We start from the raw sequence: 72,089 nt of genomic DNA on the forward strand, positions 1-72,089 counted from the left end.
CAAATTTTTTAAAATCTTCAATAGATTTTATTTCAGAAAAATTGTATTTCTCAATAAAGGCCACAGGTGAAATGATTTGATTATTTTTTGTTAGCATTGCACATGTAACAGTTTTCTTTAATTCTTGGATGTCCTTTTTTAATAAATTAACCTCGACAGTCACCTTTCTGATAGCCACATAAATAAATGTTAAAGCTGAAAAAACAATTAAAATAGTAATACAATTCACCAATAATGAATAAAAATAATTTATATAGATTTCATATAAATTATTATCATAAAAGAATATTAATCACCTTTAAACACATCTTTTGATGAATCTGTAAACAATGTTTCCGGGATTTCTATATTTTCATTAAGAAAAACGTTATCTTCAGAAGCTATAATGAAAGAATACAAAGTTAAAAAGTAGGAAAATACATATATATTAAACATTTTCTAGTAGATTAATCTACTCTCTACATTTCGCAGATTGAAACGTCATTTTGAAAGATAAAAATTCTATATCTGTGCAATGTTCAAGTGATTTGTTTCTCTAATAAGAGTCAAAATTCCGGTAGGACTGACAATAAAACTTCTAGAGAAGACTTCTAATCAGTTCTGTAGTAAATTTTGTCTCTAAGAGTGATACATCAAACATGCATATAAACTGAATTTTTATTTCATAAGATTTAGTAGAGAATAGAAATATTCGTAAGTTCACATCGACCAATCGAAAAATTGTAGTTGATTTTTCTTGTTTTTCACTTTGTAACAAGAAAAACAGCTTTTGAGAGCAATTTTATTATACAGTCTATAAAGCATTTTTATTTTGAAAGTTTATGTTAAAGAATTTGATGTGTTTTACATCAGATGGTAGTAAATACATGTAATCACGATATATTTTATCAAAAATTTTCAATATAAACTCTTAAAATGAAAAATCCTTCACAATGAAAGATTGAATGCTCCTGAAAAACGCATTTCTTATTTTTAAAAGTAGGACAAATAATATGAAAAATAAAAATGTATTTTTTTATTGCTCGGTAAATAAACATAAGCTCACTTTCTTTTAAATATTATTGGAAAATTTTAAAACTTGAAAAAGTACCTTGGTGTTCAATTGTTTCAACATTGGTATTGTCAACTTGTTTATGCTTTCGTGAAGTGAATGCAGATGTATTTGGTTTATAATTTGTATTTTTGCATTCTTTCTGTTTCCTTAATTTTTATATAACCGTTTTAGGTTTTGACTTGTTCCGGGTTGTAACAGCTTTATTAGTCTTTTCTTTTATTTTAATATTTTGTTTTGATGTCTTTAAATTTCCATTTTTGTTCTTTGATTTCTTTTTCCAACTTTCATCTGACCATGAGCTGGATGTGTTTTCAGAACCTTAAATATAATAAATAAAACAAACGTAAAAATATATCATTCCATACTGTGCTAATTATTAAAGGATTTTTTATTAATGGTATCTTATTATCCAAGTACTTGATTCAGATGATGAAGCATTATTATCCTTAGACAGCATTTTTTCAGCTTCTACACGAGACTTCAAAATTTCTACTGCTTTTTGAGCCTTCTCCATTCCTCGTGACTCAGAGTCTGTTGTATATGGTTGAACTTTGAGAATATTTAACTTGCTTAATCCTTCTTTATATGAATCTGCAACGAATATTTCCTTCATAGTTAAAACACTAAAAAGTACAATATGTCTATAGAACTAAATTCTTTTCAGTTAAATTCAAAATCTTTCATAATCAGCTGAATTTTTGGGTTAATATTTTGTGATTTTATACACCCTTCTAAGTCCATTAAATTTTCCACTTTTGAAACACAGCTTTCAAAATAATATGTACAATCACATTAGAATATTAGCACGAAGATTCTATCTATCTATCAAGCTGACCGTGGAAGGCTTTGACTTTAATTGCTTATGTTTTCACATGTTTACATATATTTTCTTGTTAAATTCTTTTCATTTTTTACCTTTTATATTTTTAATATTGTACGAATTAAAAAATTGTTTTTTAAATATTTTCTTTTAATATTTTTTATTCCCTTCATAGATATTTGTGATAGATTGACTTAAATACAATTAAAAATTAACATTTTACGAAATAGAGATAGAATTAAATATGATTAAAAATGACATGATTTATCTCTCTTTACATTAGATTAATCGTAATAAAATAGCAGATTTTGTCATTTTATTTTATTTCATTATTAATTATAAAACTGTATTATATTTTGCAATTACTCGCATCACCTTTCAAATCTATAGGAAATTGTGACCAACTTTCAGGCGGCTGTACTCGATTTTTTATTAGATCCTGGATCAATGTATAATCTTCACTTGAATATGGTGGAGGCATATACTGTACGACACAAGAACCAATCTTGTGATCAAATGTGATCCATGAACTTGGTACGCATTCTATTATTTTGCAGCCATCCTCAGTTCTTTCATTTTTAAACTCCACCATTTTATACAATGTGTCCGAATTACTTTTACTCACTAAATAAAATAATTACAGATTAGGATCAATTGCTTGATATTTTTTTATACGTGCAATTAAAGCCGTCATTGTTCAAGTAGTATTATAAAAGTTACTTATACACTTACTTTTTCGACAGCTAAATTGTACTTTTGACACTTCTAATTATATATATTTTATTAATATATGTCTTATTCACTCTGTCACTAAAGAGGTTATAAATTGCAGTTTACAAAATTTGTAAGGCTAGGTTCGGTTTCACGTATGATGCGCATGATATATCAATTCGTCCTTGTTTTACATTCGGGGAATTACAAGAACGAATTGATACATTATGCGCATCATGCGTGAAACGGAACGTAGCCCAAGTATCGGTCCATAACCTTTTTTTAAGAAGTCGTAAACCGTAAGGTCGTAAGAAATTATTTAATCACAGTTGAATATGAGAAGAAAATCGACTATGGATTGTCAATTTCTTACAGCCTTACGGTTTACGGTTGTAGATCGACACTATTACAGATAAACACGTCCGAACACGCACTGGTACTGACACGCCGCGAGAAGCAGGGCCGCATGCGATGGTATCCCGTTTTCTACACTAGATTGCTACACCGGTACCGACGTAGTCAGCCCTGCTTCTCGTGGTGCGCGGCGTGGGGGAAAATGGTAGAGATCCGAACTCTGTAAACAGGGCGTGTAACGTTTTACCTCAGGAACGTTTTTATACGATAAAACTGTAATCTCCTTAATTATAATTATATATATATATATATATATATATATATATATATATATATATATATATATATGTATATAAAGTAATTACGAATATTCTTACTCATGGAAGTTCATAAAAGAGAAGTAGCTCGACGTCGAAAGAGAAAATGTCGAGCTATCAAAAAAATATATACTACGGATTATGAGGAAGTGATGGCGCTAATACAAACCCGTGGCAATGAAGCACAAGAACATTTACAAAGTATGTTTTGTACAATTTTATAATCAATTGACAACAAAAACTATAAATAAAAATATTTTTATTATTTTTTATTACTTTTTTTATATTTTTAATTGCTTTCTAAAATTTAACATAAAAATAATGACGTCATTAAAGGTCGAAACGTTTGCTTTCTTCTGGATTTATGAGAAGTTTTTTTATTGCGTTTGACACCTTTCGCGGCTCTTGAGCTCATTATTTCCTAATTTTAATTTATTTATATGAGCCTTAACCCTTTGACATACAATGATGTCTTTGAGACGTCATTTATTTCATGTGCCATTGTAGACTTTGACGTCTCCGAGACGTCAAGAACTCTCTTCGGCGAACACCGAGCAGTATATTATTAGATTATCTGTTTCGGCCGTGCATCGATGCTGTTTTGTTTAGACAGTTGAAGATGCTTTTCCCCTCTCAACAATACCGATAAAAAAATCGCATCGGCAAACAAATAAATTTTATTCATATGTCAAGAGGTTAACCTTCGTTCATATTGTTTATAAAAATAATGTTTTAAATAATTAGTTTTTAAATAAAACAATAAGATTAAATTTTCAAATATGTAACGTAAAAATAAAATATGCTTTTATAGAAGAAATCAACAATGACGGATTAGATACATATTTACACATTTTCGAAGACATCCAGGAATTTGAGAGACAGGCAGTACATTTTCAAGAAGCTATATTACAAGCTGATGTTCATGGTGAATTAAAAAAAAATTTCGCCACATTACCTATAAAAGCAGATGAAAACAATGAAATTGAATTACCAGCTAATCTTCATAGTGAATCAAAAGAAAGTGTTGTCACTCTACCATTAAACATAAATGACAATACAGATGAAATTGAAGAATTAAAATCATGGGCTATCGAGGAAAACATCAATTCTTCAACTTTAGACAAATTATTAGGAATTTTACGGAAAAGACTAATTCCAGAATTACCAAAAAGTTCCAAAACTTTTTTAGGTACAACATCAACTGATTATCAAATTATTGAAATAAAAGATTCAACTGATATTGCAGGCGAGTTTGTTTACATGGGTATATCAGTCGGCCTCGAATCTTGTATTACTAATGTCCACGAAGGAAACATTGAACTAATCATCAACATTGATGGACTTCCTTTAACACGATCTTCGGGAAAATGTTTTTGGCCTATTTTATGTAAAATACATTATATACCTGATATTTACAAACCATTTATAGTAGCTATTTATTGTGGTAATAGCAAACCTAAAGACTTATCACAATATCTAAAACAGTTTATAGCAGAATTAAATTATTTGCAAAAACATGGTATAAATCTTTTCCAAAAAACATTTATTGTTAAATTAAAATGTTTTGTTGCGGATACTCCAGCACGATCTTATCTTAAATGCACTAAAGGTCATGGTGGGTATAATGCATGCGAAAGATGCACTATAATTGGAGTTCGGCATGTAATTGGAAAAGCTTCAAAAGTAATATATCCAGGTGTTAATTATGCAGCAAGGACGAATGAATCATTTCGAAATAAAAGTGATCCTGATCACCACATGGGGAAATCTCCTTTAGAAAAAATAAAACCTGTAATAGATATGACGAATATTTTTATTCTCGATTACATGCATCTAGCTTGCGTAGGTGTGATGAAAAAATTGCTTGAGATGTTAATGTATGGTCCTTTAAACATTAGATTAACTCGAATTCAAAAAATAACAATTTCACAAAGGCTTCTTTCTTTAAGATCACAAATACCGTCAGAGTTTCAAAGAAAAACCAGATCACTTTTTTGCGTTCGTCAGTGGAAAGCTACAGAGTTTAGGTTTTTTTTATTGTATTGTGGTCCCATTGTTTTGCGAAATATTATTTCCAAAAATTTATATAGGCACATTTTACTACTACATTTTGCATTCAGAATTTTATGTTCTGATCAACTCGCAGTACAATTTAATGCTAAGACTAAAGAATGTTTAGAAAAATTTGTTTTACTTGTACCAGTGTTATATGGTAGACAAGCTCAAGTTTTAAATATACACAATCTTGTTCATATAGCTGATGATGTTCTGAATATGGGGTGTTCTTTAAGTAGAATCAATTGTTTTCCGTTTGAAAATACTTTAGGCAAAATTAAACGAACCCTTCGAACTTCTGTTAAACCATTAGCTCAAATTTGTCGAAGAGAACATGAAAGAACTCAACTGAAAAAACAAGTTTTATTGCCAAGTGAATTTAAAATTAATAAATTTAAAATTAATAATAATACATTACATATTACAAAAGTAACTATTAATTTTTCAATTTTAATTACAACCAAAACTCCCAATAACGTAGTTCTTTTAAACAATAGTTATGTTATGAAAATTAAAGCAATGCATGGCTCAGAAGCAATGGCATCAGCAATATTCATTTGTGGAAAAGTATGGAAGGCAAAAAAGAGGATATATAACTTCCCTGAAAAATCAACTTTTGTTGGCATGTGGGAGCTTTGTTCAGAGTCTACTGATAATTTGATTTTTCCACTTAATTATGTGCAACAAAAATTAATTATGATGAAACTTTCAATGAAACCACGAAGACCTGATAAATTATTCGTTGCGTCCTTTCTTCACACGTAATTAATACCGTAAAAACATAGATTAATTTAGTTTTAATGTTAATGTTTTTATTCACACAATATTGTATTTATTATGTATATACAGTATTATGTATATTATGTATATGCAGTAGTAATAAAATATATTGGTACTTAGTACAGTTTATTTGTAGTCACTTTCTATTTGTTACTTTATGTAAACAATATTATAAAAGAGTTCATACACTACAAAAAATTTATTAAGTTTACTAAATTTTAATAAATATATTTGTATATTTGCAAGAAAATATTTACTTGCAGTACATAAATATTTATTCAATAAGAAAAAACCTATAGTTAAATTTAATCAATTGCCTTTTTGCAAAATAAATATATATTTGCATTTAGTAAATATTTTCTTGCAAATATACAAATATTTATTAAAATTTAGTAAATTTTTTTTTCAAAGCACAGCTGAGAAATCGAACATTAAACTATCTTTATAAAAGAAAAGTCGAGATCAAATTGGGTCTTATTTGGGCTGCAACTGGGTAAATCAAAGTATAATTATCTTGGAATAAAAATAAAATCTAAACTGGGCCCTATACGGGCTGTAACAGGGCAAGCCTAAGTACGACTGTCTTGGGAGAAACATCTAAATCAAACCGGGCCCTATACGGGCTGTAACAGGGCAAGCCTAAGTATGACTGTCTTGGGAGAAACATCTAAACCAAACCGGGCCCTATACGGGCTGTAACAGGGCAAGCCTAAGTACGACTGTCTTGGGAGAAACATCTAAACCAAACCGGGCCCTATACGGGCTGTAACAGGGCAAGCCTAAGTACGATTGTCTTGGAAGAAACATCTAAACCAAACCGGGCCCTATACGGGCTGTAACAGGGCAAGCCTAAGTACGACTGTCTTGGGAGAAACATCTAAACCAAACCGGGCCCTATACGGGTTATAACTGGGCAGCCTAAGTTATACTATCCTAACTGGGCCTTAAATGGGCTTAAGTGTGGCAAACCTTTATTTTGGATGCCTCAGTAATGCCAATACAGGGCCAGTACTAACTTATGGAATGCCCGGATAAATTTCCACACGGGTTACTGGCCGTGCGTGCAGATCGCTCTGCCGCGACTATCCGGCGCTGGGAAATGTTAAATAGACATTAGTCTATGATTTTTACGACTTACTGGCCGTGCGTGCAGATCATTCTGCCGCGACTATCCGGCGCTGGAAAATGTTAAGAACAGGATGCGACCTGACAGTTAGATTTGTTAGCGAATGCCGGCTTGCCCGTCTGTTTTATACCGGTGTCGAAAAAAAATTAAAACTCGCAACGTCGCGGACGTGACATGCACAACTCCTGCCAAAAGTTTGAAGACACCTAAAAAATTTTTGAACGAATCTAGGTAGTAAGTTGAAATTTGGAGAGGTTATATAGGATTATGAAAACTATTTACTGATCCTATCAGTTTAACCTTGGATGGCGTCGCCAAGGCGTCACATTGAAATAACATTAATTTTTTTCTTGTAGTCAATTTTGAGAACTTTTCAAAATACTATAAATAAGTTTATTTTCGTAAAGTACTTTTCGAGTTATAACGTTTGAAAGTTACAGTACACTGTAGCTTTCAAGCCTCAACTTGGAAAGTACTCAACGAAAATAAACTTTTTTGTAGGGTTTTGGAAAGCTCTTGACACCAGCTATTAGATGCGGGAATCAAAAATAGGGTCCCATACAGCACAGAAAGATTGCAGGAACATTGCAGAATGATTTCATTGAAACATTGTAATATTGCATTTTGATTGCGAAACATTGCTGCAACATTGCTAGAAGATTGCAGCAACATTAAGATGTCCGCTTTTTGAAATATTGCATTGAAACATCCCATTTTTCCAAAATATTCACATAAATATTATTACATCACATAATTCCAATAAACAAAACAATATTTATGTAACATTTTAAAAAACATTTTTCGCAAAAAAAAATCTCGGGAATATTTTTTTCGGAAATTTCCCAGCGGTCACCCATCCAAGTTGCAACTTTGGTGAACGTTGCTTGACCTCCGTGATCACTGCGAACTGATTCCTCATGGTGATCTGTGAACACTTTATGCTGATATGTGTATATAACTGGTAGATCAGGTCAATATACGTTATCGAAAAAATGAAATATGTATAATTAAAGCACAATATTTATATAAACAAATTTAAAATTATAGCTTCTTTTACTAATTTTGCAAATACATAATAGCATCTGGAATAACTTTTCTGTTATTTGTTTAAATAAGATATAATTAAAAAATATATGTAAATATAATACAATAATTAATTTAAATATAAAAAAATTTTTATTAAAAAAACAATTAAAAAATATTGTTTGTTCATTGGGCTGTAGATCGAAGTTTCTTTATATATGGACCTTTTTCATCTATTGATATAAATATTTATGTTTCTTAATAATACTATGATGCACACAGCACCACGGGACCGCATGCCTTTTTCTAGACGTCTTAGAGTCAACATTTGAAGGTTGTCTGCAGACGTCTATGCAAAGTCGATTTGCAGTCAACTCTGAAAGCCTGACTTGAATGAGTCGACTTACAGTTGATATATATGGACGGTTGTACTGTTAGGGAATGTAAAGATTCAGCGGAAAATTTAGTAACTTCGCCCGACTTTAGTTTGCTAAATGCAGATTAATAATTATGGATGAGTTAAATTAATATATTATTATACGCGAATATTCTGCTTTGGCTCTTTATTGCCATTACTTTATTAAAAAATTATGATATTGCAATGTTTCCGGAATATTACTGGCATATGCCATGCGATGTTGCAGGCATATTGTTAATTTATGTTTCTGCAATGTCTTCGTAATACTGCATTGCAATCTGCAACATTGCAACGTTGCTGCAATGTTGCTGGAATTTTCTGTGCTGTATGGGGTGTTTTATTTAAGAAAAGTTAATGATTTTTATGTGACCATGGCAACGCTATCCAAGGTCAATCTGATAAGATCAATAAATAGATCTTTTGAAACCCTACTTTTGTCTGAACATATTTTTGATTGGACCTAATCCTGCGAAGCTGAAAGGAGTGTACGGGTGGTCTGGGATACCCTGTGTACACACACACACACACACACACACACACACACACACACACACACAGGGTGGAATGGATAGTCCATTATATTCAAGATTGTCTTAAGCGTAGACTTATTATCGCTCTCCTCACATATAGATTGTGTGTAACAAAGAGAGCGAATATAAGTCCGTGTCTAAAAACGTAATCACACTACAGGTTGCAAGCTTGGTTGCAGTTGAGATTATTGTTGACTGTTGAAAATCAACCAATCAGTGAGAAGCAGTTTGCAGGTTACGTTATAGGTTATAATAGACCTGTAGCGGGATTCTGTAACTCCTTAGCGACAATTCGGTATCGTTAAAGCGTCGTTGCACAGATATTATGCGTGGTAGAAAAGCTTCGCAACGACACGTAACGATATCCCTAGTTGTCGTTAAGAGTTACAGAATCCCGCTACTGTAGGCCTATTCTGTAACTCCGTAACGACAATATCACCAGCTAGGGATATCGTTATGTGGACTTCTCGACGCGTTAACGAAAAATGGTATTCTGTAACTTAGCGTAACGATAAATGTCGATAAAAGTGTCGATAAAGTACTGAATTTTATCGTTAAGATATCAAGGAGTACCGGACCCCTCGATAAGCAATAGCGACAACATAACTAGACGGCCAATAAGCAACGTTCTAAATGGAGTTGCGAGTACCACAAAATTGTGTAGTAAATTAAAGTTCAGCAGTAATCATTAAGAGGAACACAATAAAATAACATTACAGCAAAATATTGTAAGTAAAACAACGTATTTTAAATATTTATAAAAATAGTCAAATAAATAAGTTTACATTCTTATTTATATGCTTTATATGTAACCTAATCATATTAGTAGTTTAATCTAAATCATATGTTTTTGATAAAAAATTATAAAGATTTTTTTTTTAGGTAAAATGGCTGAAGGATATTTAGGAATAAATATACTTTTTCTTGAAGAAATAATAAGAAGAATAGAAAGAAGATTAGAAAAAAGAATATTGCGAGATGCTCAAAACCCATTTGAGCTTCCTAATGATGAGTTTATTGCTCAATTTAGAGTAAATAAGGAATTGGTAATGAATATGGTTAACATTCTGAGACCACACTTACAAAAACAGCGAATAACTGCATTATCTCCAGAGATCTAAGTACTGGTAGCACTTGGTTTCTTTGCTACTGGTAGTTACCAAAGACCAGCTGGTAATCAATGCGAATTGGTTGTAAGCCAACCATGTGCCAGTCGCTGCATAAGAAAAGTTGCATTATTAATAAATGTACATTTGTTGCGTCAATGGGTAAGATTTCCTATGACGGCAAATGAAAGAACAACTGCAAGAAATAAGTTTGCATTAGCTCCGCAACCATTTCCTGGTGCCATTGGTGTAATAGATTGCACATTCATTAATATACTTGCACCACATATACATGAGGAAGCTTATGTAAACCATCACGGAAATCATTCTTTAAATGTTCAAGCAGTAAGTTTTATAACTAATAAGATTTTTGCATTTTATGTTACAATTACTTTTATACACTATAAAATACATTAATAAAAAGCATATAATATTGCATATAATAAATTATTAAGAGATTGTAATATTTATTTTTATGAATATTAGAAAAAATAGAACTTATGAGATTAATCATATGTGATTTTTGCCTATTTCATAACTCTTTAAAACGAAATGTGTTATGTTCTTTCTTAACAACTATTTCTCACTATGTAATACAAATAGTATCAATATATATAATTGCATATAAATTTTTACAGATAGTTGATCCAGATTTAAAAATACTTAACACTAACGCACGATATCCAGGAGCAAGGAATGATGCTTACATATGGAATTCTTCCCCAATCAGAAATGTTATGGAATATTTTTATAACCATGGTGAAAGGAGAATTTATTTGATTGGTAAATATCTTAATAATGTATAAAAAAACTTTAAAATTTATATAATAATTTATTACATAGTATTATAAATTATATATGTTATATCCATGAATGTGTGTGTGCGTGTGTGTATTGTTGTGCCCGTAGTTTCACTGTTTTGTGTCCTCCCAATGTTGAACAGCTGATAAAAGAAATCAACACAAGGAGATTGGTATTTTAAAAAAGAAGATCGTTTCCTGCCGTCGGGTCGTTTTCAATTACTAGAATAACATAAGCGCGCGCTACACGTGCGCCATTTATTTAATTTCATATTTACATATAACTAAATATAAATAATAAGAATTTCAAAAATTATACATTCATGATTAAGAGTAATAGAATTCACGATGACAAATGACAGATCATGTTCTTGATGATTATGAATAAATAAAAATAGAATATGATTTGATTTATTATTACCCTATCAGTAGACAATGTTTTTTCAATGTTTTTTAAATATTTGTTCTTTATTATAACGTTTTTAAATATTTAAAAGATATTGTTTCCTGATAGGGTAAATGTTTATAAAATTATCATTAATAGTATACGTTAATATCACATTCTTGTTATAGATACCCATATGTACAACTCTTTTATGTTGTTTATAGATACCCGTATGTACAACTCTTTTATGTTGTTTATATAACCAAAATCTACACAAAACTTAAAATTTAAAAGCATGTTATAATTATTTATTTTATAATTATTTAATATACAATAACGTTTATACTTAGCATGTGATACGATTGCATTTTTGTATTAAAAACAAATACATATTATACACGAGTCATCAACTTCTAAGTACACGAGATTATCATATCTCAATAACTTCTGAATCGATCAAGTTCTAAATACTCTCAAACGATGGGTAATGTCCTATAATAAAAATGTTTTTATTTTTTCTGTCCGTATTCTACAGACGGAGATATCATAATGAAAAGTTCACCTCTGAAATTTTATTTTCTGAGATATACGTGGTCATTTAAAAAAATCTTCAAACTCGTGTTCAATTGCATTCTTAATTTCTTTTGTCCTTTATTTAAAAATCTTTACATTCTCAGCCTTCTTTAAATCCTTTTTACTTTCTACTTTTTTTCTATTTTACACTCTTACAATTCTTTTTTCTTCTTCCTTACATTATTTCACATATTTTTTTTAAAATTTTTACTAAAACAGATAATGTTCGGTTAATGAAATAGTAATTCTTAAAACAAAATCAATAGTCAATATATCATAATATGCATCCATTAATAAAGAAACCTTCGTGTACAATTACATTCTTAATTTCTTTCGTACTTTATTTATAACTTTACCTTCTCCACCTTCTTTAATTCCTTTCTGCTTTATATTTTTTGTTTATTTTACACTTTCACAATTCTTCCTTCTTCTTACATTATTTCATGTCTCTCCGTTTCTCTACTCTCATTGCACATATTTTAAAATCTGTACTCAAAGAGATAATGTTTGATTAAAGAAATTTTTATTTCTATAACACAAAATCTCATAACATGTGAGATGATATTTATTCATTGTTTAAAAAATTCTTAAACTTGCGTTCAATTGTATTTTTAATTTTTTTCGTTTTTTATTTACAAATTTTTACCTTTATGTAATATAGGTATTCAAAGATTATTTTATTTTACATATGTTGAGTGTTGTACAAAAATTACAAATTTATAAAATTTTAATTATTTTAAACAAGTTAAAATAATAATTATTTCTATTAATAAAAATAATTATTATTTTAATTCCATATTAATTTTTTCCTATTAATTCCATATTAATTTTTTCTAAGATACAGATAAAAATATTTTTTGTCTTTAAAGAGGTTGAACTTCTCTTCAATTAGATTTTATAAATTTGCCATTTATATCTTTGTGTTTTCGGAACTCATTAAGCTAGAATTTTATTACTCTATTACATTTGTGTGCTTGCATCTTATTATTTACAAATTTCTTTTAATAATTTTAATATTTTAAAATATTAAATATTAATTGTATCAATAAATATTTAAGAATATAGTTACTACAGAAATTTTAAAGAGATCTTTGTGTTGTTCATATAAACAGGCATAAATAATTTAAAATAAATGACTAACTTCAGAAGACTATATATGGGAACAATAACTGGAAATACGATCCACGTAACACATGTTGGATTAGAGTCTATATTGCAGGATCCGGGATACACGTAATAAATTAAACAATCTGTCGAAATAAAAGAAACAGATAACATAGATAAAATTATATTAGAGAAATTTTTATTTTTATGATACAAAATATCATGTAATATTAGTACATTATTAGAAAAGTTTTAAACTGGTGTTCAATTGATGTCTTCATTTTTATTCATACTTTATTTAAAAATTTTAATCTTCTCAAACACGTTCAATTAGTTTCTTCTTTCAATTTTATTTCCATTCTATACTCCTTTGATCCTTCCTTTCTATATTATTTTTTTCCTCTTTTTTCTATATCTTTATTTCACATTTTTAGAAAGTTTTATTAAAATACATAATATTCTATTACAGAAATTTTCATTTTTATGACACAAAATATCAAAATATTATGTAATATTCGCCCATTATTAAAAAGAACCATTAAACTGGTATTTAACTGCTGTCTTAATTTTATTCATCCTTTATTTAAAAATCTTTACCTTCTCCAACACCTTCAATTCTTTTCTTCTTTCAATTTTATTTCCATTCTACACTCCTTCGATCCTTTCTCCTCCCTCCCTCCATCCCTTCCATTTTATATTATTCTATTCCTTTATTTCTTTATCATTTTATATTTTTAAAAAACTTTACTAATATACATAATATTCCATTAGAAAAATTTTTATTTTTATGACACAAAATATAATGTTATGTAATTCGCCCATGTTAAAAAAAACCTTTAATTTGGTGTTCAATTGATGTCTTAACTCCATTTATCCTTTATTTAAAAATCTTTACTTTCTCCAACACCTTCAGTTCGCTACCTTTAGTAGCGTGGTTATACATATTTTTACAGTAATGAATTTAATAAACACTTTAATTGAATTGTATAAATGCAGTATAAAAGATGAAATTTCTAACTAATTTTTTAATTAGTTCTATGTTAGTTCTTTTGTTGTTAGTTGATGAGCTGGCGTTAGATAGTAAAGATATGGAATGTGTGAGTAATAATTTTTTGTAATCCAAGTCTTCTTATCTGTAAAATGTTGAAGAAAACAACTATTCTAGTCGAATCATGTAGACCAGTAAATAAATGTTTAACTTATATTAATTACATATTATTTTCTAAATAAGAAATTAATGTCTTACAACACCGTAATTGTTGTTATTCTTTAGTGTAGTGTCGTTTTATTTTGTAGTAAATGTTTTTCTCAATGTCTGCGTTTTCATATTAGACACCGACTGTCCTCGAAATGTTTTTGTCTTCTTATGCAAGAAAAACATGCATTCGACTTTCAATGAGAACATTTTTCTTTATCTCTTATAGTTTCGACGATACACGCTTCGAAAGAAAAAACCCGATTTTCTTCAAAGGGGTTTTTCACCCTTAAAAGTGTATTAGGACACGTGTAAAAAATACGTGTCCCTTATTTTAATCTGTACAACATATTAAAGGCACGTCAAAATCGGAGGGAGTCACTTCCGTAGCGCACGAACGCGCGGACGGGTGCGCGTACCGTGCGTATAGAGAAGTTTTTAATTATTTTTGGAAAATGGGAATGTTGTATCGTAACTTTATCATATACCGTTGAATTCGTAATAAAATAAGCTTTATTTTGCTTATAAAAAAAATAAAAATTTTGGAAAAAAATAGGTAAGTGATGGAGGAAAGTATTAAAAAGAATTTAAAAAAAAATTTTTTTTTCCGCTGTTATAAATTACTCTTGAAGCCATTCAACTTTCATTTAAAACATTTTTTTCTATCTCTTATAGTTTCGACGGCATACGCTTCGAAAGAAAAAAACCGATTTTCTTCAAAGAGGTGTTTCACCCCCTTAAAGTACGTATGGGCACGTATAAAAAATACGTGTCCCTTATTTTTATCTGTACTACAACATATTAAAAACTCGTTTTAATCTGACGCGGACACTTTCCTGTGTTTCCTTGTCAGTATTAGAGGAATTGCTCTATGTGATTGCCATTCACTCTTACGCATGTTTCAACCCTACGTCTTAAAGAATCACGCACTCTTTCAAATACACCTGGTTGGTCAGAAATTTGCCGACATGCATTGAAAATGCGATCCTGCAGTGTTTGAATGTCATCGACGGTTGTTGAATACACCAAGATTTTTAAGTGTCCCCATAACCAAAAATCTAAAGGGTTCAGATCTGGGGATCGAGCTGGCCAAACTACTGGATCTCCCCGACCAATCCATTGCTCATTAAATGCCTGGGTTAAGTGTCGTCGGACGATATGAAGAAAATGGGGTGGTGCACCATCATGCATGAACCACATTCGTTGCTTTTGAAGGAGGGATTTCCTCCAACATGATAGGCAATTCATTCAATAAAAACTGGTGGTAAATAGCACCTGTTAATCTATTTGGTAATACGTAAGGGCCTATGATTTTATCACTAACAATTCCTGCCCAGATGTTAATGCGAAACTGATGCTGATCTCGGAATTCTTCAATCGCGTGCGGATTTTCATCCGACCAGAGATGCGTATTATGGAAATTGACTATTCCATTTTTTGTGAAACCTGCCTCATCGGTAAATAAAATGTTTTCTATGAAATGTGGATTTTCAACACATTTTCGTAAAAACCATTGACAAAATATTAATCTGGCCTGGTGTCAAGGAGTACTATTATAACTCAAATAAAATGCTACACGGAAACGTCGTTGCGACGGCGGGACTGACGGAGGTAGCGGAAGGGAGCGCATGCGCATAAAGAATGTACCAGGAGGAAGAAGATTGTAACTGAGCTCTCTCTCTCTCTGTAACCGAATAGTAGCAATACACACGTTTGTGACCAAGGAATCAAATTAAAGTAATTCTTTCTCATCCTAAGTCCGGCGTTTTTCAGTTTAAGACCTTCAAGGTCTAGACATTTGGTCCTTCGAGCCGGATTGCTGGGTGAGGCAGAAATCACGTAAATCGCGAAGCAGGCGCGATCGCAAGTAACGCAACGCACATTGAGGTTAAGGCGCGGCACGGCGCGGACGAAGGTTCGAGAAGGCACAAGAAATTGAGGCATCGACAAGCAGGTAAATGAATCTCCGTATCCTATCCTGAACATAATCCTTCAAATTCCTTTATAGCAATGGCTGAATTAAAAGGTTTACATGTTAAAAGAGGCCAGATCAAAGGTCAGGTTACACGATTCGGCAATTTTATAGAAAGCGATATAGAAGATTTGCAGGAAATTACCATGAGGCTTGAAAGATTAGTAACCGTATGGGATAACTTCCAAAGCATACAGTGCCAAATTAGAGAGACACGTAAGAAGGGAATTCCGGAAACTGCTGAAGGAGAGGCACAGTTAGAGCAGATAGAACTAGAAGAAAGAGATGAAGAAGCAATATTCGAAGACAATTACTTTAGATTAATCACCATTGCCAAACGAAGGTTAGGTCAAGACAATCAAATAAATAATGCTAATGCAGTTGCGGAAGCAGGAACAGTACCAGTCGTTAAGTCGAGTGTAAAACTACCAACGATTACGTTACCCACATTCAATGGGCAGTACAGCCAATGGATGACATTCAAGGATGCATTTTTGTCATTGATTGATAAAAACAAGGCGCTCTCAGATATTCAAAAGCTACAATATTTAAGAGGAACGTTAAAAAATGAGGCTTTGAATTTTATAGAAGGACTAGAGACTACTGCGGAAAATTACAAAATAGCATGGCAATTATTAAATAATCATTATGAGAACAAGAGACTTATTATCAATACACATCTTAAGGAGCTCTTTGAAACAACGCCGATGATGAAGGGCAATCGAACAGTAATAAGACAATTTGTTAATCATATTCGCATGCATATCAAGGCATTAACTACATTAAAGTTACCGGTTGACCAATGGGATGCAATCCTGATTTATCTAGCAAGCAACAAGATGGATTATTACACACGCAAGGAGTGGGAAACGCACATTAGTACAAAGGGCATAAATGAATTACCAAAGATGGAAGAACTGCTTGAATTTTTAACTAATCGATATCACATGTTGGAGATGGTCGAAAAAGAAAAATCAACAACTGAATTACGTAAACCAAGCGAAAAAAAGTACGACAAAGCAGTAGCATTAGCAGCTACAACCAATCACGAATGCGAATATTGCAAAAATGCTCATCGTATATTTAATTGTGAAAAATTGTTAAAGTTACCAATAGAAACACGAGCAAAGGAGATAAGACAATTAAAACTCTGCCTAAATTGCTTACGCAAGGGGCATTGGAGTAAGGAATGCAGAGCAACAGGATGTAAAATATGCAAGGCAAAACACAATTCTCTTTTGCATCTGGAGGCGACAAAGGAGAAGGAAAAGCAAGAAGAATCAAGTCAAGATTGTACTAGCCATATAGTGTCAACATATTGTACTAAGGATCGGCAACAAGTTTTATTATCAACAGCAAAGGTATACGTCTCTGACAGGAGAGGAAAACAATACGTATGTAGAGTTTTATTAGATCCTGGAGCACAATCTAATCTAATTACTCGAGCATTGGTAGACAAGTTACAATTAGCATGCAAAACAGTAAATGCTCCTGTTAGCGGAATTAATCAACATAAGACACGTGTTAATCAATCAGTAGTTATTGAAATACAGTCACGACACAATAAAACAAAGTTTAATTTAGAATGCTTGATATTAGGCAAAATCACGGAACGAATACCTCAGACCAGAATTAATACAGAAGCTTTGAAGATACCTAGTCACCTAGCGCTAGCAGATGAAGAATTTCACAGTCCTGGAAGCATTGATGTATTAATTGAAGCTGGAATCTTTTGGAAAATAATGAAAGATGAGCATATCGACTTGCCTGGACAACCGAGGATACAAAATACATCACTAGGCTGGATACTAGGAGGGTATCTGACAGATATACAGGAGAGTAAACAAACAATATGCAACCTGTTGACCAATGAGGAATTAAATCAACAATTGGAAAGGTTTTGGCAGTCTGAAGAGGATGCTGAGAAAAAATACTACTCGTCCGAAGAACAAGAATGTGAAAGGCATTTTAAGGCAACAGTACAACGGAATGCTGAAGGTAGATTTATAGTCGGATTACCGCAATGAGAAAACCTCGCACTTGCAAATTCTTACACAGTAGCGCTAAAGAGATGGCGCGCATTGGAAAATCGTTTTATACGACAGCCAAATATCAAGGAAGAATACGTAAAATTCATGAATAAATACAAGGAGCTCGGGCATATGTCATTAGTCGAAGAAAAAAGCCCCCGAGTACATCCTAACATTTATTATATTCCTCATCATCCGGTAATAAAAAACAATGCATTAACGAGTAAGCTGAGAGTGGTATTTGACGCGTCAGCTCGGACGGAATCAGGGATATCATTGAATCACAAATTATTAGTAGGACCTATTTTACAAGGCACGTTATTTGAAATGTTATTAAAATTCAGAATGCACCAATACGTTCTAACAGCAGATTTAGAAATGATGTACAGACAGATCTTAGTAAGAGACCCAGACCGTGATTTACAAAGAATATTATGGAGAACCGATAGCAACGATGAGATACAAATATACAGACTAAACACACTAACTTACGGCACAGCTTCAGCTCCATTTTTGGCAGTCAGATGCCTAAAGGAATTGGCCATACAAGAAAGGCATAAATATCCCACAGCAGCGGAAGTTTTACAAAATGACTTTTATATGGACGACCTGCTTACAGGAACACAGACATTACAAGAAGCATGCTCGTTACGACAAGAATTAATGGAATTACTTCAAAAAGGAAAATTTCATCTACGAAAATGGAGAAGCAATGATAAACGAATACTTCACACATTAATATCAGACAAGGAAGAAGACAATTTTCTAGTCTTAAATAAGCATGAATCATTAAAAACACTAGGGCTATTATGGAACTCGGAGCAAGATACGTTACAGTATGAAATTCAAATAAATGGAATTCAAGCGGTTACAAAGAGACAGGTTTTGTCTCACGTCTCAAAAATCTTTGACCCTCTAGGAATCCTTGGACCAATACTGGTCATTGCCAAACAACTAATGCAACAATTATGGAAGGAGCAACTAGAATGGGATGAAGAATTACCGGATCATTTACAAGAAAATTGGAAAAGATATTATCAATCATTAAATTCAGTTAAGGTCTTGTCAGTGTTTCGTAACGTTAATCCAAATAATAATTCAAAATCAGTAGTATTGCATATCTTCTGTGACGCCTCAGAAAAGGCTTATGGTGCGTGTGCATATATAAAGAGCTTGAATCAAGATGGGCAAACATCAGTGCATTTAATGTGTTCTAAGTCCCGAGTAGCACCGTTAAGATCCATCACCTTACCACGTTTAGAATTAAACGCAGCACACTTAGCAGCAGGACTATATCATAGTATTCAAAAGATGTTGTCATGTCAAATCACAGATGTAAACTTTTGGACGGACTCGACAATTGTTCTAAATTGGATCAATACGTCTCCGCATAAGCTAAAAACATATGTCGCTAACAGAGTCGCGGACATTCAAAGGTTAGCCTTTAACAAAAAATGGTATCATGTCTCGTCTTTCAAAGGTCTGGGTACAGGGCTACAAGGTTGTGACGTGGCAGTTTTATCTGCCTCGCCACTTCGTCCTTTGCCTGAGCATAGCGCAAGGAGGCGCATAAGACCGGGTCGGGCACCCATAGAGAGAGCGAAATCTCCGGCGGGACTGCGTTGCGTGTTCTTTCATTTATTTATTCGCGGCTTATTTCATGTATCCGCGGGCACCTCGACAAACGTCGCCTAAGGACCAGCAGCAGCGAGGAGGATGGGCAGCAGCAGGACAAGGAGAAGGCGATTGTCCAGGGCCGGCGCACGGAAAACCGACGGCGGAGAGAAGGACGAGACTCGACGTGGTGCCAGATATGCGCCACGCAAAAGAGGCTCGCAATTGGCGCAGCCGAGGGACAGGCCAAGGCGGACGAACGGCCAGGACAAGGGCCGTCGAATGCCGGCTGTCCATCAAGGAGTGTAGCGGCGAAGAGTCGTCGCTGGGAAAATTCTGCGGCTGTCGTCCGCAGGGACGACGAGAACGACGAGGATGTCGGATGCCGACGGGGACCGCACGACACCTGCGGAGACCCGACACTGCGCTGCCGTGACGTCACGGCTAGATAAGGGCGGCCGCTGATAGGCCGCGCCGCTAGGCGCAAGGATATCGCGCACCCTGTAGGAGGGGTAGCGCTCATCGATCGCGCATCGAGCGCGATCCTCTCGGCTTTTGCGTGCGACCCGGCGAACTGAGCGTGTGTGGAAACGAGCGAGCGAGTGCGAGATATCGGTCAGCTATCGGCCTGTCCGCTATCGGAAGGAGTGCCCGGCCTTGGCGAGCGAGTTGAGGACACCCGAGGACCCGAAGGAGGACCGTGCGGAAGTCGAGGTGACCCTCTAACCTTCGTGTAAAGCCACGAGCTGTCGGTGTCGACCGGCTCGCGTTCTGAGGTGGAGCCATTGGGTTCGTGTGCGAGTGCGTCCGGCGCGTGGCGATTGAACGCACCTTGCTTCTTGGTGTTTGGTCGGCCCTCCACCTCAAGCGTGAGACCTTGTAGAGGCACCCAGCTGTCGGCTGCCGCGTGTACGTTGGCTGTCCCGCCGTAGAAGCACGCGGACGACCGGCTTCCCGGGAAGCCGCAAAGCCCTCGCGCACGTGCGCGAGTCGTGTTACGGCCGTGATCACACGACCGTCCGCGTTATCGGTGCGTTGTCGTGTCGCGCGTCTTCGCGAGAATTGTGCATTGTGACCGCGACGACGGCACTGCCGTCACCGGGTATCTTGGATCGCATTGCGTTTGTATTAATTGCGGTCCGTTAGCGAAAGTTCGCCGAGTATGTTCTCGCCGCGCTGTTCCGAGCGCGCGTGATTGGCTGTCTCGTTCCGCGCGGGACCAACCGTCGCTGTTCGCGCCGCTAGCGTAAGCATTGTAGTACGTAAGTAAATTTTCGCGTTCCGCTTATTCGTTTTCGTTAACTCTCTTTATCTTTTCCGTTCTTTGCTTGCGTCGACTGATGATTTCGTTGCGTTTGATTCTACTCTGTCTCCGTCCTATGCTACAATACATGTTATTTCTCTCTGTTATATCGGCCTGATCGTGCTTAATTTCTCGCCTACCCGTCTCCTCCAGTAAGAGAGCCGCTTCGTCCCTGTCTCCGCTACCCCGCCCCTCTACCGGTTAGAGGAGCTAGCTGGCCGCGTGCGAGCGACGATTTCGCTTTTGTGTAACGAGTTATCGCGTGATACGAATTGGCGTTTAGCGTGGAAAAGTGAACCCGGCGACGCGACCGGCGTAATCGCGTCTGGCGCCCAATTTCGCGATCTGGTTGGAATCTAGCTGTCGGTATTCTCGTCGCTCTCGCGCGCGCTTTGTGTAGCGTCTCCGCTACCTTGTTTGATCGCGCACTTCGCCGTTGCTCTCCGGCGTCCGAAAAGTGCGTGACAAAATTTCAAAGGTTAGCCTTTAACAAAAAATGGTATCATGTACCGTCTAATAGCAATCCGGCGGACCTGCTATCTCGGGGTACCACGGCCGAAGAATTAAAAAACAGTAAATTGTGGTGGCGAGGGCCGCAATGGCTGGCACATCCGATGAAATGGCCGCCCCAGAAAGATTATAACACAACAGAAGTTCCGGAACTCAAGAGAGTTGTGCTTACAACAATAGCAAATTCATGCAACACGTTATATAAATTCTCATCTTTAAACAAATTAAGAAGAGTTATGGCATATTGTGTAAGATTTATTAATTTTACAAAAGTAAAGCAGACAGGATCAATTACTGTTCCAGAGTTAAAGCAAGCCATGGTTATGATCATCAAATTAGTGCAGCAAGAAACATTTCAAAGGGAAATTGAAGCTTTTAGACTAGGAAAGGAAATTCATTGAAAAAGCAAAATACTTCCATTACGACCATTTGTAGATGAATGTGGACTTCTACGAGTGGGAGGTAGAATCCGACATGCAAACATTAGCTCAGATCAAAAGCATCCGGTGCTATTACCTTCTAAACATCATGTGACAACACTTATATTCAGAGAAGAACATAAGAAATTATTACATTGCGGTCCGGAACAGCTGTTGTCATCAATTAGATTACAATATTGGCCTCTGGCTGGCAGAAACGAAGCACGTAAAGTAACCCGCAGCTGCATAGAGTGTTTTCGAGTTAAACCTAAACCGTTAGAAGCATTAATGGCAGACATGCCTAAAGATCGCTTGCAAGGTTTTGCAAGGCCTTTTACTACCACAGGGGTAGACTATGCAGGACCTATACAAATCAGAGAAGGTAAACGAAGAGGGAAAATTCCTATCACTAAAGGATACATAGCAGTATTTGTTTGCTTCCATACAAAAGCAGTGCACTTAGAAGCAGTTACAAATCTAACGACGGAAGCATTTCTAGCAGCGTTGAGAAGATTTACCGCTAGAAGAGGACTGTGTACTATACTGTACTCGGACAACGCAACCAACTTTATAGGAGCAGCAAAAGAGTTAAAGGAAATCTATCAATTCATACGACATCAAGAAGAAGCAATCAAAACTAAATTAACATCACAGGGTATAACTTGGAAGTTTATTCCCCCCAGGTCTCCTAATTTTGGAGGGTTGTGGGAAGCCGCAGTAAAAGCGGCAAAAAGGCATCTGTATACGGTTACACGAAATTTTGACATACGAAGAATTCAGCACGTTGTTAGCCGAAATAGAATCTGTGCTTAACTCCCGACCACTTATTCCTTTATCCTCACACCCAGACGATTTAATAGCTTTGTCACCGTCCCATTTCCTAATCGGAGATTCACAAGAAGAAGTTGTACAAAAAAATTTGTTGGATATTCGTACTAACACGCTATCCAGATGGCAGCATCAGCAGAAAATAAAGCAACACTTCTGGACTCGGTGGCAGAGGGAATATTTACACCAACTACAAATGAGGACTAAATGGCACTATGACTCAAACAAATTGGCTATTGGCACGATGGTCCTGGTAATGGACGAGCAAAATCCTCCGCTCAAATGGAGTTTAGGACGTATTTTGAAGATTCATAGAGGCGACGATAAGGTAGCCCGGATAGCCTCAGTAAAAACAGTCAATGGAATTTACAAAAGGAGCATACGTAAGCTCTGTGCTCTACCACTGGACGATTATGGAAGGGAACCAGAAACTCCGGGAGTCTAAGTTTAACACAATACATAATTAGTCTTTCTCATTCAATTTTAAGTTAATTTTTAAATTTTCTAGACTATATTATAATTACTAGCATCTTTTAGTACATTTCACATGTATTGATTTATGTTTTCTTTTTATTTTTTATTTTTTTTTAACTCAGGAATAATTATCATACGTTATAAACTATGTACCATGAAATTCAAGTTTGAAAGAGGCCTTTCAAGGTGGGCCGGGATGTCAAGGAGTACTATTATAACTCAAATAAAATGCTACACGGAAACGTCGTTGCGACGGCAGGACTGACGGAAGTAGCGGAAGGGAGCGCATGCGCATAAGGAATGTACCAGGAGGAAGAAGATTGTAACTGAGCTCTCTCTCTCTCTCTCTGTAACCGAATAGTAGCAATACACACGTTTGTGACCAAGGAATCAAATTAAAGTAATTCTTTCTCATCCTAAGTCCGGCGTTTTTCAGTTTAAGACCTTCAAGGTCTAGACACCTGGTAATCTGGTGGTCTAAGAGCTTGCACTCGTTAGATATGATAGGGATATAATGACTGCTCGTGAAGAATGGACCAGACAAGATGACGATTGATGCCTTCCGCTGCTGCTATTCTTCTTGTACTTGTTCTAGGATCTTCTTTCACTCTTCTCAATATCCGTTCTTCCATGTCAGGCGTGCGAACTGAATAAGTCCTGCCCCGATCAATTACTCGTGGTGTTAAAGATCCAATTTCTGAGAATCGCTGGAAAAGTTTGCTGAATAATTTTTGAGAGGGTACCCTGCGTGTTGGATACTTTTGAACGTAGCGGGCACGTGCTTCCCGGTTGCTTCCATTGGCTAACCCATAACAAAATATCATATCTGCCATTTCTCGCGTGGAATAATAGGCTTCCATTATGTTTGTTCACTGAGTAAACTGCACACTCTAACTAAAGTGTACTACGTAGTGTACTACGAGTCAGACGATTAATTTTGTACTGACGAATTCTCGTATAGCAACAGTAGTAAACACTCTTTTGTTTACTAGGGCTGCTCACATTCGTCAAGGCCTACGCAATGTCGTTTGACTTGTAGTATCTATTGCGAACCAAATGTAAATATTAGGAGACACATTCTAAAGATCACACGACTAACAAGAAAACGACAAAGAGCTCAAATAACAAAATAGCTTGTATCTTTGAAGATATTAGTTTTAGGACCTATGTTAATTAGACCTTTTCTTCTTGTTTTGATCAATACTACTTGCTATCAAAATATGTGACCCTTTTTTTATGACACCTTGTATATATTTCCTTTATTTATGAATATAACTAAATCTTCTGATTATTTTATTAAATTCACTAACAATTTCGAAAGTTTCAACTTCTTTAGTAAATAAACATTATGTAAATGACATAATTATGTAAATTGTATAGAATCGGACATAGTCAATGTCTTTCAGTTGAAGAAGACTTGATGGAAATCGAAACGTTTGAAATTGTTAGCGAACTTAATACAATAATCAGAAAAATTATATTCGTAAATAAAGGAAATATATACACGTTAAAAATGTACTTTAATTTACTCACTATTGACCGTTAATTTTCCATTGATTACGTTCGTAAATAAAGCGAGCTTGACTTCGTTATTATTAATGATTAATTGCTTCATATGTACTTACTCTGACATGTAGTAATATTAATATCTGTTGCGGGCGCGATTTTAAGAATCTCGTGATGTCCGCGGACGCCGGCTTCGCTTAGCAAAGCGCAAAGGATGCTGTGTGTGTCGGACGACCCGTCGAGAATCAACCGTGTTGGTCGTCAGAAGGACCGTGATGTCAATTGAGCACGGTCGCGCTCTGGCTTACACAGTCGTATCGAGACGAGCACCGAACATATCCATTCAGTCTCAATATCAGCGGGGTCAGACAGCGTGGTCGTCCAGGAAGAACTCTCGATTTGATGGTGTCAAGCACTGATAAATTTTATTTAAACTTCACAAGGTTTTTTTACACAAGTTCCCGCTTCCGACACTCCGTGTCACTGTGGTGATGGAGCGGTGAGCCGTCGCGCTGCTCTTGAATCAAAGAGCGGTAATAATTGACCCGAGATTCTGAAGGTTTGATGTCGCTCGTTCTACGGTGCTTTGGTGAATCTCCCGACTATATCGCGCGTACTTCGGTGGTGCCCAAAAATCGGATCGAACAGGCCCCGTTGGAGGGGACGAGATTATTGGCGCGAAATTCTGTCCGATGGTCAATATTGTTCTGACCTCGGTATTGAGAGATTAACGTGCTATTTTGAAAATAAGCGCGCTTGACATATTAAGCTATGACATCTAATATTTAAATTTACAAACTAGTTGAACGAAAACAAGCTTCAATGTTGACACAGTTATGTGTCCGCTTTTCCAGAGTTTGAATCACGAATTGTCGGTTTCTCAACAATATCTATTATGAGATTAATTGTTACTTGAATTGTTATCACAGACAGTTGTGTATATCTCTATTATCAATTCTAGTGTAAAACATAACCTCATTTATTATGGCTCTAATGAAAATATCTAAACTTTCCTAAATTCATTGAAAAATGTACGTGTTACGTCCAGAATTCTCGAAATAGGTCTCTCGGGTCGATTGGCAGATAGAGACTTAGGGAAATAATTTGAGCGAGATAGGAAGAACTGAACAGGCCTAATCTCGCGCACACATGTTTCCGGGCAAGTGCGACGAGTCGAATGCGTCAGGTGAGTCAGAATGTAGGTCAGGTGTCGAGAATGACGACCTATGACTCTCATTCAAACTCTTGCATTTGTGTAGTCCTTATTTTGTGTAAACGAATTGAATCGCTTTTACGCGGGATCGGACCAAGTGCAATTTTATCGGAGCGGGAATTAGAGGTGATTGAAATAAACGAAAATGATTAAAATTAAGGATTACAATTTATTTTAACATAATAAAAGAAATAACCGATTACAATGATAGGTGATGACTAAAATAATAATTATTAATTTGCAAATAACATTTTTGTTAGTAGAGAACATGTATAATAAAAAGAAGAAAAATCTTATGATCTTAATAGAAAATGCAATTATAACTTTGTAACGGTACGCGGTTTCGGTTGGTTCGGTGCGGTGCGGGAACTTCGGGATCGGCCCGGATAAGGCTCGTCGGTTGATCAGGTGTCCGTAATGATTATACCCAATGTTTTACGTAGCAAAAGATAGAGAATGATTTATTAAAAATAACAATTGCAAAAGAGTTGACAAAATGAACATGAGAGAAAATAACAGAGCTAACGAAATAGAGAGATATCAAAACTAAAGAGAGCTTGTCGGTGTCCAGCCAATCGCCGGTATAGGATTGCGGCGGAATGACTTCAGAAAACTAAGGCTTATTCACGCGGTTTACATTTAGACGAGAGAACTTAACTATTTATTTACAGGTGTAGGCTAAACTACGCGGTGAGCTATGCGGGCTGTACGCCCGTACGGTCGGGGAGTCGCGGGGCGCGGCGGGAGTGACTAACGCGGTGGTGTAAGCGCGTGCGCAAGCGCGGGTCGTTACCGGCGCGGTCGCCGCCGCGATTCGCCCGAGCGCGCCCCGTGCAAGTGGGGCGCTCGATCGACAGGTTGCTTATGCCCTGCCGATGAATAGGTTACGAGACTCGTCGGTGCGGCAGTGAAGGTGCTCGAGGACGACGGTGATTGGCCGAGAATGCTCGGCCGGTGATGATGACGAGAATGCTCGTCGAGGATCTCGGACGTGATTGGTCGAGAATGCTCGGTCGGGGGTACCGACGGAAATGCCCGTCGAGGATCTCGGAGTGCGACGAGAATGCTCGTCTTAAGGAAGCGATCGAGAATGCTCGGTTTGTGGACTGGTCGGATAGTCGGACGGATCTGCCTTGTGCGTTCCCACTGCCGGCTTATATATCCGAACGCGCGGCTGAGCAGGCCAACCGCGCGCTCGGTCGGCTGAGCCGGAGTGGGAGTGTTACGGAACGCCACGATCGGCGCGCGTGTCGCCGCGTGGTCGCACGTCGAAGTTCGGTCGTGCGCGCACATGGTCCCTGGCTACGCTCGGTGTTGTCGTTCGGTGGACGGAACGGAGGCGCACGGACGGTGGAGGGGCGTATCGTTACAACTTAAATTCTAATTGGTTACATTTGTTCTTAACGAGATATAAATGTGCGTGTGTGGGTGTATATTGTGATCAGGGGATTTTTAGCTGTCCAGGTAGGCTTTGGAGCGAGTCGAAGATTTCTTCCAATTCATTGGCTACTCTTCGATTCGCTTCGATTTTTTCGTTTACTATATTCTCTGTTCGGGAGTAAATAATGAGTAGGAATGCGGGTTTTCTTGAGGAAACTCTAACGCGGGGGAGTATGGGTCTTCCGGGGGTCTTCGAACAGGTGAATCGAGATTACGATGAAAAAAATCGGGGGAAGGTGTAGGAGGAAAGTCTGTAGGAGAAAAGGTTGAATCGCGAGGAGATGCTAAGGGCTCTGCAAAGGGATCGAAAGTAGAAGAAGGTGACCCTGGTGATTGTTTAAAATCTGTTTCTACATGAGATCCAGGGGAGTAAGAGGGGGAGGGATAACGACAGGGGGAAAGAGACAATGATTCGGGAGACAGATTTGAGACTGGTGGAGATGAATCGGTCGGTTCGCCGGAAGTTCTTAAATTAATTAAAGCGTTAGGCAAAACAGAATTTTTTCTTCGCTGATTGTGTAATTTTCCGTAGAGCGATAACGATGCGTCAAGTTTCCGGAGCTTCTTATTTCGACGATTCCGACAGTTTTTAATGCCTCTTCGAGATTTATGTTCAGGGACTCGCTTATGCACTAGAATGAATTTGAGAATTAAGGCTACGTTCTCTCTTTCTAATAAAGGAAAATAAAATCTATATTTTAACTTCTTGAAAGAAAAAAAAAGGAAAGAAAAAGGAAAAAGTTTGAATTAATAAAAGGAACGGAATTCTTCGTTTCCGATGGAAGGAAAGAAAGCTGCGAATTCAATCGAACGAGAGAGAGTTCGATTGTATCCAGCAGGGAATGAAAGGTAGTTGCGGATTCAATCAAAGAGCGCGATTGTATCCTGCAGAAAATGAAAGGAGAGATGCGGACCCAATCGAAAGAGCTCGATTGTATCCTGCGGGAAATAAAAAGAGTCGCGGACCCAATCGAAAGAGAGAGAGAGAGAGAGTTCGATTGTATCCTGCGGGAAATAAAGAGAGTCGCGGACCCAATCGAAAGAGCTCGATTGTATCCTGCGGGAAATAGAGAAAGTCGCGGACCCAATCGAAAGAGCTCGATTGTATCCTGCGGGAAATAAAGAGAGTAATAGAGGGAGGAAAGGAAGGGTGGTGAAATAATATTGGGTATATGAGTGTTTTGAAAAATATAATAAATATCTTACTAGAGAGAGAAGGTAGTCTTATGAAGAGTAAAAAAAAATAATGGACGGCTAAGACTTACTGTTGGGTGAAATTTGTGAAGATGCGAACGATTTGGTGCTTGGCGGAGCGGATTCAGCTTACAACGGCGGACGGCTGGTCGACGGTTGGCACTCAGAGTGTTCGGAAGTTGCAAAGAACTTGTTGACTAATTCTCACAATCCCGCGTCAAATTTAAGTACGATAAATACGAATCCGAACGTCACAAACTCGGACATATAATGTCACGGAATGTGCGACGGCTCGAACTGGAGTGAATCGCGAACAATGAATGACAAAAAAAATGAGCGATTGAGCAGAATAAAAAAAGATGCGGTAAGTGCTCGTAAGTGACTGTAAATCACTGTAAGTAAGTGCTCGCGAGCTCCGGAGCTCCTTCCTTTTATACCTAATTCTGCCTATGGTTCCTATGGGATTTTAATCCGCAGGTGTACTGTTTCTTATTATTGCCCACGCCCTACCTATTAATTGCGCGACAAGTGTTTCGTGTCGATGGGGTCAATCATCCGCGTTTCAACGCTTGCTTCCGCCAAAATCGGCACGTGTTAAGGTTGGACCAGCCGTATTGACTCGACCGGACAATTTTAGCGTAGCTGCGCGGTTAAGATAGACCATCTTTTCACAATTTTCGGTTGCTTGGCTGCATCGATTTCGAAAGAAAAGAATTGTTACTCCGCAGGACGTAACATACGTAAAGACAGAGATTTGATTGGTATTGAATACTAGAATGCAGAAGTTGATTAAATAATAGAATGACAAAGTTATGTCGATTCGGATATAGGCTTTGTTTACACCGAATACTTGATACGCGTAATATTTAGTAACTTTCTATTCAATTATCTTAATTTCGGTAATAAATTTAATGAAAGTATATTAAGCTGGTACAATATGAATCAAGATAATTAATTAAATATAGATATCACGTATACATTTACACGTATTGTCGAAATTAAAACAATTTAATAGAAAGTTACTTGTTAGTATGCGTGTCAAGTGTTCGGTGTAAACTAGTAGCGGGATTCTCTAACTTCTTAACGACGAATATCGCTATCGTTAACTATCGATATCGATGATTATCGCAAAAGGTTATTCTGTAACTAGGAGATATCGACAATTCTTGATAACTTGAATCGTTAAATTCCGATAGTTATCGAAGCCGCGTCGATACGTTTGCGATCGTTACCGGAGGTCTCGCTAAGCTATTAACGATAATGTGAGTCGATAGTGCGTTAGTGTATGAAATGTATACGTATGTGTGTAATACGTGTTCCCGCAACCATGATTTGGAGGTTAAGTTGGTGTCTGATTGTGAATATATCGAGTGGCCTTCTCAGTTTTTGACATCTTTTAATTCGGTGACTTTAATTCTTTTAAGAATTGGAAATCCATAGGGCAGCGTAAGAAGTTGAAATTCTATTAGGAATTTTAATTTATTTAGAACGACCAAAGGTATGTAATACATTAATGATGATTAATGATGACTTTTGTTTTTTGCATGTTTTACTTGTGTTTTTAATAAGTATGTATATATTCTATTTTGATCTTTAAAATACTATTAAAATGAAGTTAATCTCATTATATTTAATTTAAATATTAACTTAGGAAATAAAAACGTTTCCTAAGTTAATACTTTCCTTTTTTTTTTAATAATTTTTTAAGTGGTGTATGCAATAGTTGGCTATGTATTTCAAACTGAATAAATATAATAAAAGAAAACTTAACTTCAATTTTAGATGAATAATAATGAATTTGTGTTGTTAATTTAAACTTTTAGTTTCCCTAATAAAATAATTATTTAATTTTTTTTGTTATAGGATGGCGCTTGGCTATCTTGCTGCAGACTTACAATTACTAGAAGAACGTGTCCAACGCTTGGAATGAAGGGCACAACGACAACTATTACGAACAACGGAAAATCCGTTCGATTTGACGAACAACGAATTTAAAAAGCTGTACAAAAATCTAACATTTTTGTTAATTGAACTTGCAATGCCCTTGTAGTTCTTGTTTTTTTGCTGTAAAATAAAGGTCATCAAAATTTTTTTATATTTTATCATGTGTATGTTTTACATTGGTACTTATTTAGAATACGGTCATCGTTAAAAAATGTTGATGAAAATATATTTATTCTGTTGCTTCGTATTAAAATGCATCAAATAATTATATATACCTTTGTCAATATTTTTGACGAGGCTCGCGTATTCTATAATTATCTTTATATTTATCACAGTTCATACATACCTATTAGTGATTTGCGACATTTTTAATTAGATAGCTAATTTTCGTTATTACAAAAAGTAATAATAGAATTATTTTATTGTAACGTAACTGATATAAAGATATTCTATCTACGTTTATCAAGTGAAGATGATTACAGATGATTAGGTTAAATTTCTTGTTCGGTGTTCATAAAACTAGACACAACACTCCAAAGTTACTAAATTTTTACTATTTAAAATCTGGCAACGTTGCACAGCTATCGGATTATTTCGATACGTCTGTAACGATATTTGCATCGAATATAATCGTTAAAGCCAAGTTATAGAATCACCTGCCGTAACGATTATCGATAGTGCAAGCGACGATTGTCGATAGCTAACAATACCGACAATCATCATTAAGAAGTTAGAGAATCCCAGTATAGGTCATTGTCGTTTCGATAACGACGTCGGTATCAGTACCACATCTTGTATCGATATCGCATCGTTAGGCCGAGTTACAGAATAACATTCATCGTTAGCGCTAGTGACTGCAAGCGACGATCGTCGCTACATAACGACATTGTCGTTATGAAGTTAGAGAATAGGCCTACTGAGTCTACTTTAATCATAACAGCAATCGCAACCGAGCTCACAACCTGTAGTGTGACAACGCTTTAAGACAGTCTTGAATGTAAGAACGGATTATGAATAGTAATGACAAGTTACTATGCACACAATGTTCACGCGCGTTGCTCATCTTTGGGTGTTTACGATAACTAATCGGATCTCGGATTGGATTGAACAATGATACTCAACGTAGGTACAGAAAATTTCCCTAGGCTAATCGGATTGACGATCGCTATCTCAAATGTAATCCGATTGATGACGAAAACGTGGAGACATAGAAACATGCTTGAAAAGTAAGTCTATTTTTTAAAAATAATAACACAAAAAATCAGAAATAAAGTTAAAAAGAATGATTTGAATTTAAATTTATTGTAATATTTTTTGTCTAAAACTGAATTTCGTTTAAATTTCTGTTTGTAAAAATTAATTAATCTATTCTAAAGTTTGTGGTTATATCGGAAACAAATCAAAATTAATAAAACAATCATTAATTGTTAGGTACAAATTAAAGCATATAATATTTCAAGCATATCATATACAATTTCTGTTTATTATAAACTTAGTAAAAATAACTTTGAAATCATTTAACTATACTACATATTAATCAATATTATTTTATATGTTAAAAATCAATAATGTCTCTGAAAATGTTCTTTTTATTCTTTTCCAGATCGTAGATAAACTTCAACTCCAAGAATAAATAAAAATTACTGAAAAATGTATTTACATGAAAAAGACATTACTCAACAACATCAATTTGTACTAACTTAAAATTTGTAAAATATGCTATTTTTTGTTAGTTGTTCATTAGAGAGTAATAATATAAGAACATAATATATACATAAATAAAATTTAAATAATTGTATGCATACATGACTTTTATTGTAATAAAATGTACATATCTGTCATCCATAGCAAAAATAAAAATTTTTTTGTGATAAAATCACACAAACAATACAAGCACGAAAATCTAGTTACGACCGTTGAAGGCAAAGATTATGTTAAAATTTACATAAAATTTTTATTTTTGTTATGAATGACTGATATGTATCTTTGATTACAATAAAAGTCATATATGCATACAATTATTTGAATTTTATTTATGTATATTCCGTTTTTATATTATTACTTTCTAATAAACAGCTAACAAAGAAAAGCAGATTTTACAAATTTTAAGTTAGCTTAAATTGATATTGTTCAATAATGCCCTCTTCATATAAATCCATTTTCCAGTAATTTTTATTTATTCATGGAATTGAAGTTTATTTACAATCTGCAAAAGAATAAAAAGAACATTTTCAGAAACATTGATTTTTAACATATAAATTAATATTGATTAATGTGTAGTTGAATTAATATTAATGTAGTTGAATGATTTCAAAGTTATTTTTACTAAGTTTACCCTTACAAAAAAGACGTACGGGCTAGAAATTGTAATCTCTGTGATTATTGTAATATTTTCCTGTGATCCATTCGTAATACAAAAAAACCACACAAGTTTATTGTAATATTAACACGTTTATTGTAATATTTGTGTATGGTTATTGTAGTATTTTTCTGTAGTCATTGTAATATAAGATTACAATTTCCAGCCCGTATGTCTTTCGTAAGAGTAAACAGAAGTTCCATATGATATGCTTGAAATATTGTATGATACGCTAATTCATATCTAACAATTAATAATTGTTTAATTAATTTTGATTCGTTTCCGATATAATCACAAATTTTAGAATAGATTAATTAATTTTTACGAACAGAAATTTAAACAAAATCCGGTGTTTAGACAAAAAATATTGCAATAAATCTAAATTTAAATCATTCCTTTTAACTTTATCTTGGATCTTTCGTGTTATTATATTAAAAAGTAAAGAGATATACTTTTCAAGCGTGCTTCTGTGTCTCCACACTTTCGTCATCAATCGGATTACATTTGAGACAGCGATTGTCAATCCGATTAGTCTAGGGAAATTTTCTATACCTAGGTTGAGTACCATTGTTCAATTCAATCCGAGATCCGATCAGTTATCGTAAACACCCTTTATCATTTGCATAAACCACCATCTACGAGCTGGCATCATTGGTTGCGTTCAGCAGACTCAACAGTTGAGTGAGCGCTCGCTGTAATTGGTGTATTCTTCTAAATCAGATAGTCTGATTGGATAATCCAGAAGAATGTCTCAACCTGTTGAGTCTGCTGAACGCAGTTATTACCTAACAATATAACAAAAAACGATTGCAATGTCTTTCAAGCTAGTGATAAGAAGCTTGAAAGACATTGCAATTGTTTTTTGTTAAATTGTTAGATATTAGTAGTGATTATGGAAGAGTTACCCGGGAAACATGTCGGCACAACCGTATTTGTACACGATGGCTATGTTTATCATAAGGACAAGCGATGCAAAAGAATTTATCGGTGCTCATCACGGCGAAGATTGGAATGCTACGCGATATTGATGCAAAATGAAGTAGGAACGTATATTTTAAAATCACCACACAATCATCCAGCAGATGAGACAATACAACAGCAAATTGAAATAAAGCAAGAAATGTTGCAGATGTTTCAAGAAACATGGATGAAACCTAAAGAAATATTTGATACTATATGCCGAAGGTAGTATATCATTTTAATTATAAAGCATAATAGATAAGCATACATTAGTTGGCAAAGTCATTTTTTGAATTGTACTGTATAGTTATTTTTGTGACGATAGAAAAAAATGATAGTCAACACACTGATATCATATATTTGTTTTATAAACACGTTTTCTAAACTCATATTAAATTATTCAGAGTATAAATAAACAATGAATGAACAATTATTTATAATTTAGTATTGTTACTTTGTTATTTTATAATAATAATAACATAATAATTAAAATTTAAGAAATAGATTAATATTAGGAAATATATAATATATTAATCTTGTAATATATTACAATTAAGTTTTTGGTACATGTCTATATAATGAGATTAACATGTGCTTTTATTTTCACAGAAACTCAATAGCGGCTGCAAAAATATCTTATCCTAGTGTGAGAAGCTTTCTCAATAGGGAGCAAAAACGTCGAAAGCCGGAAATACCACAAACCATTACCGAATTTGAATTAACATTAATAAATTATCAACTAGTTCAACATATCTTTAAGGGCACGGTGATATCAGATGAGGGTTATAAAGCATTTATATTTACAAGTGACGTCTTACTAAATACCTTAGTAACAGCAACAGAAATTTATATAGATGGTACATTTTCGGTGAGTAATATTTGAGATTTAACATGAACAATGTGTAGTATAAAAAGAAAAGATGTGGCAGAAAGATAATAAATTTTATTATAATTTGAAAGAAAATTGTTTTTTTATTTGTAGGTAATGCCCAGAGTGCCATCCTTTGCACAATTATATACTATTCACACACGCTATATGGACACAGTAAGTTATAAGTCAAAGTATACATATTTTAAAAAATATGAATTACAGTAAAATAAATAAATAAATAAATATATATATATATATATATATATATAAATGTCATTTAATCACTAACTACATATTAATAATATATTATAAATATTATTAAATATATTTTTAAAATTTAAATTCAGAAGTAATTTAATAAAAAATATAAAGAAAAAGACTTCTTTTGATCTATCATTCAAAATTGAATTAGAGCATACTAGCCAAAGTGCTAGTATCCTGCTTTAATCTGAAATTTATAACTTTAACGTATTCGTAAAAAATTAAGATTGAAAGTGAAGATACAAACTGAATGTTTCCTCTTTGAATAAAAATTGTGAAGATTTCGAATTGATTCATGAATGATCATAAATTATTGTTTCTCATATTTTTATATCATAAATTGTTAATAATAACTGTCAATTTCTTTACACATCAATAAAATGTTTGTGTGTTATTTCTGACGAAAATGAGATGTGCAAGTATATTTATAGCATTTCACACTTAAAATGTGTCAATGTATTTTTCCTTAATATTTCATAAACTATTTATGAACTTTCATAACTGACACATTTCAGGTGAAATATTATCAAACATATCTCATTTTTATCAGAGATTTCATTTGGTATATCTGTTCATTTCAGCGTATAACTGTCCTCTTCGTATTGTGCGAAAAACGTACAATGAGTTTGTTTAACGCAATTTGGCAAAAAGTAAAAGAGCTCTGTCCAAATGCGTTACAACGAGTACAATTAGTCATGAGCGATTATGAACGCGCAGCAATGACTATCGCAAAACAGATTTTTCCGGAATCACTAATAATCGGCTGCTGGTTTCATTTTAATCAGGTACATATAAAATTTTTAACGAAAACGGAATCTTGAAAACTTTCTAATTCTCTTGCTAATTTATATTCAATACTTTTTGTGTAGGCTGTATTAAGACATTGGAAAACTTTAGAATTAGCAGCAGCTCCAAGGACAATTCTCGGTCTTACTATGGCTTTACCATTAGCTCCGATTGATGCATTCGAGGAAGGATTGCAAATAATCCAAGAAGAAGCCGATATGTTGTCGGCGGAACATCCCGCTGTATTGCAATTTACTGTGTATTTAAGACGTACTTGGCTACCATTAAAAAATAATATTTCTGTGTCTAAACAGACAAACAAGTTTGTGGAAAATTTGCATTTTAAAATCTTTCGTAATTTGGTAAAACTGATACCAATATTTGGAATTTTCTTCGTAAGTATTATTTATTATTGCTACCCTTTTGTGCATTATCAAATAAAATATATTCTTACAACACAACTTTTGCAAACAATTTAAAAGATTTCACAGTAATCAGGAAAAAAAAGTTGAAAAACTGACAGAAGGCCGTACTATAAGAAAAATACGGGTTCAATATAACAAGAATCACGATAAACGTATTACAGATGCGCAATCTTTATTGACTTCGGGAAGGTAATTCATATTTTATTTTGGGCAATCTTGCTATAAAAAAATATATATTTACGATTATTCCTTGAGTTATATATTATATATGTGTGTGTGTATATATATATATATATATATATATATATATATATATATATATATATATATATATGTATGTATGTATATATTACGTGTATAACTGTATGATTATTAAATTATCGCATAATCATTTATTCTATAAATTTATATATTATATTACATATGGTTATAGATATTCGTTGAAGGAATTTCTTTTAGTGCTAAGCAATATGGCACGGTTACCCGAATATTGATTTGTATCACAATATACATATTACGTATTTTAACTCTAGTTATAGTAATTTACTGATATAATAATATTGATAATTTAATGACATGTCAATGAACATATTGAATATTTTTTGAATTTAACAGATATAAAAGGTATTCCTTATGTTGCAGATTTACAAAACGATGTGGATAATGATATGGAAATAATAGACGGAAATTTTTCAACGACTTCGCACCGCGCGATGCGGCTATAGGTACGTTCCACATTCTAATAATTTAGTGACGTATCAATATATAATGTATATTTTTTTAATCTAACAAAAAGAACATATTTGTTATACGTTGCAGATTCACAAAGCGATATAGATGAAGAAATAGTAAACGAGACTACCGATTCAGTCTCAGTAACGGAAAATATTGAAAATACACCTCCACGTCGTCGCGGAAGACCTCGCATACGTGGTCGCAATCTGAGTTCAGGAATAACTGCAACGTCGCAGATTTCAGTAGTCGATGAAGGTATGTACTTCATAATTGAGAATAAAAAAATATATACGTACATTTGACGATTTATTTACCTTCTTGTTACATTTGAGAATTAAGATATAATATATTTATTATTTTAATACTTACAGGTGAAAATTTGAATGCTGGACGTACGGTTAGAGGTGGCAGAAGTCGCGGCAGGCCTCCTAGACGTCGCGGCAGGCCTCCTAGACGTCGCGGCAGGCCTCCTAGACGTCGCGGACGACGCGGTAGACTTGCAACAGTATTATTAAATGATATTCGAGAAGTGGAAGGTGACATCTCATAAAGCTTTCTTCTAAAATAGATATGATGTCCTTTCTCTCGTTAGCTGTAATTTATCATTCAATTTATCATTTCAGAGACAACTACAAATATCGAAGAAACCGAAAGTGGAAAAACACAGCAAGCAAGTTTGGAAACTATTACAAATAATAAAAATGAAGTAATAAACGAAGGTATATGTAAATGTAGAGAAGGGGACAGAAATACCTTCCCCACGTGAATTGTTGCATATAGTGTTGTAATAATGTATATTTCTATATGCGGCAATTCATGTGGAAAGGCATTTCTATTCTCTTCTGTACAATTTTTGCTCATCATACTTTAGTAATATTATTATTAATTACTAAAATTTTCTTATTGGTAGATGATCGCATTTTTGCCACACCAGAAGATGATTACGGTGCTCTCGGTTTGTATGACGGCGAACAAAACGATGAACTACCATTTTATCTTGCAAGTTTAGTATTTACATCTACATCAAACGAACGCATGGGGTGCATGTTGTATATGCTTGAATACAATTGCTACTCATATATTTGGGCCATGCGGGCACTTATATATTTGTAATGATTGCAAACAGCAAACCGAAGACGAAAAATGTCCGTTATGTCGAGAGAAATATCTGCAATGTATTCACGTTATTATGACATAACATTAAATTTAAGTCCTTATACAAAGTGTTAACTATAATTTTCTATTTATCATCTGTATTTGAATTGCTCGGTTTTTGATCTTTTTAATATTATCTCTTAATATATCTTAATATTACTCTGATGGCAGAAACCCTAATTACTATCACTTTTTCAGCACAAAGTGAAAAAAGAAAAGTCATTAAACTGATAATTCTACGAGATAACATTTTGTTTATTATTGTTAATTAAAGACGATTATTAATATAAATTCTACTGAAGATTTCTCTGGTGTTAAAGTATACAAAACTGACTTATCTTCTTCTTGTTAATGATTAAATGATGAGTTTTGTGTTTTGTTTCAATTATATGCAAGTACGTATAGCAAATAGATATTTGTTACCTTGTATATTGATTATAAGATTCTATAATAAATTTTCATAAAATCAATTGTTTCTTTGTTTCTTACAATAAATACGTATCTTTCTTTATATTATCCCTGATATTTATTGAATCGGCAAATGAATCGCAAATAAAATATAAAAATTGATGTAAAGTTTGCAAGATTATTTTTACGTATAATTAATTAACCCTTAAACATACTGTAAAATACGTAAACATATTTTCGGGTCTGGGAGATATTTTCAACTTTGAAAAGCTATAGCTTTGACTGCAATCAATAGTTTTCAACAATTTTTTTCAAATAAAAGTTGAGAATCGCAGAAATGTGACTGCACAATCGGCATTGCTGAAAAAAATTTATTGTGTACTTATAAAGGAAAAATCATTAAGCAAAAATGAAAAATGTTCCAAAATCCACTTTTCCTTTTACAAATCATATCTTTGCAACAAAAAATTTTTAAGGACTTTAAAATTACCAAAAAAGTATATATTTCTTAACACTACAAAACGCGTGATATCAGCACAAAATTACCTTTTCAAAAAAAGGTAAAAAGAAGCGCCAAGTATGCGTGTGTACTCCTTAAATTTTGATTTTTTTTTCTACAAAACCCAACTGGTACTTTCTTTATATCCTCATTAAAAATTTTTTCTATTCTAACCCATGTGATACTCCCTTTAATTTCTATGCAAAACCAAAGTGATACTATCTGCGTATTTCCATTGAAGAATCTCTCTATTCTAACCCAAGTGGATATATTTAATTTAAAAAAGTTTCAATGGAATATGTATCATTTAATCTCAAAGAATTAAAGAGAAAACAGAAATTAAAAAGTTTTATTAAAATAAAAATTTTTAAACTACCAAAATTGTCGCATTGGACTTATAATTTTTTACTTGTGCGCAATAAAGTTCGTAGGCAAACGTATTGTAGGCAAAAATTTTTATGTGCAAACGTACATTTGTTTCTGAATTTTATATTATGCGCAATGGAGCATGTAGGCTACCGAACTGTAGGCAATAATGTTATGTGTGCAAACGTACATTCGTTTCTCAATTTAATATTTGTGCGCAATAGACCTTGTAGGCTATCGAACTGTAGGCAAAAATTTTTGTGTACGATTGATTTTGTGTACGAAAGATTTGTAGGCAAACGTGTGTTGGCAATCGACGCTGTAGGCAATCGATTTTGTAGACAGTTGGGGCCCTCCCGGTCTTTTCTAGAAGTTTTGTAAGAGAAGTAATAACACTGCGTCTAACAATGAAAAAATCCATAATATACTAGATTTTTTGGCACATCTTATTATTAGTTTTTTCTTTTCTTCCTTTTTTTTGCTCCACTCTTTTTTTCCTCCCCACCCACTCTCTCCACTCTTTCCCCACCCCTCTTCATCCCCACCCACTCTTCTCTACTCCTCCCCTACCCTACCCTGTTTACTTTTTTCACCTCCATCCCTTCCCCCCTTTCCCCTCTCCGTCCCTTCCCAACCCTCTTTTCCTCTCCCTTTTCCCTCTTCTTCCACCACTTCAAAAAGGCCCAATTTTAATTAATCCTAGCAATATTATACAATTCATTTTATCAATAAAAAAATTAAAACTCAAATAAATAAAATAAAGTAACAAATAAAATTAAGTAAAATAAAATCTATATATATATATATATATATATATATATATATATACGTATGTTTCTGTGACTAGTAGCAACTTTATATAGCATAACGATAACTGTAGAGCAACTTTTCTGAAGTCATCGATTTCAAAGTGCATTCTGTTTCATGCGTAATATGCAAAATGTAATATTTATTGTGCATTAAAATTAAACATTTCTACACTTTTACATCAACGATTTTAGAAAAATTTCTCTAATCATTATTGATGTGTGAAACTTCTATTGCCCAAAAAAATACAGTATATGTGTACAATAATTTTTTTATTTTACTCTGTTCTATTTATCTTATTGCTTATTTTATTTGCTATTTAATTTTATTATTTAACTTATTTTTTTACTTATTTTACTACTTTATTTATTTACTTTTTAGATTTTATTTTATTTTATTAATTATTTTGTCTTTAGTAACTAACCATAAATGTATCTCTAACTTAAAAATGAAAATAAACGTAACTTTAGTAGCGTTTTTCTGAAATTTATTTGCACTTTTTAAATCAGCCGTATAAAGCCGATAAAAATGAGATCAGAATATGGAGCTATTATCAAAGTTTTATTTTTTTTAAATCTTTTATTGGATATAATAGTAACAATGAAAAAAGAAGTTAACATGCACATAATGATAAAAGAAAGAATAATGCGAATAAAGCTATTACAAATAAAAATAATGCAAATAAAGAATAACGGCAATAATAAATAATGCGAATAATGAATAACGCAAATAATAAATAATGAATAATGCAAATAATAATTAATATCCATAATACAAATAACGAATAACGTGAATAATGAATAATAGGCAATAATATGAATAACGAATAATGCGAATAATGAATAATGCAAATAACAAATAATAGTTAATAATATGAATAATGAATAATGCGAATAAGAAATAATTTCTATAATACAAATAACGAATAACGCGAATAATAAATAATAGCCAATAATGCGAATAACGAATAATGCGAATAATGAATGATGCAAATAACGAATAATGCAAATAACAAATAAAATTTTATTTCAATAATCATTTAAATAAAAAATTATTCGAAAAATAACGAATAATGCCCAACTCTGGTTCGTCCCAATAATCCGCGAAAAAACTATGACGAAATAATCCAATATTTTTATTAATAGCTTTACTAATAGTTACAATAGTCCATTTCCGTGAGGGTTATCTTCTGTGGCATCTGTCCGATTGCCCCACTATAACACACGCGCTCCGACTAATTCCACGGTACCTCCGCTACGCGGCGCCCAAACTCGAGAATCGTCGGTGCGCCCGCCGATCATCACTGGACGCGCGCGCGTCTTGCTTAGTTCCGCAGCGCCATCGCTACGCGGCGCCTTAACTCAGGAGTCAAGTGCGGACAAAATCAGGATATAAGGGGTTCCGCAAGCAACGAAGAGTCGAGAAATCAACCTTCGCTCGCCAAATCTCGACGAGCGCCAACGTTGCCAGAAACGTGGAGATCTTCGCGTTTTAGGGTGATTTTCGGAGTGATGCGGTGACGCGGAGATTATGCGGAGACGAATGCGCATCTCCTTTGCGCATATATAGATAGTTAACTCGCAGTTACGTTCAAAGGTTAAAGCCAGGCCACAGTATATACAGTAGCGTAACTCTGTGTCGGCACTTTTGATGTGTATGAAGCCCAAAATGAAGTTCGCATGCGCAAAGTCAGCGAGTACGTACAGTACCGCCACCTATACTTTCTTCTCACTCTTTCTCCTATGTTTCGTTTTCTCTTTTTTCAAGTCATTGCTAAAATGAATAAGATTTAATAAGAAACATGCAAATCAAATTGTTCATAACGTAAAACAAGAAAAAGTAAAAAAATTGCAAAACGTTTTACATATATTAATAAATAATAATATATAATTATGTATTATTGCATATTGCATTTAGCACAGAAAATTTTATATTCATATTTTAATATATTTAATAATTTAGGAATTATGAAAATAAAGGAAATAATAAAGGAATTATGAAAAACATTTTAATACAATATTTATCAAATAAAATAAATATATTAACCAATAAATATACTGTTATGAATATTATATATATTTTATAATAAATATTTCTTTTACAATTAAAAAACTAACAAAAGTAAATACGTTTCATTACAAAATAATAAGTTACAATTAGTAATTTTGATTAAATTTATTATTATATAATTATCCGCAAGCTTATGTTCGTATTATCATTAATTATTTAACATTGTTAAAAATAGTAAATTAATATAAATAAGTATTTTAATACAATACAATAACATTTACGTATTAACATTTTGCTTATTAAATTACAAAATTAAAATAAATTTTAATATAATTACAATTATTTTTAAAATAAATTATTGTAAATACTGTTAAAAATACAAAAATAATATAATTCAGTAAAGTAACCAATATACGCAATATAACATTCTTTAAAACTTATGATATTAATAAAACTATAAAGTTATAATTACTTTAATATTTATTATATAATATTAATGTTGTAAGCCATAAATTGTAAAGTTTTAACTCTTCCTGTTTCAACTCTATCAATTGCCCATACCTCAGCTACTTAACTCATTTCAGTATGAATCAGAGAAGTAGAGAAAAAAAGAAAGAGAAAAACTTTGTATTATTAATTACAAAAAGGTTAATTTATCAACCTTTTTACGCTCACAAGTTTAATTTAATTGTTCTCCTCAGTTCTTGTCTTGGCTTGAATATTCAGTCCCATAGAAATAATTTGAGATTACCAACAATTATATAATTATATAAATATACATATTTAATAAACTATATCATATATTATACGTATATCGCAGCATACAACATGCAATAAAATAAACTTTAAACTCCTTTTTCACCTCTATCAATTGTTCATACCTCAGCCACTCGGTCCACCTCAGTATGAATAATAGATAGAGAAAAAAAGAAAGAAAAACGCATGCATTTATCTAATATAAATATGTAATGCAAAGCAAAAATGCAAGAAATAGTTAACACACATAAGCATATTATAAAAATAAGACTGTGAATATATAAAAATAATGAAATTAGAATAAAAATTATAGATGTAAAATATTTACAAGTTTTATATTCTTTTTACTTACACTTTTACAAGATTTATTATGGTCAGATAATGTATAATAAATACGCATACGTAGAAACAGTTTTATCAAAAAATCTACAGGAAAAGCTGGACATGGCGGTTCAAAAACGACAGTTTGTGTAAGTTGATATAAATAGCCGCCAATATTTTTTTAAAAACAATTATTTTCAACATTTGTTACAAAGATTTTTTCCAATTTATGTATATAAGAACAAAAATTATTGTTTGCTACGTGCAAATTTCCAAATTGATTGTCCTGTTCATTAACATAACTTCTAAAAGAACAATATAAAGTAGTATCATCTAATACAGTCTTATTTTCATTTACATATTCTATACATGCATGACATGAATGATTTTCGGTACATTTCTTGATTAAATATCCGCATATATATTTAAATGCATTTTCCTCTGACAGATCCATAGCATAGTAATCATGATTTGGGATATCTAAAATTTTGAGCGGCGGAGATGACATAATTTCAATACATTCAGTAAAATATGGTGTTCTACTACTAATAACATTTAACATTTCATCTTTATCTTCGCTACAATTCTGTGCATCTGAGTATTGTACAAATTTCACACTAAAAAGTTTTTTAAAAGCACGCTGAAACTGTATAGCCCGTTGGATTCAAACAATTACCACCTTGTTGCCTTACAGTACCAAAGAAATTTTCTAAGCAATCTTGATTTATTCGACGTGTTTGAAGAAAAGGAAAATTGTAAGATTTTAATCTATCCCATAATTGCATTATGCTTCTAATTGTGATCTGCCAGGATTGAAAGCATTTAACTTTCACGCGCACACCGTTGATGTTAACAACATTAATATGTTTTATGAAACATAACATTTCGTCTAAAAATTGTATTTGTTTCTCACTTCCAGTGAAAACTTTACCATATTCTTTTGGATTATGTACACTTGAGGAATTTAAAATATCAAACAATTTGTCGAAATGATCAATTAAATCTATCGTGCCAACAGCTTCACTCAAAAGCAAACCGCAAGACATTTGTGTGCACGCCAGCAGCCACTCGATTACTGAATATTTGGGCAGCAAATTTCACCTTCATTTTGTGAAAATTATTCGGTTCTATATGATGCTTGGATAACTTAGGAGCCATTTTCATCCATTGTTTGCTGTCTCTATTATAAAATTCAACAATATCAGCCCAAGAAGCTTTTTTATTATTAAATTCAAAATTATATTTTAATAAATTATTGCGTGTTGCTTTTATTAAATCAGGAGTATCAAAAATATAAAATACTTCCTCTTTATCTACTAAGAAAGTAGAATTTTGTGTCGAAATGCCCAGTTCTCGAGATAGCTGTATAAAATTAGATTCCATATCTGACACCAAAGCATGCACTGTAGCACCACAGTTCGTAACTTAATAATAATATTAAATATTATATCTTTTAGAACGTTGCTCCGACATGATGTTTCAATAAAACAATAGCAAACAGGAAGCTTCCAATTTCCTGCAATACTTCGTGCCATTATAACTAAAGCACTTTTTGCAAGTTTCGAACATTTTTCAGAACCTGTGTCTTCAAAACCAATAATTTCATCTCGCGAAACATTATAAAATAAATGAGCTTTTAAACTCATTTCGTCCACGCATAATATGCAATGTTTTTCTATTGACGGTAATGATTTCAATTTTAGAGTTACAGCGTCAAAAATTTTATCATTAATTCCTGGTATGATATTCCAAGATTGGATAAATAATTGAAGCGAACGCACTGAAGGCAAAGCAAATTCTTTAACTAAATTTTTATAATTGGGCTCGAAAAATATAAGGATAAAGCAAATTTTTTTAAATCAATATCGTATCGCCTTCCATGTTTATTTTTTGTCAGAGCATCGATCTGCGTTATTAACAATTTTTGGAAATTTCCAGAAAATAACTTGCTGCCTAATTGTCGAATGTTTGTAATATCATTTTCTTCTGCCACTGCCGATGTAACCAACTTCTGTTGCTTCAATTTTTTTCTCAGGCGTCGAACGGTTTGTTGTAATTTCTTGTTTTCTTAATTTTAAAATTCTTGATTGTAGTCTCTTCTTTCGTGGTCTTGAATGTAATTCCTCTTTTCGTGGATTCCATTTTTTTACTGCTGGACGTGCTCTATAACATATCCAAATGTATTATATATTAAATATAGCAAGAAAGTAAATTTACCAAAATAGTTTTACAAATAAAAACATTAATAACAAAATGATTTGTAAATAAAAATTATATTTTCTTTGTTGCATAAATTGAAAAAAACATTAATATTAAAAAAATATTTATATAATAATTATTAATCAAAAAATAATATTTTATATATAATTAATATTTTCAAAATATTGTATTAATATTTTATTATAATATAACAACTTACGATTTAGCTTTAGCATCAGTATTAGGGGTATCAATACGTAATTTCCATTGAATGTTTCTGAAAAATAGAACAAATTTTTATCATATTTTTAGAAATAAGTAGAAAATAGTTCATAATTATTACCTATTTCCATTCTCTTCCTGTTGGTTCTCTTCTCTTATTGGTTTAGGCTCTATTTCCATACATACATTTCTACAAAGAATGCATATTATAATATTATATTACGTCATTACATGAAATAAAATATTATATAAATATAAAAAGGTTAATAATATACAACAATTCAGATTTTCCTTACTGATGTATTTGTTCAACTACTGCTTGGAATTTATCTGCTTCAGCTTGTGGTTCCATTTCTGCTTCTACTTCTACTTTTATGTGTCCTGCTTCAGCTTGCATATCTTCTTCTGTTGCTACTTCTGCTTGCTGTGCTCCTCCTGCTAACGGATTTCTAAAATAATATGATAAAAATTTTTTAATTTAAAACATTGTTCCTATTATAAATGTAAAAATAACTTATTATTTTTTATATTGTTTTTTTTTGTATTAAATAATAACTGTAATTATTTTATATTTTAACATATTTAATATATCAAAAATAAAAAAAAGTTATAAATAACTATTTAAAAAGTCAGAAACTAGAATTGAAAACTTACTCAAAAAATATGGTTGGTACAGCATCTGGATGTAAACGGAGTGTGGTCTTTTTTATAAACCATTTTTCCTCAAAATGCAGATGACATATTGTACAATTGTTGTAAGCATAATTTGGACCTTTCTGTTCCAAATCTAGTCTATTGGTTGCTTTAATCCATTGCAGCCATCTGAATATGTAATATAATAATTTAATATAAAAAAGCTTACATATATAAATGTATTAAATATAATCAAATAATAAAATGTTTAAAACGTTACATTAAATATTACATACACAAGTATAATGTTCTTGAAAAAAGCATTTTTTACAAATAATAAATAAAAGATTACCTGTCATGTTCCTTTGAAATCTAAAGAAGTGTCGTTTTTCCACAGCGACAGTACTCATACATTTCGGCACAGTACTCATACATTTCGGCACAGCACACCACTGTTTTCCTTTTTTATTCATTTTTCAGTTTGTCACCAAAATTAAACGCCAATAACAGGAATATCTGAAACAAAAAGCCAAGATCAAAGTGCAGTTTCCTATAAAAAAATAGAAAATCTATATAAATATTTATATAGGTTAACTATTTTCTCTTAGGATAATACTTCAATCAAATTTCACTATTTCTTTATAACTTTTTTTGCACTTTACTTTCACTATATAACACTATTCTGGATTACTTTATCACTTTAATATATCACCTTATCACTTTAATAACTTCTAACCGCCAAAAATGTTTATGACCATTCAAAAGCTGAAAGAGCGAACGAGACAGAATGTAAACAAAGAAAGAGGAAGCGAAAGAGAGATACCCGCTGACCTCGCGCATGCGCACTCTATTTTAGGCTTCAAAAATTTCCGAGAGTTGCGCTATTTAAAAGAATAACAACCAAAAGAATAAAAAAAATCGAAACAGATTTTAGTTTGGCATTAATACAGTCGGCCTGCAGAACTTTTAATGGCATTACTTTACACAGTTATATCCAGCATATGTATGAAAAATATGAAAAAAATGTACATATGAAAGAAAATGTAACAATTATACATATATGTTCTTCCCATTTTATAAAGACAGTTGTACAAAAAATAAAGAAATGTTATCCTGATGGGAAACAGCAAAAACGCATGCGTTCTATAGCAGCGTCGCTATTAGCAAACATGTTACACTGTAATTGTGTATCAGCTGCTGCTGAAGTGTATGGCGTATTTGTAAAAATCTTCGGAAATGATCACGAAATAAATGATTTCGATCATGTAATAAAATACGTGAAAATAATTACAGAAGACGTAAACAATATCTCAAATGATACATATTCACCGCTACAAGAACAAGCTGAAACGTCTTCTTTCGATAGGAAATCTTCGCTGTATTATAGGGCATTTCAAAACATTGAGAAAAGGGAACGAGAAAATAATAAACTCAGTTCAAAATTGAATCCATTTTTTTCAAAAGAGTTTTTTGATTACGTCACAGATTTTTTAATACCATATTTCCCTTTATGGTCTGCCACGGGTATTGCACAATTCTATTTAAGTCGAGACAGCAATGCTCCTGTCGAAAATTATTTTAAAATTTTAAAACATCAGATACTAGATGGGGAAACGCGCATTCCTGCACCTCGATTTATAAAAGAAAATTTTAATATAATTGAAGCGCGATTACAGGAGCGACAGTTTTCTTTGAAAACTACGCGTTGTAAAGAACGAAAAACGATCAGTGATGATGAAGATAATCCTGTCGAGACGTGGAAGAAATCAAAGCCGAACAAATTTTTAAAATATTCAAAATTTATTAAAGATTACAGTAACACGATTCAACAACATCAAGAGATTACAACAGCTTGTAAAAATAATGATTCTCTAGAATATATCGAAAAATCAGGATATCATCTAACTGAAACAGCAGCAGACAAGTTTTTATTTCGTACAGATATAAGATATCCTGATGGGTTTCCCGACCTAAGAAAAGATATCAACGGGTATATCATTGAAGCTCAAAATTTCAGAACGCTGATGCCATATCAATCCGCAGAACAATATCTGGATGATACTATCATTAATGCGTTTTTTAGTCTTTTACCGAGCATCGCAAAAAATAAAAATATGCCACTTTTATGTTTCGATACTCATTTTTGCCAGAATATATTAACGCAAGGGTTCGTCAGCATCGGGTATAATAAGTGGGCAACACGAAACGCAGTATGGGACTACCCCGTGTGGTTCATACCAATTCATTTTGCAGCTCATTGGACACTTCTGGTGATAGTCCATTCACAGCAAATCATGGTATACCTAGATTCATTACATGGAAGTCCCTATGAAAAGATACTAAATGGAATTTGCAATTTTATGCAGGTACACCTAGGAATTACCTCGTGGAATGAATGGACACTACACATTCTACGAGACGTTCCTTTGCTAATAAAAAATAATGATGTAGGAGGAAATTGTGGAGTGCATGTATGCACATGGGCATACATAATTGCTTCCGGTTCCTACACACAATTTACCGAAAACGATATGAATGTGGCACGTAAAGGCATAGCAAGCTATTTAGCAAACTCAGTTTCTGACAAACGTACGGAAAATAAAACAACAAAATTTCGACATTTAATTTTATCGAATAACGAGCAACAATTAACAATAATTGATAACTCTGTTTTAAAATATTTGAAACAATCGGAAAGTGCTCCATTTCATTTTATAAATATATTTGAATTTACAGCATCTTTGCATTTAATAGTACAAAATGATAAGCCACAGCCACAAACTAGACAAAAAAAATAAATAAATATGAAAATACAAATTTGATGAAGAATAATATAAATAAAAGGGAAGAATACACTATGTCTACAAAGGACACCGTGTTTATGAGAAATATGTATACTGAAAACACTATGTCTACAAAAGACACCGTGTTTATGAGAAATATGTATACTGAAAACACTATGTCTACAAAAGACACCGTGTTTATGAGAAATATGTATACTGAAAACACTATGTCTACAAAAGACACCGTGTTTATGAGAAATATGTATACTGAAAACACTATGTCTACAAAAGACACCGTGTTTATGAGAAATATGTATACTGAAAACACTATGTCTACAAAGGACACCGTGTTTATGAGAAATATGTATATTGAAAACACTATGTCTACAAAAGACACCGTGTTTATGAGAAATATGTATACTGAAAACACTATGCTCACAAAAGACACCGTGTTTATGCGAAATATATATACTGAAATCACACTATGTCTACAAAAAAAACTTTGTCTAATAATAACAACCACAGCAGTTGCAACAAGTGCAACAACAACGGCAGCAGCAGCATCAACAATCTGTAGCAACCGCTACAGCAGGAAAAATGAAATGGTAAATTATTTGTTTAGATTATGTAACATTTATTTATAAAATATTAAATACAATATCATTAACATTTATTTGTAATAATATTGTATTGCAATATTATTACAAATAATATTAATGATATAATTCGTATTAATATTTATTTGTAATAAAATAATAATAAAATTTTTATATTATTCCTATATATTTCAGTTGGCAAACCGTCGGTGACTCGACCACTTCTGGTTTTCCGTGACTGATAACGGCTAAGAATCTTCTATTTTTATTGACACCCTGAAGATGTCACCATTTGAAATTAAAAGAAGAATTAATAATTTGTACAATACATATTAATAGAAATGCCCACTGCTCGCATTGACTCTCATTATCCTAATTTCCAATCATTAACTGTTTTAAATTTTAAGAGTCCTGAATTAATTATATGTTTAATAAAATAATTAATAATATTAATGATAATCTCTAATTTTAACATTATTCACATCGAATTATAAAAATAGTTCGTATAACTACGTTGTAGATTCAAAACTGTTTAAAAATAAATTTTACTTTTCTAACGAACAATGAGAACCGTCCCCTGGCAAATCACACTGCCATCGTATCGTACCGTTTTGTACTCTTAGAGAGTATCTGTGATTTTTTTCAAGTCCCTGTGCGTATGCGTATGACTTAGTTGCTAAATTGTTTATTAGTAATTTTTATTTTTTTAATAAAAAATGAATGCCGTCCCCGGGAAGAGCACCTTGCCACCGTTTTGTACTCTCCTTGGAGACTGTCTCTGATTTTTTTCATGTCCCTGTGCGTATGCGTACGTCGTGGTTGCAAAATTGCTTAAAAATAATTTTTATTTTTTTAATGAAAAATGAGTGCCGTCCCCGGGAAGAGCACCTTGCCACCGTTTTGTACTCTCCTTGGAGAGTGTCTCTGATTTTTTTCATGTCTCTGGGCGTATGCGTACGTCGTGGTTGCAAAATTGTTTAAAAATAATTTTTATTTTTTTAATAAAAAATGAGTGCCGTCCCCAGGAATAGCATCTTGCCACCTTTTTGTACTCTCCTTGGAGAGTGTCTCTGATTTTTTTCATGTCTCTGTGCGTATGCGTACGTCGTGGCTGCTAAGTTGTTTATAATTAATTTTTATTTTTTTAATGAAAAATGGGTGCGGTCCCCGGGAAGAGCACCTTGCCACCGTTTTGTACTCTCCTTGGAGAGTGTCTCTAATTTTTTTCATGTCCCTGTGCGTATGCGTACGTCGTGGCTGCTAAGTTGTTTATAATTTATTTTTATTTTTTTAATGAAAAATGGGTGCCGTCCCCGGTAAGAGCACCTTGCCACCGTTTTGTACTCTCCTTGGAGAGTGTCTCTAATTTTTTTCATGTCCCTGTGCGTATGCGTACGTCGTGGTTGCAAAATTGTTTAAAAATAATTTTTATTTTTTTAATAAAACATGAATGCCGTCCCCGAGAATAGCACCTTGCCACCGTTTTGTACTCTCCTTGGAGAGTGTCTCTGATTTTTTTCATGTCCCTGTGCGTATGCGTATGTCGTGGTTGCAAAATTGTTTAAAAATAATTTTTATTTTTTTAATGAAAAATGAGTGCCGTCCCCGGGAAGGGCACCTTGCCACTGTTTTGTACTCTCCTTGGAGAGTGTCTCTGATTTTTTTTATGTCCCTGTGCGTATGCGTACGTCGTTGTTGCAAAATTGTTTAAAAATAATTTTTATTTTTTTAATAAAAAATGAATGCCGTCCCCGAGAATAGCACCTTGCCACCTTTTTGTACTCTCCTTGGAGAGTGTATCAGATTTTTTTTCATGTCCCTGTGCGTATGCGTACGTCTTTGCAGCAAAATTGTTTAAAAATAATTTTTATTTTTTTAATAAAAAATGAATGCCGTCCCCGAGAATAGCACCTTGCCACCTTTTTGTACTCTCCTTGGAGAGTGTCTCTGATTTTTTTCATGTCCCTGTGCGTATGCGTATGACTTAGCTGCTAAGTTGTTTATAATTAATTCTTATTTTTTTAATAAAAAATGAATGCCGTCTCCGGGAAGAGCACCTTGCCACCGTTTTGTACTCTCCTTGGAGAGTGTCTCTGATTTTTTTCATGTCCCTGTGCGTATGCGTATGTCGTGGTTGCAAAATTGTTTAAAAATAATTTTTATTTTTTTAATGAAAAATGAGTGCCGTCCCCGGGAAGAGCACCTTGCCACCGTTTTGTACTCTCCTTGGAGAGTGTCTCTGATTTTTTTCATGTCCCTGTGAGTATGCGTACGTCGTTGTTGCAAAATTGTTTAAAAATAATTTTTATTTTTTTAATAAAAAATGAATGCCGTCCCCGAGAATAGCACCTTGCCACCTTTTTGTACTCTCCTTGGAGAGTGCCTCTGATTTTTTTCACGTCCCTGTGCGTATGCGTACGTCGTTGTTGCAAAATTGTTTAAAAATAATTTTTATTTTTTTAATAAAAAATGAATGCCGTCCCCGAGAATAGCACCTTGCCACCTTTTTGTACTCTCCTTGGAGAGTGTCTCTGATTTTTTTCATGTCCCTGTGCTTATGCGTATGACTTAGCTGCTAATTTGTTTAGAATTAATTTTTATTTTTTTAATGAAAAATCAATGCCGTCCCCGGGAAGAGCACTTTGCCACCGTTTTGTACTCTCCTTGGAGAGTGTCTCTGATTTTTTTCATGTCCCTGTGCGTATGCGTATGTCGTGGTTGCAAAATTGTTTAAAAATAATTTTTATTTTTTTAATGAAAAATGAGTGCCGTCCCCGGGAAGAGCACCTTGCCACCGTTTTGTACTCTCCTTGGAGAGTGTCTCTGATTTTTTTCATGTCCCTGTGCGTATGCGTACGTCGTTGTTGCAAAATTGTTTAAAAATAATTGTTATTTTTTTAATAAAAAATGAATGCCGTCCCCGAGAATAGCACCTTGCCACCTTTTTGTACTCTCCTTGGAGAGAGTCTCTGATTTTTTGCACGTCCCTGTGCGTATGCGTACGTCGTTGTTGCAAAATCGTTTAAAAATAATTTTTATTTTTTTAATAAAAAATGAATGCCGTCCCCGAGAATAGCACCTTGCCACCTTTTTGTACTCTCCTTGGAGAGTGTCTCTGATTTTTTTCATGTCCCTGTGCGTATGCGTATGACTTAGCTGCTAAGTTGTTTATAATTAATTTTTATTTTTTTAATAAAAAATGAATGCCGTCCCCGAGAATAGTACCTTACCACCGTTTTGTACTCTCCTTGGAGAGTTTCTCTGATTTTTTTCATGTCCCTGTGCGTATGCGTACGTCGTGGCTGCTAAGTTGTTTATAATTAATTTTTATTTTTTTAATGAAAAATGGGTGCCGTCCCCGGGAAGAGCACCTTGCCACCGTTTTGTACTTTCCTTGGAGAGTGTCTCTGATTTTTTTCATGTCTCTGTGCGTATGCGTACGTCGTGGCTGCTAAGTTGTTTATAACTAATTTTTATTTTTTTAATGAAAAATGGGTGCCGTCCCCGGGAAGAGCACCTTGCCACCGTTTTGTACTCTCCTTGGAGAGTGTCTCTAATTTTTTTCATGTCCCTGTGCGTATGCGTACGTCGTGATTGCAAAATTGTTTAAAAATAATTTTTATTTTTTTAATAAAAAATGAGTGCCGTCCCCAGGAATAGCACCTTGCCACCTTTTTGTACTCTCCTTGGAGAGTGTCTCTGATTTTTTTCATGTCCCTGTGCGTATGCGTACGTCGTTGTTGCAAAATTGTTTAAAAATAATTTTTATTTTTTTAATAAAAAATGAATGCCGTCCCCGAGAATAGCACCTTGCCACCTTTTTGTACTCTCCTTGGAGAGAGTCTCTGATTTTTTGCACGTCCCTGTGCGTATGCGTACGTCGTTGTTGCAAAATTGTTTAAAAGTAATTTTAATTTTTTTAATAAAAAATGAATGCCGTCCCCGAGAATAGCACCTTGCCACCTTTTTGTACTCTCCTTGGAGAGTGTCTCTGATTTTTTTCATGTCCCTGTGCTTATGCGTATGACTTAGCTGCTAATTTGATTAGAATTAATTTTTATTTTTTTAATGAAAAATGAATTCCGTCCCCGGGAAGAGCACCTTGCCACCGTTTTGTACTCTTCTTGGAGAGTTTCTCTGATTTTTTTCATGTCCCTGTGCGTATGCGTATGACTTAGCTGCTAAGTTGTTTATAATTAATTTTTATTTTTTTAATGAAAAATGGGTGCCGTCCCCGGGAAGAGCACCTTGCCACCGTTTTGTACTCTCTTTGGAGAGTGTTTCTAATTTTTTTCATGTCCCTGTGCGTATGCGTACTTCGTGATTGCAAAATTGTTTAAAAATAATTTTTATTTTTTTAATAAAAAAGAGTGTCGTCCCCAGGAATAGCACCTTGCCACCTTTTTGTACTCTCCTTGGAGAGTGTCTCTGATTTTTTTTATGTCCCTGTGCGTATGCGTACGTCGTGGTTGCAAAATTGTTTAAAAATAATTTTTATTTTTTTAATAAAAAATGAATGCCGTCCCCGGGAATAGCACCTTGCCACCGTTTTGTACTCTCCTTGGAGAGTGTCTTTGATTTTTTTCATGTCCCTGTGCGTATGCGTACGTCGTGTTTGCAAAATTGTTTAAAAATAATTTTTATTTTTTTAATAAAAAATGAATGCCGTCCCCGGGAATGGCACCTTGCCACCGTTTTGTACTCTCCTTGGAGAGTGTCTTTGATTTTTTTCATATCCCTGTGCGTATGCGTACGTCGTGGTTGCAAAATTGTTTAAAAATAATTGTTATTTTTTTAATGAAAAATGAGTGCCGTCCCCGGGAATAGCACCTTGCCACCGTTTTGTACTCTCCTTGGAGAGTGTCTCTAATTTTTTTCATGTCCCTGTACGTATGCGTACGTCGTGGCTGCTAAGTTGTTTATAATTAATTTTTATTTTTTTAATGAAAAATGGGTGCCGTCCCCGGGAAGAGCACCTTGCCATTGTCTTGTACTCTACTTATAGAGTATCTGTGATTTTTTTCATGTCTCTACGCGTATGCGTACCATGTATGTGCATTTTAATGTTTTTTAATTCCGGGGATACTCAGCACCCTATTCGTCCCTGGCGACCTTTTTCTGGCTGCTAGGTCTGGCTGCCAGTTTTAGCTTCATAATGCTACTGGATGTTCAATAATTAAACGTTGTTTTTCATTAAATAAAAGTTGGTCTATATCCTCTCTTTTTCTTCCTGCTGCAATAAGACAAGCCTGTAGTATATCTTTCCAATTTAAATCATTACAACTTAATGTTAAAAACCATTGTGGAAGACCTAAATTGCGCATCGCAGCTGTTAAACCACTACATGCGGTTTGCCAATAAGCATTAGAACCACGTAAGGCTCTCATGTTAATATGTAAATTTTGAACAAGGCCTTCAAGCACATTATTATTTTGCCTCATTCTAAGACAAACACCAATATTTTGTCGAGCTCGATAATATTCCATAACGGATAAAGAATAAAATAAATAATCATTTCGTTAAAATCGAGAATTTTGACACGTAATACATGCCTGACAATAATCTAATGGCGTAATGAAATGTAATGGCCGTGATGGCTCATGAAGTCCATTTCGTCCTTTTGGAAAGAGTAAAAACCAAGCTAATTCTTCAGCTCTAAATTTAATATGCATCTGAAGAGGTTCTGTAGTCTTCCGTCGTAATGAATACAATGGAGCATTTTGTACTTGATTGTCAATAACGGATTGAACATCAGGTATATTTTCGTCAATAGGTCGTAAAACTGAGGACATAATAATATTATTATTATAGTTGGTTTCATTATTTTGATTTAATTCTTCAGCATTCTGGATAGATTCATTAATAACACTTATCGGTTGTGTTTGTGCAGTATATTCACGTATTTGAGGACAAATATAAGTTATAGTGTATTGATTATCGAAAGTATCATTTGAAGATGTTGGTATGGTTTTCTGTAATATATTATACATTGGAAACGTTGTTGGAAATCGCATTATACATGTGCTGTACTATTTTTTGCTGGCCTACTCTTTTGTCCTCTTGAATGCGAATCAAATATCCAAAAAGAATCATCCAAATGTAATATGGCAACAGAAATTCCATTAGCAGTCAATATGCCATATGATTGATTTTGAAAAAAAATACTTAAAGCATTTTTTTAATTTGGAAATCCTTTACTATTGTCGTTATGTAGATATATTTCCATTATTATTGATTAAAAGATTAATAATGTTTCTAAAAATTTCAACATTTTTGTGCAGTTCATCAACTGATAAAAAATCTCTGGTAATTTCAACAATATGAGGCTCATAGCGATTTGAAATACTTTTTATATATAACGCATCTCCTATTAATAAAATAGTATTAATTAGATTTTTTGTCCAAATTGAAGGAGTATGTAATATACACATAGCTATGGCAACTGCCGCATTCGCATTACATTGTTTTTCTCTTGAATGATCAGAAAATAGAGCGTAACCTTAATACATAGATCCTCTTATTATTGCTCTATTGCCACATATTTTTATTAAATCTGTCTTATTTCTCGTTTGAACTTGCGATGTAGCTGCAGTATTACCATTTTCGTGATTAATGTTAATATCATCATCCTGTGTACAATAACTTGACATATCTGTAAAATGTCAAAATTTGCAGCGTCAAAATTAATATTAACGTTTTGATATAAAGAATTATTTTGAATTAACCATGATAAGGCAGCTGATAAATTTTGCACATTTACTTCAAACTGTCGACATCGTTCAACATTCTCAAGCTGGTCACATACAATAATAAGACCTGTTCTTGCAACTGGTAACGGTAATTGTTCTGATATTTCTTCTACATTTAGGGCGAATAAAATAACTTGTCTTTTAAAACCAGATTGACCAAATCGTCCACCTAATTTTATAACTTTTACAAATGGTATAATTCTGGATAAAAGTCTTTGTTCCATATCATTTAAATTTTTTATAACGTCTAAAATTTCGTTTAAAAACATAGCATTCCAATATACTTGTGTTGGAACCTTTCCTTTTTTGATTAAATTGGCACAACGGAAATATGTAGTTATTTCGTTCAATTCGCGCAATTCATTTGGAAAGATATCCAAATATAGCAGATATAGCAGATATTTTTGTAGTGCAGATTTGTTATAATATAATTTTTACAAATGTAACAAGTATAATCTGCAAAAGACCATATAGTTGAATAAAATTGTTTAAATAATTTTTCTTTCCGTGTATCAGTATTGACTTCTGAAATTTCTTGATTCAATAATATATTATTATTATTAGTATTGTTACGTCCAGCCTTGAGGGAAAGGTAGGAAGGATAGGCTACCTGAGGTACGGGCAAGGCGGGGTAGGACGCAACAGACGTTTTAAACTCGTGACCGTACTTATCGGACGTACGGCACGAGGGCGAGCGCACAGATATGGCTCAGAAATGTGGGTCAGCGTGCCGAGACACGCTTTAATATCTATTCTCAAGCCGTGCGGTCGTGGGTCCTGATTAGAGTCAGGGAACTTAATCCCTTTAACTCGGGATCGGACCTAGCGTGATCTTTCTAGTCAGGAGGAGGAAATGACTTTACTCGCGAGCAGTGTCGCTTCGCGCTGAAGCGACGACGTCGCGGAAGCATCGCCGGAACGCACGCCGATCGGCGTATCACATCTCGAACCTTCAAGTTTCTCAATCGATACAAGGGAAAATTGAGAAGTGCTAGAACATTTGGTGTCACAATACAGCGAGTAAAGCGAATTTATTTACGATTGATAATACAGCTGAAAGCTTTAAACAGGCGCTCGTTTGTCGAGGTCGGTGCAACCGAGCGCGAGAGAGAGAGCACTTGAGTTAGCCCGCTCGGCGACATAGGTGCGAGTGAGCGCGCGATAGAGTCTTTTACGCACTCCGCGACGACTAGTTGCGAGCGCGAGAGAGAGCACTTGAGTTGGCTCGTCCGGCGACGTAGGTGCGAGCAAGCGCGCGATAGAGTCTTCCACGCACTCCACGATGGCTAGTTGCGAACGCGTGAGAGAGAGAGAGCACTTGATTTGGCTCGCGCGGCGACGTAGGTGCGAGCAAGCGCGCGATAGTCTTCCATGCACTCCGCGACGGCTAGTTGCGAGCGCGCGAGAGAGAGCACTTGAGTTGCCTCGCCCGGCAACATAGGTGCGAGCGAGCGCGCGATAATGTCTTCGAGAAATTAGCACTGAGCTTTCACTCGTCTTCCGTTGAATTCGGACAAACTTAATATGCGGCCGCACCGATGAGTTTTCTTAGGCGGACTGGGCTATTTCGCTGCTTCGAGCGCGCACAGGAATGCGAGAAAATCGGGGGGACCAATCGGAGCAAGTTGTTCCGATCGGGTGATCATGTCTTGGCTGTTTACGCATTCCTTCTCGTTTCGAAATTTGAAGGCCGAAAACGCTTATACTCTACTGTTTGAAGTAAGCTCGTTAGAATTTGCGAAATTTTCCCGTATTAAATTTTCGTGGCAAAATGTTCCCAGCATTGCCGGTCGCGTTAACCGTTTTCAGCTCTCGTCGTTCAATTATCGCTCAATTCTGAACAGACGGGTCTTGATTAAATAAGTTGGTTAGATTAAAATTTCACATGTATTTTAAAATTTAGGTCTTACGTACAAACATAATTATAAAGTTAAGTGGTAGCGAATATACATTGGAATTGCCGCAAGTAACTGGTTACTACATTACAATGGTGTTTATTGAATGGAAAATTTGAAATTTGCGAATGTTTATGACAATTTAAGTGTAAAAGTAATTGTAAAGAAGTGTGTGTGTGTGTGTTGGGTGGAAGATGAGTTGTCACACTTGGTGAAGGTGACGATCTCCTCCAGGAATTCCACGCTGGACGTGGAACTCGCAGGTGAAAGAAGGGAAGAGATTTCTCTTATGAATTCCACGCTGGACGTGGAGTTCGCGGGAGATGGAGGACAAGAGATTTCCTCTATGAATTCTACGCTGGGCGCAGAATTCGTGGGGGAAGGAGGGTCGACGAAATCTGGAGGGGTAGGAGAATATGAAGGGCTTGAAACGGAGGACGGAGGGGAGTCGGGAAATATTCTATATGTTAGGGGATGAGATAGAATGAGCGGGAGACGGAATGCGTAAATTATGTACGATGTATTCCTCTTCTTCTTCAGGAGAAGGAGAAGGAGAGGGTGGATCTTCGCGAATAACTTGCCATCGGGGAAGCTGTCGTAACTCTCCGGAGTCCGGCCTGCTCTCTTCGCGACGAAGGCGATTCGTGGGATGATTGCACTCTCCGAGATTGTCCACTGACAATCAACGCGTTAGTTAGAAAAAAAACACACAAAAATCCGAGGACGAAGGGGTAAAATATTGATAACTTACTCCCTTTTTTTTAGTAAGAACCTTCTCGGGACTGTCTGTGGTGGCTGGAGGGGCCCCGCAAGTGCTGGTGGTGGCTTGAAGTGGAACTTGATGCCGCGCACTGCTTCGATTTTTAAGTTCGAAGTAAAAGTGGCTCTGAATTAAGTGTTGCAGAGCTCGTAACTCGTAGAAAAAACTGGTGATTATTGCTGATTGGTGATTTACTCTCGATTGATGATTGATTGATTGAAGGGCAAAATAGTTGGACATTTTATAGGAAATGAAAAGGGGCGTAGAGTTGATCGAGTAGGTGGAATAGAGATTTGATTGGTGGGAGATTTGGGATAGTTATAAATTTTATCTTATTTTCTAAAATTTCAACTTGTCGTTGGCTGGTTTGCCGACAGCCCTTCCGAATCGTCTTCTCAGACGATGTATGATTGGTTAACCCTATATCTTCACTCGAGTTTTCTTAATTCTAAGAGGGGCTAATTACTGAGTTGCCCAATCGCTCGAGAGATTCTCTATCAATTAAATTTATAACCCGTATCCTCTTATCGTTAATTTGCTGAGGATTAGCTACTGTGAGTGATCCGTGATAAGTGATGCGCATGAACAAACAGATCCAAATCCTTTATAATTTCTAGTTTGATAATTTCTGTACGACGTCCAGACTTATCTTTATCTCGGCTTAGATAAAGATAATTTTCTCTTTTGGATCCTGGCTTTACCCGTTCCTACAAGCCAGATATTCCTTTCGATCTTGTCAGGTGAACAAACAAGCCAGGGTTATAAATTATGATTTTGAAATTTTAATCGTCATTCCGGCTTAAATTTATCTTTCTCAAATAATTTCTTCGAGTCCTGGTTCTGTCCGTTCTCATGAATCGTTGCGTCAGGTTGAGTTCCAAATTCTGTTAGTACATGATTCTTTCTGTATTTTTATGTTATCTTTTAAATCGTATATTTACTAATTCTATTTTCTTTCGGACAAATTTCTCACGCCATCACGTTTCTTTTATGATAACGCGAGTGATACTAACTATCGGCGAAAAGGGAAATCGTGGAGTCCTCCGGATGTAATAGTATTTAACGTTTGAAGATTCGATGAGATCGTATTAATAATATACTGTGAATTATTTTCGTTGTTTATTATTGTAGAACATATGGCTGTTTTCCGTATTCTGTGTAGTGCTTGCTTTTTCGCTGCTTTACTTTTACGTCCAATATTTTTTCTTTTTGTTTTCCGTGATATCTAAAATAGACTTGATATATATAATATTTACATTAATAATATTTACATTCAAAACAAGTAATGTTTAAAAAATTATATACAAATTATTATAATGTTTAAAAGAATTTTATACAATTTAAAAATTTGTCATATAATCGTCTCATATACATCCATGCACAACACACACACACACACACACACACACACGCGCGCGCGCGCGCGCGCACGCACACACGCACTCACGCTCGCACGCACGCACGCACGCACACATACGAGTATATAATACAATGCGTCATATGTTTTATAATATAAAAATTTGAAAAGATTTCAATCTCCTTTATTTGGATCTTCATGTTTGTCTTTTTAAATCCATTGATGTACATAGTGCTGATTAGTTTCTTTTTATTATTTCCTCGATTAAGTATAATAATATTAAGAGTATAAATAAGTTTCCGCCGTTTCACAAAAAATGGCGCCATTAGTATGTTATGGTTGAAATTGTTGTAAAAACGTTATATCGTAAGGTTGGACATCTGGCAACAACATAACCTTAAAATATTAGCGATTTTGTATCAGCATCATATATCTTTTTTCGTGCGAAAATGTCGAGTTTTGAGCCGAATAAGCGTCATTTGCGGGAGCTTTTGATTTACTTCTTTAATTTGAAGAAATCTGCAGCCGAGGCGCATCGATTGCTTGTAGAAGCATGTGGTGAGGCTGCCTTAAGTGAGAGAAGTTGCCGTGAGTGGTTTCACAAGTTTAAGAACGGTGAATTGACGTCGAAGACAAAGAACGTAGCGGAAGGCCGAAAGTGTACAAAGACGCGGAATTGGAAACATTATTAGATGAAGATTCGTGCCAAACGCAAGAAGCACTTGCACTTACATTAGGAGTGACTCAACCAGCAATTTCACATCGCTTAAAATCATTGGGAATGATTCAAAAACAAAGAAACTGGGTTCCATATGAACTGAAGCCGAGAAACGTTGAACGCCGATTTTTCACATGTGAAATGTTGCTTGCCAGGCATAAACGAAAGGGTTTTTTGCATCGTATAGTCACTGGTGATGAAAAATGGATCCACTGCGATAACCCAAAGAAGAAGAAATTATGGGGACCACCTGGCCATGCTTCAACATTGACAGCCAAGCCGAACATTCATGGAAAAAAGCTCATGTTGTGTATTTGGTGGGATCAGCTTGGTGTCGTGTATTATGAGTTGCTCAAACCGAATGAAACCATTACTGGGGCTCTCTACCGAACACAATTGATGAGATTGAGCCGAATACTCAAGGAAAAACGTGCCCACTACTACTCCAGACACGACAAAGTTATTCTTCTGCATGATAATGCTCGTCTACATGTTGCGGCGCCGGTCAAAACCTACCTGGAAACATTTGGGAAGTTTTACCCCACCCGCCGTATTCACCAGACATTGCTCCTTCTGATTACTACCTGTTTCGATCGATGGCGCATGGCCTGTCTGAGCAACACTTCACATCATATGAAGATACAAAAAATTGGGTCGATTTGTGGATAGCTTCAAAAGATGAAGCATTCTTCCGACGGGGTATCCGTATGCTGCCAGAAAGATGAGAAAAAGTAGTGGCTAGCGATGGACAATACTTCGAATAAAACATTAGGTACCATTCTTTCACAATAAATGCCCAATTTTTGATAAAAAACGGCGGAAACTTATTTATACTCCTAATAATAATAATAAAGGCGCAATGTAGCTACCTGTATGTGTGGCGCAATATTGCTGCCTGTATACACATTATAAGTGTGGCGCAATCATGCTGCCTTCATTTGTGTTGTATGATTATCCTCTTCTTTGTTTTTCTGTCTTCATATTGTTGTAAGTAATCCTAACAGCATACTTCATCCCGAAGACATCTTAGGGCTCCTCCCGGGGACATCCCCGGGATAAAGTGTGTTGAAATTTGAATACAAATACTGCTATTAATTGGAAAAAATTAATGTATGTGATCTATTTGCAGAATCAAATGTATATGTGAAAATAAACTCAGCGAAAAAGAAACAATTTACGAAATTGCTGATTGTGGCGGCTTTTGCTGCAGCTGTAGAAGAACATGAAGAAGTAGAATTACGAAGAAAATTATGACTACGCAGATGGTGGACAAGACAGTGGATTCAACGAAGAGAATTTCAATTAAGAGGATCTATTCATTTAGCACTCACTGAACTTCTCCATGAAGATATAGAATCTTTTCATAGATACTTTCAAATGAATTTTCATTTATTCATCAATCTATTGGAGAAAGTATCTCCATTTATTCAGAGACAAGATACAATTATGCAAAACTGTATTCCACCAATACAAAGACTGTCTTTAACTTTACGATACTTAGCAACCGGAGAATCTTATCGCAGTATGGAATTTACAACAAGAATACCTGCTTGTACTTTATCACGTATTATTCCTGAAACAGTTGGAGTAATTTATGAAGTACTAAGAAATGAATATTTAAAAGTAGGTCAAATTATAATTTTTATTTTCTAATAGCGAAAATGAATATTTAAAACATACATAATTTATATTTCAGATACCAAAGAAGAATGGAATTATGTTGCGGACAACTACTTGAAACAATGGAATGTGCCAAATTGCATCGGAGCGATGGATGGCAGGCACATTGAGCTTAAAGTTCCTGTCAGTCAAAGATCATTGTATCATAACTATAAGGGTACAAATAGTATTGTTTTATTAGCGTTAGTTAATGCTTATTATCAATTTTTATACGTCGATGTTGGTGTTAATGGCAGAGTAAGCGATGGAGGAGTTTTTCGTGAAAGTGATTTAGCAAAATACATAAATGATCCACAAAATTCATAAAATGTGCCAAAAGATAAACCTTTACCTGATATGAATCAATCTGTTTCCCTTGTTTTTTTTATCTGATGCAGCTTTTCCATTACAAAATCACATTTTGAAACCTTATCCATCAAGAAATTTGTCTCATGATAAGCGAATATTTAACTATAGATTAAGTAGAGGTAGAAGAGTAGCTGAAAATACTTTTGGCATATTAGCTAATAGATTTTGTGTTTTTTTAACACAAATATATTTACCTGTTGAAACAGTTTAAAATATTACACTTGCATGTTGCGCTTTACATAATTATATTAGTAAAGAAAATGCAGCCTATTTACACGGATCTGTAGATGTTGAAGATTTAGAGACTCAAACTATAATACCTGCTACATGGAGAAATAATAACGCACAGTTACGTAATTTGGAAATTGCAAACGTAAAACCTAATAGAAATGCAATTTATATTCGTGAAATTTTTAAAAAATATTTTAATACTGTTTGAAGAGTTGAATGGCAGGAAGCTATGATTTAATTTCGTATGTTAAAGTATTTGGACTGTGTAATATTACTAAACAATCTGTTTATTAACTTGTTTTACATCTTACTTAGGTAATTAAAAAATATATGTTATGCGGTATATTCATAAACATAATTTTACGAAACAAAACAGAGATATAAAATTTCTTGCGTAATAAAATATATATGTCATATATCGCTCTTATCACATCAATTTGCACGACTATAATAAAAAATACATATCGCTCTTATCGTATCACTTTGCATGACTGTATACCAAAAAACAAACAAAATTTCTTTTTGGTATCAAAATCACAAAGGTTTATACTTAGGTTATTAAAAAAAGATATGTTATATAGTATGTTCAGAAACATAATATTCCGAAATAAAACTGAAATAAAATTTCTTGCATAATAAAATATATGTAATACAGCGCTCTTATAACATCACTTTGCATGACTATAATAAAAAATACGTATTGCTCTTATCACATCACTTTGAATGGCTATAAAACAAAATTTCTTTAAGGCATCAAAATCACAAAGGCTTACAATCACAATAAACAATGCCACTTAAAAAAAAATGGATTACCTATATAACTAAACGTTGTAATATTTGATGAGTATAATCACTCTGCATTGTCAACTAATTCAATAATTTTTCTCTTTAAATCTTTCATTGTTTTAGTATTTTTAATCTTGCGTAATTCAGCCTCTAAGTATAGTATCCAATGTCTTAAACCATTTTCCGTTTCTTCTTTTTTAGATACTGATTCTATTGCAGTTGAAGCCATTGTCCAAAAGTCATTTTTTGTTTCAAGAGAAGTTTCACATTTTCTTTTTTTAGATGTTGGTGTTGAGCTGCGTGATCCTGAAGTACTCACTGAAGGCGACTTAATATTTTGATGAATATTTTCTAATTAAAATAGATAAACATAATTATATACATGATGTACGTGTATTAAAATATTTAATTATAAATAATTATTAATAAAAAGCCAAAACGAGCAAAATCAATTATTATTTATAAAATATAATTTATTATAGTATTAATACAGTCGACAGTATGTTATTAATACTAAAATAAATTATATTTTATAAATAATCATCGATTCTGCTCGTTTCCACTTTTTATTACTAATCATTTATTATACAAACAAGAAATTTTTGTTAATTTTAATTTATAATAAATATCAATTATTTTTACTTTTATTGCAATTTTCATTTTTTAAAACATTATAAACATCCAAAAATTGTATATCTTCGGAGTCTTCTTGATCTATCAATGAATCAATACTGGATGTTAAAGAGTTGGACTGATTTTTGGAAAACTATAACAGTTTTTACAATTATTTTAATTATTATTTATTTCATTATAATAGTTTTTTTAAATTTCAACTATTTTATATCTACTCACCCTTTCTGATATAGAAGATTCTCTTTTTCTTTGTAAAATGTAAGGATTAAGAAACTTCATGTTCTCGTATAATCACCAGGTAGGTTTGTAAATCTCATCTGTTGAAGCACCGCTTGCTTTTGAATGTTTTATCTTATTTACATGCTCTAAATATTGCGATCTTAAGTTATTAAGCTTCTTTTTTGCAGCCTGTATTGCTAGTGATTCATTGGTGATCTCTTTGTACTGATTACATATTGTTTGCAAAGCTTTTTTTTTGTTTTATACGATTATGATGTTACGTCCAGAATTCTCGAAATAAGTCTCTCGGGTCGATTGGCAGGTAGAAACTTATGGAAATAAGTTTGAGTGAGATAGAAAGAACGGAACAGGCCTAATCTCGCGCACACATGTTTCCGGGCGAGTGCGACGAGTCGAATGCGTCAGATGAGTTAGAATGTAGGTCAAGTGTCGAGAATGACGGCCTATGACTCTCATTCAAACTTTTGCATTCGTGTAGTCCTTATTTTGCGTAAACGAATTAAATCGCTTTTACGCGGGATCGGACCAAGTGCAATTTTATCGGAGCGGGAATTAGAGGTGATTGAAATAAACGAAAATGGTTAAAATTAAAGATTACAATTGTATTTTAACATAATAAAAGAAATAAATGATTACAATGATAGGTGATGATTAAAATAATAATAATTAATTCACAAATAACATTTTTGTTTGCAGAGAACATGTGTGAAGGAAGAAAATCTTGTGATCGATTTAAGAAAATCTTAACAAAAATATAATTATAAACTTAAGTTCTAATTGGTTACATTTGTGCTTAATGAGATATAAATGTGCGTGTGTGGGTGTGTATATTGTGGTCAGGGAATTTTTGGTTATTCAGGTAGTTCTTGAACCGAGTCGAGGATTTCTTCCAATTCGTTGGCTAGTTCTTCGATTTGCTCTATTGGGATTTCGTTTATGATATTTTCTATTTCTTCGGGAGTAAATAGTGAGGAGGAACGTTGGTATTCTACGTGAGGTTCAGGGGAGTAAGAGGAGCAAGGATGACGACAAGGATCATAAATCGATCGGTTCGTCGGTAGTTCTTAAATTAGTTAGAGCGCTAGGCGAAACAGAATTTTCTCCTCGCAGATTGTTTAATTTTTTGTAGAGCGATAACGATGCGCCAAGCTTCCGGAGCTTCTTATTTCGACGACTCCGACAGTTCTTAATAGCTTTTTGGGATTTCCGCTCAGGGACTCGATTACGCATCAGAATGAATTTAAGAATTAAGGCTACGTTCTCTCTTTCTAGTAAAGGGAAATAAAATATAGACCGTAACTACTTGAAAGAAAGAAAAAAAAGAGTTTTAATTATGAAAAAAAGAGAATTCTTTGTTTCTGATGGAAGTAAAAAAAGTTGCGAATTCAACCGAAAGAGCTCGATTGTATCCAGCAGAAAGTGAGGAGATTTGCGGATTCAATCGGACGAAAGTTCGATTGTATCCTGCAGGAAGTAAAAGAAAGTTGCGGATTCAATCGAAAGAGAATTCGAATGTATCCTGCGGGAAGTAAAGGAATCGCGGATTCAATCGAAAGAGAATTCGATTGTATCCTGCGGAAAGTAAAGAGAGTTGCGGATTCAATCGAAAGAGAGTTCGATTGTATCCTGCAGGAAGTAAAAGAATTGCGGATTCAATCGAAAGAGAATTCGATTGTACTCTGCGGAAAGTAAAGAATTGCGGATTCAATCGAAAGAGAATTCGATAGTATCCTGCAGAAAGTAAAGAGAGTTGCGGATTCAATCGAAAGAGATTGTATCCTGCGGAAAGTAAAGAGAGAGTAATAGAGGGAGGAAAGGAAGGTTGGTGAAATAATACTGGGTATATAAGTATTTTGAAAAATATAATAAATATCTTACTAGAGAGAGAAGGTAATCTTATGGAGAGTAAAAAAATAATGGATGGCTAAGACTTACTGTTGGTTGAAATTTATGAAGGTGCGAACGATTTGGTGTTTGGCGGAGCGGATTCAGCTTACAACGGCGGATGGCTGGTCGACGGTTGACACTCAGAGTGTTCGGAAGTTGCAAAAGAACTTGTTGACTAAATTCTCACAATGCCGCGTCAAATTTAAATATGACGAGTACGAATCCGAACGTCACAAACTCGGACATATAATGTCACGGAATGTGCGACGGATCGAACTGGAGTGAACTATGAATCGCGGGTGACAGTAACAATGGCGAAAATTAGCAAATAAGTAAGTGAGTACTGTAAGTGAGCGTAAGTGATGCCGAGCTCCGGAGCTCCTTCCTTTTATACCTGATTTTGCCTATGATTCCTATGAGATTTTAATCCGCAGGTGTACTGTCTCTTATTATTGCCCACGGGCTCTCAGAACGTTTGGTTTTTAATCTGTTTTTTTCTCTGGGTAATCCATCCTATCGGTTAGGTTCCTTAGAAGGTCGTTACCTATTAATTGCGCGACAAGTGTTTTGTGTTCGACGGGGTCAATCATCCGCGTTTCAACGTTTGCTTCCGCCAAAATCGGCACATGTCAAGCGTAGACCAACCGTATTGATTCGACCGGACAATTTTAGCGTATCTGCGCGGTTAAGATAGACCATCTGTTCGCGGTTTTCGGTTGCTTGGTTGCATCGATTTCGAAAGAAAAGAATTGTTACTCCGCAGGACGTAACAATGATAATCCACAGATTTTACAACATATAAACACGAATGTTGTTGATACAATAATAACAATATCCTAACATTGTCTTTATCCATATTTTTCTGAAAATTAATAATTACATTTTTTAATAAACATAACTTTAACTGATATTTATTAAATTTATAACAAAATAAATAAAAGCATAAAAGCCAAACTGGATGTGTATGCTAGCTGATATTATTAGTAAAAATTAATGTTGTGGTTTTTATAATACGTTTTTGTTTTTTTAGCATGAAATCTTGATGGAATGAATCAGGGTAGTAAATTTAAAATTTCTCATGAGGATTAAGCTGTGAGAAAGCTTCATGTGGTACACAATTTGGATATTCCGTCAAGATTTCACACTAAAAAGAATAGCAACATTTTATAAGGACCACTACAGCGGTAACATATTTTGTAATCTTTCGCGATGATTTTGTTTTAATTGTATATTGAGCATAAATTCATGTGTGAAATGATTAAATAATTTTGAATTGTAACACACATAGGAATATGAACTAATGGTAAAGTCAAAACGTTAGTGTGTTAGCGTTAATTACGTAACGTTAGTGTAACGTTACGTAAATTAATAATACAGATAATTTAGTGTAACGTTAATTTTTTGATATAATATTAATTAATTATATCGATACATACATCCAACTTGACTTTTATTTTCTTACTTTTGTTAGTTTTAAATATTTTTACAAAATAAATAAATAAAGGGCAAATGTGTAAGCTCGATAAATTAAAAACTATTATTATAAATTAAAGGACTAAAGACGCGCATGATTTTCGTACGACACTTACAACAAATAACCAAATCGTTTACTAGTAGGCAGCAATAGGTCATCTGTTTATTATTTACAACAAGAGCCGAGAGATCTATGATCCACGATTCACAACTATAAGAAATTAATATTAGCAACAATGAATTGAAACTAGTAACTCGTACAGAAAAATGGGACGGGATGCATTCTTCTGTTCAAGGTTTCTATTCGAGATTTTCATCCGAGTTGCTTGTGTACACGATTCGAGCTTTAGTAACTTTTTCTCGGGTCGAGAACTTGGACTGATTTCTAGCATCGTGTACACAAGACTTAAGAAAAAGGCTGGCGTGGCCGCTCTCAGGTTCCTCTCTGTGTATACTCAGCGCCGTGCCTAAGGAGGTCACGTGACTACTTCCGAGCACGTCCTATTTCTGGCATCACCAATCTATCTAAATCACAATATCAATGTATCATATTTTTATATGCCGTTGGCCATTGCATGTGTCTAATTTTTTTGTTTCTAATTGTTATTACTTTTATTACTTTCATTACGAAAAAATATTAATATGCCATTGCGGTAAGTATTGCGCATATATTAAACATTTTTTAAAAATAGATCTTATATCTTTTATATTGTTATTAATTTTAATTAGGTACAACTGTTCTCATCTCTAGAACATAGACAAACTGAGTATATAGAGACAGCAACAATAAATAGGTAAAAATTAGAATTATCAATTTATTATGATTTTCTTATTTAGCATATAAGGTTTGCTTCGTCGCATTCTTACTTTATATGGATATTAATAAAGAAGAAAAGATATGTAACAGTATGCTAACATATTTACAAGCGTATTCAAAACATGGATCATTATTTATGAATAAATGAAATGTGAATGTGTACATTCAGTATTACAATCGTCCATAGAGAGGTTAAGTAGTGTCACATGTATTTGGTTTTTAGAATTAAATAATAATAAAAATGTATATATCTCATGCATTTGTGCAAACGCAATATTAAGTAGTCAGTAGATCAACCGAGAGCAAAACAAATGTCGGAGTTCACAAGTTTAATTTTCTCTTTATAAGACAATATTGCAGTATTCCATAATTCCGCTTATGAATCTTTAAATATATAATTTATTGACACCAGATTTGTTTTGCTCACGATTGAATTGCTGACTACTTAATATTGTGTTTGCACAAATAGAGTATGAGATATATACATTTTTACTGACAATGAGATTGATTCTATTTTAAAAACCGAATACATTTGACACTACTTAATCTCTCTATGGGCGATTGTAATACTGAATGTACACATTCATATTACATTTATTAATAATAATGATTAATATTCTGAATACGCTTGTAAATATGTTAGCATGCTGGTACATATCTTTTCTTCTTTTTTATTGGTCAATATCCATATAAAGTAAGAATGCAACAAAACAAACCTCATACTCTAATAATAAATAAATAAAAAATTAATGTTAATGTTATTGCATATTAATTTACTGCATTACAGTTTCTCTTATTTGTTGTAGAATTTTAATTGTGCTTGAAGACGTACAAGAGAGCAAGATGGACGTATAAGATAAAAACAAGATGAACGTACAAGATAAAGAAAACCATCCACCGTCACAATCAATAAAAGTATATAGGTAAATTAAAACTTGCTTATGATTTCTATTTTTTCTACTAATAATATTTTTTATTAATAATAAGTTTATTCTACTTATTACAGATCTGTGACTGAAAAAAAATAGATAAGTATACGAAAAGGAATTCAGATAAATCAACTAATGAGAACAATGTTGAACCGAACGTAATTTTTATTTGTATTTAACAACAATAACATTAATAATAAAATTTTAATTTTTTTTTCTAAGAATCAATAAATTATTTTAGAGCATAAAAAAGTCTAATCAGAACTACCTATGTTCACCAAATCTTTCGTTTAAAGTCACCAAGTTTGGAAAAAAATTTACAATTTAAAAGTTAACGTTTTAAAAATGTTCGTGAGTATTGTCAATCGCGATATAGATCTCGCAATCGGTCGCGAGACCAAAGTTCTTGCGAACAACGGTTGCGAGATGACAATTCAAGCAATCGTCGTTCGCGAGATCACAGTTCTCGCAAACGATGGTCGTGAGATGACTGTTCAAGCGATCGTCATTCGCGAGATTATTGTTCTCGCGACCGTCGTTCGCGAGATCATTGTTCTCGCGACCGTCGTTCGCGAGATCATTGTTCTCGCGACCGTCGTTCGTGAGATCAGTATTCTCGCGACTGTCGATCGCGAGATCCTTATTCTCGCAACTGTCATCCGCGAGATACTTGTTCTCGCGACCGTCGTTCGCGAGATCACTGTTTTCGCGACCGTCGATTGCGAGATCAGTGTTCTCGCAACCGTCGTTCGCAAGATCACGGTTCTCGAGACCGACGGTCGCGAGATCACGGCTCTCACGACCGTCGATCGCTTGATAATGGTTCTCGCGATCATTGTTGGCGAAATCATCATAGTTTTATGTCGCAAAAACGCTTTCCTCGTGATTGCAACAATAATGCAGCTCAACAAAATGCATCGAGTAAGTTAATGAAATATTGTAATAATAATAATACATCAATATACATATATGTCAGGGTCTTGTTTGATCACGTTGTGATTGACCACAGCGTGCTTCCATCACATCGTGAAGGCAGCATGATACGTTCTTGTGCGCACGGCGGGATTATCACGTTTTCCTCACGCCGTGAAATGTTCCTATCACGCGTGATTGCACCATGCGACCTTTTACGCGTACACTCCGCGCTGACACTCGGCTGCCGTACACACGCAAAGCCGCGCACTTGTTTCCTGACAGCGCCGCGGAGGCCGGGGTGCGGGCAGGCAGTAGTGGGGAGCGTTTCAATAGCGCATCTTCCTCGCTCGACGCTGGGTCGAGAGAGAAAACACGAATCGACGTGCTGGAAAAACTCGGAAGAAATGGTGTCCCTTGTTATGCGCCTATACGGAAGGTATACGGAATACCACGGTTTGTTGCGCGCTGTTTTAATTTTTAATTGCATAAAGAAATTTACTCGGATACGAAGATTCGTTTGAAAAATAATGTAAATAGAATTACGATTTTTAATAATAAATTAAAATTATGTCATCACGGCAATACAGCTTCAATTCATGGGACTGTTACTTTATGTCAAGATATAATTTTAATGAAACTTATAAATCTCTTTCAACAATTACTTATTAAAATAATCTAATTAAAATAAGATTATTTTAATAAATAATTATTTAAAGAGATT

At 34.1% G+C, this 72,089-nt stretch overlaps 3 protein-coding genes across 4 annotated transcripts in view; 1 reads left to right on the plus strand and 2 right to left on the minus strand.

Annotated features, from left to right (window-relative positions):
• LOC105204350 overlaps positions 1-1,208 on the minus strand; it is a 2,055-nt gene extending 847 nt beyond the window's left edge. Inside the window, exons 1-3 of the mRNA XM_026140782.2 lie at positions 1,091-1,208; positions 297-380; positions 1-195 (exon numbers count right to left, since the gene is read on the minus strand). The exon at positions 1-195 is cut by the window's left edge and continues 41 nt beyond it. Of these exons, the coding sequence (XP_025996567.2) occupies positions 1-97 (97 nt within the window). The 5' untranslated portion in view covers positions 98-195; positions 297-380; positions 1,091-1,208. The remainder of the gene's footprint in view (positions 196-296; positions 381-1,090) is intronic.
• Positions 1,209-34,049: 32,841 nt separating this feature from the next.
• On the plus strand, positions 34,050-38,641 carry LOC120358855. The gene is made up of 10 exons (XM_039454471.1): positions 34,050-34,342; positions 34,727-34,985; positions 35,100-35,162; positions 35,831-36,034; positions 36,119-36,430; positions 36,534-36,649; positions 37,212-37,450; positions 37,567-37,731; positions 37,819-37,914; positions 38,106-38,641. Exons 1-10 carry the CDS (start codon positions 34,050-34,052, stop codon positions 38,306-38,308), a joined length of 1,950 nt encoding a protein of 649 aa, XP_039310405.1. The 3' UTR covers positions 38,309-38,641.
• Positions 38,642-42,810: 4,169 nt separating this feature from the next.
• On the minus strand, positions 42,811-47,061 carry LOC120358828. Of its 2 annotated transcripts, XM_039454368.1 has the most exons (6): positions 46,924-47,061; positions 46,593-46,760; positions 46,235-46,387; positions 46,060-46,128; positions 45,937-45,993; positions 42,811-45,680 (listed from the first exon to the last, which is right to left on the minus strand). In XM_039454368.1, exons 3-6 carry the CDS (start codon positions 46,333-46,335, stop codon positions 45,494-45,496), a joined length of 414 nt encoding a protein of 137 aa, XP_039310302.1. In that variant the 5' UTR covers positions 46,336-46,387; positions 46,593-46,760; positions 46,924-47,061; the 3' UTR covers positions 42,811-45,493. The 2 variants fall into 2 exon arrangements, with proteins under 2 accessions (XP_039310302.1, XP_039310303.1); XM_039454369.1 differs by lacking the exon at positions 45,937-45,993.
• Between the last annotated feature and the right edge of the window lie 25,028 nt (positions 47,062-72,089).

This window comes from Solenopsis invicta, chromosome 10 (assembly GCF_016802725.1).
Source record: "Solenopsis invicta isolate M01_SB chromosome 10, UNIL_Sinv_3.0, whole genome shotgun sequence".
Classification (NCBI taxonomy): Eukaryota; Metazoa; Arthropoda; class Insecta; order Hymenoptera; family Formicidae; genus Solenopsis; species Solenopsis invicta.

What these genes read in the sequence shown, in the direction of transcription:
- LOC120358828 (XM_039454368.1), bottom strand. Translation starts at nt 46,335, where the DNA reads ATGCAAGCTGAAGCAGGACACATAAAAGTAGAAGTAGAAGCAGAAATG. An exon ending in GTAGTTGAACAAATACATCA is followed by an intron (nt 46,129 to 46,234) that starts GTAAGGAAAATC and finishes CATTCTTTGTAG; the next exon opens with AAATGTATGTATGGAAATAG. An exon ending in ACTGATGCTAAAGCTAAATC is followed by an intron (nt 45,681 to 45,936) that starts GTAAGTTGTTAT and finishes GATATGTTATAG; the next exon opens with AGCACGTCCAGCAGTAAAAA.
- LOC120358855 (XM_039454471.1), top strand. Translation starts at nt 34,050, where the DNA reads ATGGAAGAGTTACCCGGGAAACATGTCGGCACAACCGTATTTGTACAC. An exon ending in ACACACGCTATATGGACACA is followed by an intron (nt 35,163 to 35,830) that starts GTAAGTTATAAG and finishes TGTTCATTTCAG; the next exon opens with CGTATAACTGTCCTCTTCGT. An exon ending in GCTGGTTTCATTTTAATCAG is followed by an intron (nt 36,035 to 36,118) that starts GTACATATAAAA and finishes CTTTTTGTGTAG; the next exon opens with GCTGTATTAAGACATTGGAA.